This window comes from Chanodichthys erythropterus, chromosome 16, assembly GCF_024489055.1.
Source record: "Chanodichthys erythropterus isolate Z2021 chromosome 16, ASM2448905v1, whole genome shotgun sequence".
In the NCBI taxonomy this organism is placed as follows: Eukaryota; Metazoa; Chordata; class Actinopteri; order Cypriniformes; family Xenocyprididae; genus Chanodichthys; species Chanodichthys erythropterus.
The window spans coordinates 39,568,867-39,629,449 of record NC_090236.1 but is presented as its reverse complement, the minus strand read 5'-3'; the positions used below and the strand labels follow the sequence as shown (position 1 = coordinate 39,629,449).

The window sequence follows — 60,583 nt, the reverse complement described above, 5'->3', positions numbered from 1 at the left end:
AAAACAAATAATCCCACTCAACTCTATCGAACGCCTTTTCGGCGTCCATCGAGATAACCAACTCTGGGATCCTTTTATGGGGAGTAGAGTACAGGATATTCAAGAGACGTCTGATGTTATGGAATGAATGCCTATTTTTAATAAAAACCAGTCTGGTCCGGTGAAATGATAATTGGTAAGAGCGGCTCCATACGACATGCTAGTATCTTAGCAAGCAGTTTCACGTCTGCACACAGTAAAGAAATTGGGCGATAATTGCTACACTGAGAAGGGTCTTTGTCTTTTTTCAAAATCAGGGAAATTATGGCTTGGCGCAAGGTTTGGGGAAGATTACCAGATTTATAAGACTCGTTAAACATGTTTAATAAAAGAGGGGACAGTTTATCCGAGAACATCTTATAGAATTCTATGGGGAACCCATCAGGGCCTGGACACTTTCCGTTTTGCAGCAGGCTCAATGAGGTCTTGATTTCATCTAAAGTAAGGGGATCATTCAGTTTAGAGGCTGATTCAGGGTCAATAGTGGGAATGTCAAGTGAAGAAACTTACAAAAAAATAAATACAAAAAACTATAGAAATCCCTAAATTGATCATTAATGGTAAGAGGATTGATTGTGGGACCGGAAGATGTAGAAATTTGAGTAATATGATTCAGGACGGAAGATTGACGTAGTTGGTGTGCAAGCAATTTACCTGGTTTGTCACCAAATTCATAATAGTTGTAACAAGATTTATGAAGAGCTTCAACTGCTTCGCTCGTTGCAAGCAGATCAAATTCAGCTTTTGTTGTGAGAATTTTATTAAACAAATCTGGGCTGGGCGAAGCTACCACTCTTGATTGGAGCTCAGCCAAAGACCTAGATAAAGATGATTTCTTCTCCGCAGCCTTTTTCCTCTGAAACACCGAAAAAGATATAGTTTCTTCTCTCAAAAAGGCTTTGCATGCTTCCCATATAGTAACAGCTGAAGTATCAGGGATGACATTTGTAGAGATAAAAAGTTCAATCCGGTCATTAATAACATTTACAAAATCTGCATTGTTAAGTAATAAAGAATTTAGATGACAAAAAGACCTGGATGTTGCCCCACCAGGAAGCGAGAGATCCAATGTAATTGTGGCATGATCCGAAATTACAATAGGGTTGTAAGTACAGTCCCGGACGAGTGGAAGTAATTTGTTATCAAAAAGAAAATAATCAATACGAGAGAACGTTTGGTGAACAGGTGAGAAAAAGGAAAACTGTTTTGCACTGGGATTGAAAAAGCGCCAAACATCTGAGACTGCGTATTGTTCCATAAACAGCTCAATTGCTTTTGAGGATTTAGATTGAGCTCGAGGTTTTGAAGAAGAACAGTCTAAAAAGGATTCAGACAACAATTAAAATCTCCACCTAGAATGAGTTGGCTAGAATTTAAATGAGGGAGGGAAAATAAGAAATTCTTGAAAAAAACATCATTGTCCCAATTTGGTCCGTAAACATTCGCTAACAGTAGACGCATCCCGTTAATATGGCCTGTGATAATAATAAAGCGACCATTTGTGTCGGAGATGACCTTGGACATAGAAAAAGGGACTGATCTATGTATAAGAATAGCCACGCCCCGTGACTTACTGGAAAAAGAAGAGTGGTAAAGCTGGCCTACCCAGTCCCTTTTGATCTTTAAGTGGTCTGCAATCGTAAGGTGAGTTTCTTGAATAAAAGCTATTTTGGTGTTTAAATGCTTTAAATGATTGAGAATTTTATTACATTTTACTGGTGAATTGAGCCCTTTGACATTCCAGCTGGCGAGCCTAAGTGAACCACTAGGTGGTGTAGCACCAATTACAGAAGGCATAAAACCCTGTTATGAATGTAATATAACCCTTTGTAATATAACCCTAGCACATAGGTTGGATGGGAAAGGTTGTACCCCCAAAATAAATGTAAGTAGTAAGAAAGTAAATATAAAGAGGAAGGAAAAAACAAAACAAAAACAAAAAAAAAAAAAAAAAAAAAAAAACGACCCACATACGTGACCCCACCCCAAAACCCCTATCAGATGCGGATACAATGGTCCGCATCGAAGAACACTTTAACCAGCAAACTTCCCGACTACAAGCCCTCCCTTTATTTTGCAGCACAACCTCTCAATTAGGGCTAACAATGCACAAATGTTGTGTATTAAACAGAGCACTGGGAAAAGGAACTTATACAGATAAAAACTATTTACAAGGGTCAAATCGTCTGCAGTTAAGTGGCTCCAAAATCGACAAAAAAAAAAACAAAAAAAAACACCACATCAAAAAGACATCATTCAGAGAATAAAATATTAAGTGCCTCGGAAGATACCATTTTACAAAAACAGTAGCCCTTTTAAGTGGCAGATGCGATGAGACCAAAACTTAATAAAAATAACATGAACCAGGCGCAGGGGAAAGAACAAGAACAAAAAAAGACAACAAAAAACTACAGGTCCTTCTCAAAAAATTAGCATATTGTGATAAAAGTTCATTATTTTCCATAATGTAATGATAAAAATTAAACTTTCATATATTTTAGATTCATTGCACACCAACTGAAATATTTCAGGTCTTTTATTGTTTTAATACTGATGATTTTGGCATACAGCTCATGAAAACCCAAAAAATTAGCATATTTCATCCGACCAATAAAAGAAAAGTGTTTTTAATACAAAAAAAGTCAACCTTCAAATAATTATGTTCAGTTATGCACTCAATACTTGGTCGGGAATCCTTTTGCAGAAATGACAATCAGCCTGTGGCACTTCTGAGGTGTTATGGAGGCCCAGGATGCTTCGATAGCGGCCTTAAGCTCATCCAGAGTGTTGGGTCTTGCGTCTCTCAACTTTCTCTTCACAATATCCCACAGATTCTCTATGGGGTTCAGATCAGGAGAGTTGGCAGGCCAATTGAGCACAGTAATACCATGGTCAGTAAACCATTTACCAGTGGTTTTGGCACTGTGAGCAGGTGCCAGGTCGTGCTGAAAAACGAAATCTTCATCTCCATAAAGCTTTTCAGCAGATGGAAGCATGAAGTGCTCCAAAATCTCCTGATAGCTAGCTGCATTGACCCTAACCTTGATAAAACACAGTGGACCAACACCAGCAGCTGACATGGCACCCCAGACCATCACTGACTGTGGGTACTTGACACTGGACTTCAGGCATTTTGGCATTTCCTTCTCCCCAGTCTTCCTCCAGACTCTGGCACCTTGATTTCCGAATGACATGCAAAATTTGCTTTCATCCGAAAAAAGTACTTTGGACCACTGAGCAACAGTCCAGTGCTGCTTCTCTGTAGCCCAGGTCAGGTGCTTCTGCCGCTGTTTCTGGTTCAAAAGTGGCTTGACCTGGGGAATGCGGCACCTGTAGCCCATTTCCTGCACACGCCTGTGCACAGTGGCTCTGGATGTTTCTACTCCAGACTCAGTCCACTGCTTCCGCAGGTCCCCCAAGGTCTGGAATCGGTCCATCTCCACAATCTTCCTCAGGGTCCGGTCACCTCTTCTCGTTGTGCAGCGTTTTTTGCCACACTTTTTCCTTCCCACAGACTTCCCACTGAGGTGCCTTGATACAGCACTCTGGGAACAGCCTATTTGTTCAGAAATTTCTTTCTGTGTCTTACCCTCTCGCTTGAGGGTGTCAATGATGGCCTTCTGGACAGCAGTCAGGTCGGCAGTCTTACCCATGATTGCGGTTTTGAGTAATGAACCAGGCTGGGAGTTTTTAAAAACCTCAGGAATCTTTTGCAGGTGTTTAGAGTTAATTAGTTGATTCAGATGATTAGGTTAATAGCTCGTTTAGAGAACCTTTTCATGATATGCTAATTTTTTGAGAATTTTGGGTTTTCATGAGCTGTATGCCAAAATCATCAGTATTAAAACAATAAAAGACCTGTAATATTTCAGTTGGTTTGCAATGAATCTAAAATATATGAAAGTTTAATTTTTATCATTACATTATGTAAAATAATGAACTTTAATCACAATATGCTAGGACCTGTATATATCGTCAATAAGATACCCAAGTAACTGGCCACAGCCCAACGCTTCAATGTAAACTACTGTGCTTCTAAACTGCGAACGAAGTTGTTAGCTTCAGAAGCCGATAGCAACCACATTTTCTCACCATTGTCAAGTGTGATGCGTAGTCTGGCTGGGAAGAGGAGAGCAGGTTTAAGTCCGCGTTTGTAAAGTTCCGCCATGGCTTCTTTGAACTCACCACGCAGCTTCACGACATCAGGACTATAATCTTCAAAGATCCGAATCGTGTGGCCTTGATAGGTCAGGGTGCCTTTTTTACGGGACTCGCGAATAATCAAGTCCTTCACCTGGTAGCGATGGAACCGCAGAATAACTGGACCTGGTCTCTGCCCCGAAGCTGGCTTGGGAGCGGGGGTTTGGTGAGCTCTGTCCAGCTCAGGTGGCGACGACAGAATATGATCGCCGAAAACCTCAACAAGAAGTTGGGAGAAGAAGATAGTTGGGCATGGACCTTCAATGGACTCAGGTAGGCCCATGATGCGAACATTCTGCCATCGACTACGCCCCTCTAAGTCCGAAACTTATCCCGCAGCCACTCGTTGTCCTTTCGGAGCCCAGAGCAAGCAGCCTCTAGATGCTCGAGACGTTGGTCCACCTCCGTGAGCCCGGACTCAAGGGATTCGATACGTTGATAAGCTTTTGTTTTTTGTGTTGGCCTGGCCCCCTGCTGAATATTTGCTTCCTTTTATTTATTTATTTATTTTTGTTGAGGCTATTTTTGAATTGTTATTAAATAAACAAAGTTATTTTTGCTTAATTTTGTGTTTGTGGCTTTTCTGGATCAGGGGATTTAAGTGACCGTCAGTCATTTTCGTTTTATTATTTTTATTTTATTAACAATAATTGTTATTCCTCCTATACCACTAGATAAACTGTATGGTTGGTAACAAAACCCCTTCTTGAAGCACTTCACTCAAACGAGGCTTCGAACATCACTAGTGACGTCATTCCAATAAACAATTCAAGCCTCGATACGGAGCTCTAGCGGGAAGTACCTGACGTTCTCGACACAAACTTCGAAGCCTCGGTATCAGGAGTAACATCACTAGAATAAAGCTGCACTTGTGTTCAGTCAACTTGCATTCGGTGGATCTTATTACAGGCAGATACTGATCACAGATTTTTAAAATGCACTTGTTCAAAAGTTAGTTTATGCTGCACCAAAATTAGACATTTTACATTTTGTGAAATACAAACTGAAAGCAGTTATGAACAGTTCTGATGTCAGAAAATTTGTTACACACCAGCAATCAGTAAACATGATCACATTCAGCAGTCATGTTCAAAAAGAGCAATCAATATATACACACCTATATTTAATTTACACAGAATTAACCTGTAAAAGTTAGGAAAGACTTATCTGTGTTTAATAGTGCAGCTGATTCAATCTATCAATTATTTGAAGAGTTTTCTAAGGTCTGGAAGAAATCCATTGTTTTCCTAGTCTGGGTAAACCCAGCCTGATCTGCCGGCGATTTGATTTCGCTCGGCAACGCTGTCTGGTAACCCGTGCATTCATTTCTGCTGCGCTGTTACACTTTTGCGGGAACTAATCACAGACTGGCTTATCCACCTTGATCGCTATTGGCGGGTATAACACGATGACGATAGAGAAGCGACGGCAAGCAGCTTTCAAAAGGTGCGTTCACGCGGCCTCGTAATTCCTGTAGTTACGAAATTCTAGCTTGTAAAAAGCGTTCACGTCCTCGTAGAGCTTGTAATTACAGCTTGTAAGCTGGGAGTTTTCTGAAAGCTCCCACATGTACCACGTGGCCGCTGTACCACCTGACCACTGTAGATTCATTTAGGCGTTGATAGCGGTGCCGTGGAAACGCATAATTCCCAGTCCAAGGACCAAAAGGACGTGAACAGCTCTGAATATAACGTCACGTTGATATCTCGAGATTCCGGTAAATACGAGGTGACGTGAACGCAGCAAAACTATCTGCTCTACCCGTCTCTCACACGACCGTCACTCCAAAATAACAATGCACAATCACAGTGACGCTGATTGTGTTAAGCATTTACCTTATCTGAGAGTATATGTATGAATGTAGCAGAGCGTTGATCCAACAGTCTCTTCATAGGAAGATTACAAACAGCGATTAATGACACACAATGATTCTCTGCTGTTATTTTGGTGGTTTGCTTCACGATGCGAGTACAGGACTCTTTTACTTCAATGCCCCTTGATGGTAGACAATATTTTTGTTATTTGCTCTATATGTTTCGTCTCCCTGCTTCTTGAATCTCGTGCCGCCTGAGCTGACTGGAATTCTTTTTGGTTGTCATGACAATGAGGTAGTTTAGGGCAGCTATATTCCGCGTTCATTTACACTGAACCAGAACAGTATCAGAGTCGCCTTTTAACCTCTCGACGATGCTGAATGACTACTTTAGTTAGTAAACAAATTGCTCGAGTGGGTGTAAATACCGATCACTTTCATGTTTTTTTGCACAACCTGCAAAAAACGCTCGATGCCATTGCTGCTTCTGCAAACCACGGATCAATGCTACAAACCAATACAAACTAACCCTGCGTCTCAATTAGCTCCCCAGTTCCCTAGGTTGTGAATTAGTATATCATGCAAGTGAATGTGGCTGATTCCTTGATCAGTGCCCTGGGGACACTTGACATTTGATATTCAATAGTATTCTTGACATTTATTCAACAGTGCTTTGATCTGCCTGCATTGACACTCTTATTTAAGAGCTGCTGTGCAGCCAAATTATATAACAGTTATCAAGTAAAGCTGCTTTGACACAATCTGCATTGTAAAAAGCGCTATATAAATAAAGGTGACTTGACTTGACTTGACTACTGAACTAGGGAGCTGATTGAGATACACGGTAAACCTGTCTGGAGTTTTCGAATCGCTCTGCAAATTACAATTTAAATGTGACATCAAGCTTTAAATATTTAATAGTTTAATTATTTTTAATTTTTCTGTTTAATTGTATTACTTTACAATGTTGAAAAAAAACTGCTGACTCAAATATGTGAGGAAATATTATCAGCTTCAGTAACATTACAATTAAAAGTACTATAATATTTTAAATAAATGAACAATACTCACATCAGTGTGTTGAGTTGACAGTGTTTATCCTGCAGTAGAGCAGCGATCCGATTCACTTGTGTGTCTCCTAGTTCCCATTCAGTCGGTCACGTTCGACGTACGTCGGACAGACCGACGAATAGGAATCTCGCTAGAGAGGCCAATCTACTTCGAGTGCAACTAAACGAGCCAATGCACATTGGCATGCAATCATATGCATCAGCTGCTTACCTCGCAGCGCGGGTATATAATGAGCAGCAGGTGCGTTGCATCTTCAGCTTTTCGCTTCGGAGCCAAACCTTCCATGAAGACAGCTACTGAAAGCGAGTGTGGTGAACGAGTCTCTCTTCAAGACGTCTCTTTGTTGCGAGGTGCAGGCGGACAGCGCAGCAGCGGGGCCGATTCTCCTTTTGTTTTTGTTTTTGCCTTTTGTTTGATTGAGCAAAGCTGTAATCAGCGTGAAGGCCGTTCTCACGGCTGGTGAAACGGTGCGCCTAGAGTGCTAAAAAGCTGTTGTTACAGCTGGTAAGAGGAGCGCCTTCAATGAGAGTGCACACGACAGGCTGCACATTCCCTGTCTGTGCTGCAGCGGCTATTCCCCTGCGTGCTTCAGCACCTAAAAGAGTCAGTCCTTGAAAGAGCTAACACGAGTAGTTCGCGTCTTTTTAAAGATGTCGTTCTACTTGTGTGTTTCTGGATGCGGTCGTTACCTGGCGCCTCGGGATGGTCACTAGCGCTGTATCGCGTGCTTGGGCTTAAGGCACGCTGAGGCAGCGTTTGTGGATGAGTCATGTACCCATTGTGGGATGATGACCATTGCGGAGTTGCGGTCGAGACTCCACTTTCTGCAAAGGGGTGGAGTCCCGGTCCCGACGCCTCGCTCCGATCCTCCTCAGAGGGTTGCTGCGAGCGGCGGGGCTGGTGACTTGAGGATAACGGTGAGCGCGCTTCCTTCGGGGAACCAACCCCCTAGGAACCCTCCCCCCTCGTGCGCTCCGCAGCCAGTAGAGCTGCCCGCGGAACGTGGTGGACCACCCCAGAGGTGTGTACCATCCGTTTCCTTCGGAGCTCCCCCAGACGACCGGATGTCGATCGCTGCATCGGAGGGTGAGCCTGATACTTCTGGGGAGGATGAGTCGGCGCAGTTGCTTCCTTCGGGGGTGACAACTGTGCCCGACACGGACCCGGAAATGATGGCTATGCTTTCCCGGGCCGCCAACAGGGTCGGGCTCGTGTGGAATCCTCCACCGTGCCCCGAACCCTCGAGGTTGGATGACTGGTATCTCGGGGTGGCCAGGGCTGGTTCTCAGCCCCCCACCCCAGTGCCCTTCTTCCCGGAGGTGCATGAGGAGCTCACAGGCACGTGGACGGCACCTTTTACTGCCCGAAACCGTGTCGGTGGGTCCTCCTCCCTCACCACCCTTGATGGCGGGGCAGCGAAGGGTTACACGCGCATACCCCCTGTGGAACGGGCCGTTGCTATGCAACTGTGCCCTAACTCCACCTGGCGGGGGGAGCCGTCTCTCCCTTCCCGGGCCTGTAAGTACTCATCGGATCTTACCGGCAAGGCTTATCAGGCCTGTGGGGAAGCAGCCTCTGCCTTACACGCTATGGCGTTGTTGCAGGTCCATCAGGCCAAGGCACTGAGGGACCTGCACGAGGGTGGTCATGATCCACAAGTTCTCCAGGAACTTCGTGCCGCGACGGACCTCGCGCTTCGAGCGACGAAGGTTACGGCGCGGTCAGTGGGTCGTGCGATGTCCACTATGGTGGTCCAGGAACGCCATCTCTGGCTGTGTCTTGCGAACATGAGGGATACCGACAAGATCAGGTTTCTTAATTCCCCCGTGTCCCAGACTGGCCTTTTCGGCGACGCGGTCGAGAACTTTGCCCAACAGTTCTCGGCTGTACAAAGGCAGTCTGAGGCCATCAGTCACATCCTGCCGAGGCGGTCAGCTGCTGCACCTCCACCGCTGGCGGCACCTCAGACTACCCGTCGCCGAGGGCGCCCCCCTGCAGCCGCCCCCGCTCCCGCGCCCCAGCAGCAGCAGCCTCCATCCAAGCGGCGCCGTGGAGCCGGTCGCGGGCGGGGTGCCCAGCCCGTCCAGCCACCCCCCAAGAAGAAGGGTGGCAAGGCCAAGTCCAAGCGGCCCTAGGACGGGCGACCCGGAGATGGAGGGGACTGCTCTTCAGGAGGTGGTGACTGCACCGCTCCTTCCCCCGGAGGAGGGCCGGGTGGAGAATCTTTTGTTGTTTCCTTTTGTTCCGCCGCTGGCTCAACAACCAGCGGTACCCAAATTTTCAATAAAAGAGCAGTTTCCTTTATCTCCGGGTCCGAAGAGGGCTCGGAGAGCAGTGGGAGGGCTAGAACCTCACCACTCTCATCCACCTCTTCTGTCGCCAGCGGACAGCAGCGAGCAGCAGGTAAGCAAATCCTCGACTGCTCCCTCTGTCCACCCGTGGAAGCAGGTAAGTGTTGCACAGCACACTGTGACCCGCTTCGGACCACCTCACACAGAGAGCCTCCCGGGCCGCGTCCCTGCGTTCCACCTCGCTGCCCCGCGGCGGGTACGCCGGTGGTCCCCTTGGTGCCGCTGGTGCGGTCTCTGGGAGCCTGGCTAGCGCTCCCCAGTCCGTCTCGCTGGCTCCTCCGGACCATCAGGCTCGGCTATGCGATTCAGTTCGCCCGGCGTCCCCCCAAGTTCAGGGGCGTCCTCTTCACTTCAGTGAAAGATGTCGATGCCCCTGTTCTGCGTGCGGAGATCGCAGTCCTACTGGCGAAGGACGCGATAGAGCCGGTCCCTCCAGCCGATTTGAGGTCAGGGCTCTACAGCCCCTACTTCATTGTACCCAAGAAAAGCGGCGGGTTACGACCGATCTTGGACCTGCGAGTTTTGAATCGGAGCCTTCACAAGCTACCGTTCAAAATGCTTACGCAGAAACGCATTTTCGAGTGCATCCGTCCCCAAGATTGGTTTGCAGCGATCGACCTGAAGGACGCGTACTTTCATGTTTCGATTCTTCCGCGACACAGGCCATTCCTGAGATTCGCGTTCGAAGGTCGAGCATATCAGTACAGAGTCTTACCCTTCGGGCTGGCCCTGTCTCCCCGCGTCTTCACGAAAGTCGTGGAGGGAGCCCTTGTTCCCATGAGAGAACAGGGTGTTCGCATTCTCAACTACCTGGACGACTGGCTCATTCTAGCACAGTCTCGGGATCAGTTGTGCGAACACAGGGACTTAGTGCTCAGGCACCTCAGCCATTTGGGGCTTCAGGTCAACTGGGAGAAGAGCAAACTCGCCCCAGTGCAGAGGATCTCTTTTCTCGATATGGAGTTGGATTCGGTCGAACGGGTAGCACGCCTCACAGAGGAACGTGCTCGGTCGGTGTTGAACTGCCTGAATACGTTCAATGGCAGGACAGCGGTCCCACTGAAGTTTTTTCAGAGGCTCCTGGGGCATATGGCAGCTGCAGCGGCTGTAACACCACTCGGTCTGCTTCATATGAGACCGCTTCAGCACTGGCTTCACGGCCGAGTCCCAAGATGGGCGTGGCAACGCGGCACGTTCCGGGTGCCAATCACTCAGGAGTGCCGCCGTACCTTCAGCCCGTGGTCGGACCCCTTGTTTCTTCGGGCAGGAGTGCCCCTAGAACAGGTGTCCTGGCATGCTGTGGTGTTCACAGATGCTTCTGCCACCGGCTGGGGTGCCACGTACAACGGGCATGCAGTGTCAGGGGTTTGGACGGGACCCCATCTGCATTGGCACATCAATTGCCTCGAGTTGCTGGCAGTACGCTTTGCGCTGAGCCGCCTCAAAGGCCTGCTTCGCGACAAGCATGTACTGGTCCGTACGGACAACACTGCGACCGTTGCATACATCAACCGCCAAGGTGGTCCACGCTCCCGTCGCATGTCGCAACTCGCCCGCCATCTCCTCCTGTGGAGTCGGAAGCATCTGAGGTCGCTTCGCGCCATTCATGTCCCCGGTGTGCTCAACCGTGTGGCCGACGAGCTATCACGAGCTGCGCTGCCCGGAGAGTGGTGACTCCACCCCCAGGTGGTTCAGCTGATCTGGAGAGAGTTCGGAGAGGCTCAGGTAGACCTGTTTGCCTCACCAGAAACCTCCCACTGCCAGTTGTTTTACTCTCTGACCGAGGGAACACTCGGGACAGATGCACTGGCTCACAGCTGGCCCCGGGGCCTGCGCAAATATGCGTTTCCCCCTGTGAGCCTACTTGCACAGACCCTGTGCAAAGTCAGGGAGGACGAGGAGCAGGTCTTGTTAGTTGCGCCTTACTGGCCCAACCGGACCTGGTTCCCAGAACTCTCACTCCTCGCGACAGCCCCTCCCTGGCCCATCCCTCTGAGGAAGGACCTCCTCTCTCAGAGACAGGGCACTCTTTGGCACCCGCGTCCAGACCTCTGGAAACTCCATGTCTGGTCCCTGGACGGGACGCAGAGGTTCTAGGTGACTTACAGTGGGGCAAAAAAGTATTTAGTCAGCCACCAATTGTGCAAGTTCTCCCACTTAAAAAGATGAGAGAGGCCTGTAATTTTCATCATAGGTACATTTCAACTATGAGAGACAAAATGAGAAAAAAAAAATCCAGAAAATCACATTGTCTGATTTTTAAAGAATTTATTTGCAAATTATGGTGGAAAATAAGTATTTGGTCACCTACAAAAAAGCAAGATTTCTGGCTCTTACAGACCTGTAACTTCTTCTTTAAGAGGCTCCTCTGTCCTCCACTCGTTACCTGTATTAATGGCACCTGTTTTAACTCGTTATCAGTACAAAAGACACCTGTCCACAACCTCAAACAGTCAGACTCCAAACTCCACTATGGCCAAGACCAAAGAGCTCTCAAAGGACACCAGAAACAAAATTGTAGACCTGCACCAGGCTGGGAAGACTGAATCTGCAATAGGTAAGCAGCTTGGTGTGAAGAAATCAACTGTGGGAGCAATTATTCGAAAATGGAAGACCTACAAGACCACTGATAATCTCCCTCGATCTGGGGCTCCACGCAAGATCTCACCCTGTGGGGTCAAAATGATCACAAGAACAGTGAGCAAAAATCCCAGAACCACACGGGGGGACCTAGTGAATGACCTGCAGAGAGCTGGGACCAAAGTAACAAAGGCTACCATCAGTAACACACTACGCCGCCAGGGACTCAAATCCTGCAGTGCCAGTACATGTCCGGGCCCGTCTGAAGTTTGCTAGAGAGCATTTGGATGATCCAGAAGAGGATTGGGAGAATGTCTTATGGTCAGATGAAACCAAAATAGAACTTTTTGGTAAAAACTCAACTTGTCGTGTTTGGAGGAGAAAGAATGCTGAGTTGCATCCAAAGAACACTATACCTACTGTGAAGCATGGGGGTGGAAACATCATGCTTTGGGGCTGTTTTTCTGCAAAGGGACCAGGACGACTGATCCGTGTAAAGGAAAGAATGAATGGGGCCATGTATCGTGAGATTTTGAGTGAAAACCTCCTTCCATCAGCAAGGGCATTGAAGATGAAACGTGGCTGGGTCTTTCAGCACGACAATGATCCCAAACACACCGCCCGGGCAACGAAGGAGTGGCTTCGTAAGAAGCATTTCCAGGTCCTGGAGTGGCCTAGCCAGTCTCCAGATCTCAACCCCATAGAAAATCTTTGGAGGGAGTTGAAAATCCGTGTTGCCCAGTGACAGCCCCAAAACATCACTGCTCTAGAGGAGATCTGCATGGAGGAATGGGCCAAACTACCAGCAACAGTGTGTAAAAACCTTGTGGAGACTTACAGAAAACGTTTGACCTCTGTCATTGCCAACAAAGGGTATATAACAAAGTATTGAGATGAACTTTTGTTATTGACCAAATACTTCTTTTCCACCATAATTTACAAATAAATTCTTTAAAAATCAGACAATGTGATTTTCTGGATTTTTTTTTTCTCATTTTGTCTCTCATAGTTGAAATGTACCCATGATGAAAATTACAGGCCTCTCTCATCTTTTTAAGTGGGAGAACTTGCACAAATGGTGGCTGACTAAATACTTTTTTGCCCCACTGTACCCCCTGAGGTACTTAACACCATCACTTCGGCACGTGCACATGCTCGATCGGAGTCGTGCTTTCCTTCTTGCAGCAAGGGTTGGAGCGTAGGCTGTCCCCCTCCACCCTCAAAGTCCATACTGCTGCCATATCCGCTTACCACGACCACATAGATGGCAAATCTGTTGGTCAGCACGACCTGGTCATCAGGTTCCTTAGGGGGGCGAGACGGTTAAATCCTCCTCGTCCCCCCTCCATACCCTCTTGGGACCTTACTCTGGTACTCAGAGCACTCCAGATTGCTCCCTTTAAGCCTTTGCTGTCAGCAGACTTAAAGATTCTCTCTATGAAGACTTTGCTGCTGGTGGCATTGGCCTCCATCAAGAGGGTAGGGGACCTGCAGTCATTTTCGGTCGACGAATCGTGCCTAGAGTTCGGGCCGGGTGACAGCCACGTGGTACTGAGACCCCGGCCTGGCTACGTGCCCAAGGTTCCTACCACTCCCTTCAGGGACCAGGTAGTGAGCCTGCAAGCGCTGCCCTCGGAGGAGGCAGACCCAGCCCTGGCTTTGCTCTGTCCAGTTCGCGCCTTGCGACTGTACTTAGACAGAACTCGAAGCTTCAGGACCTCAGACCAGCTCTTTGTCTGTTACGGAGGCCAGCAGAAGGGGAAGGCTGTCTCCAAGCAGAGGATGGCCCACTGGATAGTGGATGCCATCGCCCTGGCTTACCAAGCTCAGGGCGTGCCCTGCCCGCTCAGGTTGCATGCCCACTCCACGAGAGGTGTGGCATCCTCCTGGGCGCTGGCTCGTGGCGCCTCGCTAACAGACATTTGTAGAGCTGCGGGCTGGGCGACACCTAACACGTTCGCTAGATACTATAGCCTTCGTGTCGAGCCGGTCTCCTCCCGTGTTCTCGCCTCAGGTCAGAGGCACGGAGAGGCCCCGGCTTAGTGTCGGCTTGCTGCGCTACATGCGCATTCTATTCTCCAGGGAGTCCCTACGGGCAGACCCTGTTGAGTCCTCCGGTTACCCTTCGGCAGCCGACGTGGCGGAGCGTCTGGCGCCAGGCCTATACTCTGTTGTATCCTTGAGAACCGGATTTAGGCTGGGTTCCATATGTGTGACCCTACGGGGATCCCATATGGCTTTTTCCACGGCTGCTCCTAAACGAAGCCCGTGTCTTTCCCTCTGGGAGAACCCATCTCTCATCGAGTGGAGTCACCCCAGTTCTTCCATATGTTGTACAGCCTACAAGGTTAGTCCATATGTACTTATCCATATAACTCCTTCGGGGAAGGATATGGCTTCCGCAGCGTTCCTTATCGCATGTAAGGCTACGCTTCCCAGCGTTATCCAATTGTCGCACTGAGTGGGTTTTGGGAACAACAGTGATCGACCCTCTCTGCGTGAGCCTGGTCCCACCGTCCTTAGGCAAGGGGGTTCAGGTGGCTCACGACAGAGCGCTGGAAGAGGGCAGCTCCTGTGGCGCTTTGGTAGGGATTCCTATTCGTCGGTCTGTCCGACGTACGTCGAACGTGACCGACTGAATGGGAACGTCTCGGTTACATAGGTAACCCTCGTTCCCTGAAGGAGGGAACGGAGACGTACGTCCCGTCGCCATAGCCGTTGTCCTGCTGATGCTGCCGCCTGCTCGGTTCGGCTCCTCAGCGAAAACCTGAAGATGCAACGCACCTGCTGCTCATTATATACCCGCGCTGCGAGGTAAGCAGCTGATGCATATGATTGCATGCCAATGTGCATTGGCTCGTATAGTTACACTCGAAGTAGATTGGCCTCTCTAGCGAGATTCCTATTCGTCGGTCTGTCCGACGTACGTCTCCGTTCCCTCCTTCAGGGAACGAGGGTTACCTATGTAACCGAGACGTTCATGTTCACTCAGATTCAGCTCTCTCTAGAGTAACGGGTTTTTACCCACAACTCTCTTCTCATACTGACAGGCTTCATCTGCAGCAGCACTCAAAAACCTGCAGAAGAGTCAATTCAGTTCTTAAATGTCTGTTGCATTATAAACATGACTGATAAGATAAAAAAAAACATTTATTATTGTTGTAAAGACAAGTTCTAATTAGTTATTTAGTTGTAACACTTTTCTTTGAACATTTAAATACACAAATAAATATATAAATACTTGAAAACAAAGTCCAATAGAGTATTTGAAAAGAAACTAGAGTGACACTCAGTCCTAAAGCAAACTCATAAGAACAGAAACGTCCCAGATCAGAAGAGCAAAAGCTCACTAGATCATGATTTTCAGTATGAATACAGAGTGTGAAATTAAGGCCTCAAGATCTTTCTGGCTTTAAGCAGGACTGAGAAACATCAGCAAAGAAAACTGGCTTGTGAAACTGCATGTTTTTGGACATCTGGAGACTCATAGACCTGCTGCAGAGATACAGTGAATCTGGACTTGATGGAAAACAATTGTGTTTTATCTAGAAGATTATCTAGAATTTTTACTGAGACGTGTGCACAAAACCAAAATTGTGCATGTTAATTATCAAGGTATACCATACTCCAGAATAGCACATATACTGACCCATAATGTCTATTTGACCTGTAGCTTGTACCACAACTAAACTGTGTTGACGGTTATCATCATGTCAGAACCTGCAGGATCTGATCTGATCTTGATCATTTTGATGCAACAAATTGTCTAGCATAATGTATAACTACAATATTATATTTGTTATGAATATTTAGCCTGCATATAAGTAATTTTGTTAATTATTTCATCCCATCTCACCTCAGTGTTTTCAGTTGACAGTTTGGATCCTGTAGTAAATCACTGAGCTCCTTCACTCCTGATTGTCCAGGATAATTTCCTGTGAGATCCAGCTCTATCAGGTGTGAAGGGTTTGATCTCAGAGCTGAAGCCAGAGCTTTATAACCTTCTTCTGTTACACTGCAGTTAGAGAGTCTGGAACAGAAATGAAAAAATTTGAGAATGGCCCAATTAAAGTCCAGACTTCGAGTATAAAGTATAAAGTGAGTATAATGTATATAAACTGAGTATAAAGTGTTTTAGGAATTTTGATTCTTGTATGTGAAAAATGTTACTGACCTCAATCTCTCCAGTTTACAGTGTGAATCCTTCAGTACATCACATAAGTGCTTCACTCCTGTGTTTCCTAGTTTATTCACACTGAGGTCCAGCTCTCTCAGGTGTGACGGGTTTGATTTCAGAGCTGAAGTCAGAATGACACACTGTTTCTCTGTAATACTGCATCTGAACAGACTGAAGACAGAGAAATAACAATAGTTCACTACTATGATGTTCATCTTATTGAAGAGCTTCAGCAGCATTTAGTTTCCAATCATCTGTTTTAGTTCCAAAAAATGTGACCAAAAAGAAAATCCAGAAAGTGCACTGCTATAAAGAGTCAAACATAAGCTCTGCTGTCTTAAAATAAATAAACTTAATCACACTGTAACTGCTGTACAGTATAATAATACTCACTCCAGTTTCTTCAGCTTGAATTGAGGGTTCATCAGTAGATCACTGAGGTTTTTCACTCCAGAGTCTCCTAGTTTATTCCCCCACAGGTTCAGCTCTCTCAGGTGTGACAGGTTTGATTTCAGAGCTGAAGTCAGGATGACACACTGTTTCTCTGTAATACTGGATCCACTCAGACTGAAGACAGAGAAATAACAATAGTTCACATCTATGATGATCATCTTATTGAAGAGCTTCAGCAGTATTTAGTTTCCAATAGTCTGTTTTGAAACCCAGTTACACTAGTTCTGTGTGCTGAAGATACTGTTTCTTCTCTTTAATTTTTAACTATTTATTTGATGTCTCTATTCTTTATTCCCTGTTGAAAAGGCAGATTTCTGCATATCTATTTAACTAGATTCACCAAAAAATGTGACCGATAAGAAAATCCAGAAAGTGCACTGCTATAAAGAATGAAACATAAGTCCTGTTGTCTTAAAATAAATAAACTTCAATCACTCTGTAACTGCTGTACAGAATAATGATACTAACTCTACTTTCTCCAGTTTGAATTGTGGGTTCATCAGTAGATCACTGAGGTTTTTCACTCCGGAGTTTCCTAGTTCATTCCTGCTCAGGTCCAGATCTCTCAGGTGTGATGGGTTTGATTTCAGAGCTGAAGTCAGGATGACACACTGTTTCTCTGTAATACTGCATCTACACAGACTGAAGACAGAATGAGAAAATGACTCAAATCCATGTTCAGTTCATGTGTGAGTTAAATGAATCATGAATAAATGTCATACAGTCACTAATAAACCTGTAAAAACATGGAAACTTAATGATATAAACAAACAAATCAAGACAGGAGCATTTGAGGATACTAGTTACATTCTAAGTCTGGATCCATCCTCACTCCCAAAAATAACTGAATTTATCACTCTAGATTAATATATAGGATCAATATACAAACAACCAAAAAATTAAAGGTGCAGTATGTAATAATTTTGTCCACTAGAGGTCGCTAGAAGCCCATTCAAAACAAAGGCGTAGCTTGATGAAGCCAAGTTTGAGAGCAGAATCTTGGGACATGTGGTCTCCATTTCAACAGACGGTGCAAAAGAATTGGGATAGGACTCAGGAAGAAATCGTGTTCATGGATGTGATTATTAATAGGGGTGTGATGACTAATATGTGACGAGATTTCTCGTCGAGGCGAAAAGTAGTCTCGTGATGTTGCCATGACAGAGTGTTAGAGTGATTAGGAAAGAATATGCCACCGCTTCATTTACATTACGCCTCCACTGTCATTTTGCTTTGTATTTAAATAAAAAACATTAAGTTGGATAACGGTCGCCGCCGCTCCATATTTACAGTTACGCGCGATCGCGCATTCAAACGCGATTTCAATACCCGCATTTTGAAAGCGGCTCCCTGATAAATGCAAATATCTCTCAATATGAAAGCTATTTTAGGCTGGGCAGTGTAGTTGTAACCATCTCTTAGCTCTGTATCAGAGAAAAATTTGGTCTTATTTGAATATTGAGAGAGTGTGATTATGGTTGCACTTATTGTAAAGTGTTAGGCTACCATAAAAGATGAATAACAGTTTTCTCTTAATCCTAATAAGCACAAACAGTAAGGTTTCATTTGTTAACATTAGTTAATGCACTGTGAACTATCATGAACTAACAATAAATGACTATTTTTATTAACTAACATAAACAAAGATTAATAAATACTATAGCACATATATTGCTCATTGTTAGTTGAAGTTGGTTAATACATTAATGTTAATAAATGAGACCTAATTGTATAGTGTTACCATTTTTACTTATACTGTTTTTATTTCTATGATCAGTTTGTGGAAAGGAGTTCAGTTAGGAGGTCAAAAGTTGTAGAAGCTCATAAATCATGTACAGTAAGATCTGAGGAGACTGAAATCATACAGAAGAGAAGTCAGTCAGTTGAGTGTTAGTGACAAAAAAGTTAGTGACAAAACCTTTTACAGTGCTTGAGTATTGTTGTCTTTTACTGCATATGATAATTCATACTCAGAAAGTAGAACTGAAATGACATTCATTACAAGATGATTAGTTAAAACATTTCAAATACACGTGCAGAATATTTTTTCTAGTCATGTATTTCACCATCGAGGATTTCTTAAAAATAGTGTGTAAAAATCTTGTCTCGTCTCGTGAACTCAATCTCGAGTCTCGTCTCGTCTCGTGAGATACCTGTCTCGTCACACCCCTAATTATTAATGTTACTGTAGTATGAAGCAGAGCAGGAGCGAGTGTTGTGGGAGTTGAACAAGGCCGCTGGAGAGATTCATTTTGTATGATGGAGAAAATTCTGTATTACTGTTACTAAAAATAAAGCTGCATCTGATTATGCTATGTTAGCTATTTGACAAAATAGTTTTTTCCCTGAAGCATGGTAAAGCATGGTACTCGCAAAAAATCAAGAAGGTGTTGAGCTATATAACAACAATTAGTTTTCCGTCTATCAATATATCAAAACAGTTTTTCCCTTGTCTATAAAAACGTGTAATATATTAAAGCGTCTTTGCTGTTTCCATGGTTTCTACAAAATACAACCGAGGATAATGCAGGTATGACGCAATTGACAGGCGAATCTTCACACGTCCCGGAGCCTTGGTTAAAATAAAAATTTAAACTCTTAGTTCTGTCTGTTCATTGTTCTGTTGTTTATGTTGAAGTGGTTGTGTTTTATCTCTCTTACATGTTAGATTTGTGATTAAAGATAGTGTTATTGTATTCTCCATCATCATGAGCTTCATTACACCAGCCATTCATGACACATACAAACCCATTAACTGATACCATTTCTGAATCTTTCTTCAGATGGAGATGCAGCGCTACAAATGATGTGACTTGTGCCCTGTTGTCGTATAATAAACTAAACGGTAAATACAGTATAATGATACTAACTCTATTTTCTCCAGCTTGAATTGTGGGTTCATCAGTAGATCACTGAGGTTTTTCACTCCAGAGTCTCCTAGTTCATTCCAGCTCAGATCCAGATCTCTCAAGTGTGATGGGTTTGATTTCAGAGCTGAAGTCAGAGCAGAACAACCTTCATCTGTCAGATCACAGTATCTTAACCTATATTAGAAAAAAGAGAGTAGAATATAAGATGGAAGAAAACTACTTATTCCCTAAAGTCACGTCATCTTTATAAGCAAATAAAACAGAGGAAGATATCTTCATATTTATTTCAACAGATCTCAAAATACTGAGATGAAACTGTTTTCACAAATATAATGTGAACTCAGACTCATTGTGAGATATTGAGTATAAAGTGTTTTAGTTTAAACTGTGTAGCATCTGGAGTGAATCACAATGATTGAGTCTACTCTAAATTTTGTGATTCCTTTTGACGTTTGACCCTCTTCTTGTAACTCATTGACATGTCACCGATGGGTCTGGCACAATATTCCCTTTTGTCACATTTTATTACACCAGAGCGAGTAACCACTAACACTCTAGTAACCTCATAGGAGCTTCAAAGGTTTTAACTAGATTTACCTCCTGTTGGGCCAGAGAGACCAAATGGCCCCCAGACAACACAACACACACACGCAACAGAAACATAGAAGGATTCTCTTTAACTCATAAGTTAAATTTCAGAAATGTATCCAATGTACTCCCAAAAGTGTATCCATGTAACCTGTAATTGTGTTAGTTTTACCCTAAAACTTTATATTCAAGTGGAAAAAGTGTATCTCGGCTTTAATGTTTTCCAAACATAGACTTCTTGGATTCAAAATGTTCCTCTCCAATTGTCTGACCCAACTTTGTTTGTTAAGTTACTGTAAAATGTTTTATTCCAGTTTTAAAGTCTTTTGGAGGAAAACTTCCCAATTCGGATACCTCCATAACTATGCTAATTAGGCCATAAAACAAGACAAAGAAGCTTTTTCCCGCTTCAGAATTTCCGCTGGCTATTGGCCAGTCCAAACTCAAAGTAGTGTAGTTATGTTTTTCTATATAAAACCAACGTGAGCGCCTCAGTGCTAATGTCTTCTCTGTGCCTTCTTCATCAGTTCGTCTTCTCTTGTCGTCTCACTCTTCATTACCTACGAGACAGACTCTTTCTTTCTTATTTTCTGGCCAACTTACTCTTAAGTTAAACCTTATTTGAAAATCCAGCTGAAGACCCTTCCTCGAAAAAGGACCAATTGCTCCAGCTCGGACACACTGAAACTCCTGCCGAACGGCGTATGAACAACAGCACTTAAAATTACCTATATGCAAGTATAGAACCATTTCTTCCACTGCGCTTAAGCTTACATTTTCTGAAGTGATTCCGTGTTGGTTCTCAAAGGTTTTAACTGTCTGTAATTTGCCATTTCTTTGATCACCTCTGTTTTTCCTGATTTACTTTTGTTTTATTCCAAGTATACCTTCTTGTTATATTTAGCTGTATATTTGTAAGTTTCATATATTAAATCCATTAGATTCATGATATATTGTCTCTGTTGATGCTCATTAAGAAAACTGTGGAGGAAATTTTGAGTTTCTGTATAATTTCCATATGATTTTACTTATATGCTTATGGTTAAATGATTTTGTTTTTCTCAGAAGTGCTTAAGTATGCATTCATTGGGTGACAGGTGGAAAAACACTGAAGAGGTAATCATGTTCCTAATATGGTAAAAGGGCAGAGGCTTCAGCCTCGGCGGTTAGAGATATAAAAGTGAGGGGAAGCTTTCATTCTTTGTCTCACACTCTGCAGCTACTTGTGTGTCTGTATGACTGTCTGACCTTTCTTGCAAGAAATACATTTTTTGAAAGACAATTGGACGTGTTTGTCTCTTATGCAGTGAGAGTCAGTTTTGATTTTTGCCACAAAAAAACCCAGTCCCATTTATGTTTCCGATTTTGCTAACTATATGCTTTGTACTTTAGTGCTAGAATAGAAAATTATTCCTTGTGGCCAGAAGAATATTTTTTTTAAGAATTAATAAGGAAAATCGGACTTGCTGGGCAAAACTGCACCAGTCTAATTTAACGATCTAATAAACTAGAACTAATTCTAAACTATATATTTTTATTTATATATAGTTAATTATAGTCCGTTGTAATTAACATATGCATAATTCCCTTTTTGTTTGATTTATATTATAATATCATAATAACGCTTTATGATTTAATTATATATATTTCACCCATAATTTGAGCTAATTCATTAAGTTCGTTACAATTGTTGAAGTGATTTTAAGCATTTTGATTCTTGTATGTGAAGAATGTTACTGACCTCAATCTCTCCAGTTTACAGTGTAAATCCTTCAGTACGTCACATAAGTGATTCACTCCTGTGTTTCCTATTATATTCTCACTAAGGTTCAGCTCTCTCAGGTGTGACGGGTTTGATTTCAGAACTGAAGTCAGGATGACACACTGTTTCTCTTTAATTCTGCATTCACTCAGACTGAAGACAGAAAGAGAAAAGACAATGACTCAGATCTATAATGATCACATGTTTAGCTTCATCCAGTACTTTTCATTTTGATGCAACAAATTGTCCAACTTATTGTATGACTAAAATTCTATATTTGTTATCAATATTTAGCCTGCATATTTTGTTAACTTGCATATTTTGTTAATTATGTTCATTATTTCATTCCGTCTCACCTCAGTGTCTTCAGTTGACAGTTTGGATCCTGTAGTAAATCACTGATCTCCTTCACTCCTGATTGTCCAGGATCATTTCCTGTGAGATCCAGCTCTATCAGGTGTGAAGGGTTTGATCTCAGAGCTGAAGCTAGAGCTTTATAACCTTCTTCTGTTACACTGCAGTTAGAGAGTCTAGAACAGAAATGACAACATCCTGTCAGTCATTGCACCTCACTCTCGTCATGTGACACCTGTGGCTCAACTCACCTCAGTATCTCCAATTTACAGTTTAAATTCTTCAGTCCAGCGCAGAGCCGCTTCACTCCTGAATCCTGGAGATTATTATTGTTCATGTTCAGCTCTTTCAGATTGGTATCTGATCCAAGAACTGCAGCCAGAGCTGAACAGCTTTTGTCTGTTAAATTACAGTCATTTACAAGAGAAATAAATTATATATAAATTATACTATATACAAATTTTTTTTTTTTTTTTACATAAACAGCATAAATGCAGTAAAGACGCTGAGCTAAACTAACATTACTCATTTCCTAAAACTACTATTTCCTGTTCTTTAGTATTTTTTATTCAGTGACAAATGTCCTAGATAGAATGAAGCATGTTTGAAGAAAACAAATGTGTTAAGATTTATAGCTTTTTAAAGCTTTATAGCTGAGCCTGGTTTCTCCCAAGGATTTCTCCTCTATTTCTGTCATCTGATGGAGTTTGGGTTCTTGCCACTGTTGCCTTTGGCTTGCTTTGTTGGGGACACTTAATATTCAGCAGTATTATTGACTTGAGTGCACTGACATTACTAGATGAGAGAGTTCACACTTTTATAGTAAGTTAAAGGCCTTTCACTATAAATACAAAAATACCTCCATGCTGTTGTACACGCCTTTTTGCTTTTAAATCTTTAATGATTTAAGTAAAGTTTACTTAAATCTAAGAACCTAAGAAATTGTATTTGTTATTAATATGTCAAGATTAACATTTACTGGATTAAAGCAATTTAAGTTTTCTTGATTGTTCATAGTGGTCAACTGATGGCCAATGGCAATATCTTAGAGAGCAGCAGGGTGGCCAATGGGTGAAATATCATTAACCCTTAAGCGCATCTTAATTGTACCGACGTTTTAGTCCTTTTTAGTCCAAACTTTTACAGAGCGATTGCATAAGGACATTTTTTATATTATAAACTATATATCTTTATTTACTTCTCAACTATGCATTTATGCTGTTTTTTGTGGATATTTTGTAGTTTTTTTTTTTTATCTATTTACTGCACGATTTCTTAGCAATGCCAAAAATTGGCTTATGAAAATTTGATTTTGAAATTACTTTAATGATGAACTTAATTAAATCTAAATTGTATTTGGACATTGCTCTATGTGTTAGGGATAGAATACTACCATCTACAGGTTTGTGAAAAAACTTTAGGAATTATAGTTAAAGAAATAAAAAAGTGCAATGACCACATAATTCCAATAGAGGGCAATAGGGACTGTGTGTGTTTGTGTTTATGTGTGTGTATGTGTGAGTGTATAAGATAGAATGTTCGTTCCACTTTGTATTTATGGTCTAGGACCAGACCTTTATGGAAATGTAGAAAATATTCAGATTTATGCCAGTTTTATTGATTTTATTTGCCAATTTCTACAGAAATGCCCTCTGTTGCAGTTACACACACATGTGTGTTTGTGTTTATGTGTGTGTGTATGAGATAGAAAGTGCGTTCGACTTTGTGTTTATGGTCAAGGCCCAGACAGAATTTTTCAGATTTAGGCCAGTTTTGTTGATTTTATTTACCAATTTCTATAAAAATGTTCTCTGTTGCAGTCACACGTGTGTATGTGTGTTTGTGTGTATGTGTGTGTTTGAGACAGAACGTTCGTTTGGCTTTGTGTTTATGGTCAAGGACCAGACCTTTATTGAAATGTAGAACATTTCAGATTTATACTGGATTTATTTATTTTGACAAATGAAATGGAAAAAAAAAAAAAAAAAGTAATTTTTTTAATTTTCCCATTCATTTTCAATGTTGGGTCAATCTGACCTTGAAGGACCTAAATGGTGATTTTTTTTTTACACACCTTTAGAACAACCAAATCAAGCCCAGATTTTTTGTGCATGTTTAGATAGATTATTTAAGAAAAGTCACAGAGTCTCATGCCCCTGAGATGAAGGGAACACTTTTTAAAAACAAAGGAAACTGTCACCGGGGTCAGATTTTTAAAACTAAATGACTGTGACTGTCACTTTTTAGCCAGCCGTCCAATCAGAGTGGAGGAGGGGCAGGACAAATACAACACCAACCGTCACAACATTCTTGCTGTACAACGACATCAACAAGCAGAGAACGGAACAAAATGGATGAGAAATTAATATTGCTGTTCTCCGAACATACATAGCAAGTACTCTACATTTTGTCAACATTTTTAGTCTGAAACAAATTACCTGCGAAATCGGTTACAAGTAACAGTGCCGCAGATATTCCGTATCATAGCAACAATGCGTCTCAACTGAAAAAAAACTTGTTTCACTTTTACCCAGTCTTGACACATATAATTTAATTTCAGGACGAGATCTGAACTGTGTCTTAAACCCAGCTCTGGATTGCTCTAGTTCCACGATTATTGCAGAAAGTAAATCAGCGCAATGCATCAATTCATTTCTCCAGACATATGGTGTAAGTGACCCCTGGAGATTTAAGTATCCATCATCGAAACTTCATCGTTTTCTTTCTATTTACCGGTACATAAAACATATTCCAGGATTGATTATTTTCTGTTGGACAGGAAACTACTCCCCCTAATGACACAAGTAGAGTATGACAGCATAGTTATTTTTAGATCATAGTCCAGTATTACTAAAGCTTCGTTTCCCAGGTAATGTAATCCCCCAGTGTATATGGCGCTTAAACTCAAGCCTTTTGGCAGATGACTATTTTGTTTAATTTATAGATGCTCAAATTGACTTCTTTCTCAAGACAAATGAATCCCTGGAGATAAGTTATAGTATTTTATGGGATACTTTGAAAGCATTTGTGAGGGGACAAATTATCTCATATCAAGCTAGTGCAAAAAAAAAAAAAAAAAAAAAAAAACAAATCAAAGCGGATTACAGAAATAATAAATAAAATAAATGCAATTGATCAGTCACATTCAACATTGTCTTCTGATGACCTGCATAAGGAGAGACTCCTGTTACAATCCGAATTTGATTCTCTGACTAGTGAGCATGCAGAAGATCTTTACTTGAAATCACATCAGATTTATTATGAACATGGTAAGCAGGCTGGCAGGTTTTTGTGTTATCAATTGAGACAATCTGCAGCAGCAGGTTTTATTCCGGCAATTGAAGACAGTGAGAACAACATTATTACAGACCAGCAGGGTATCAGTTTAAATCTTTCTATGAGGCACTATATACTTCTAAGGTGAATGACACTGAGCGAATAGAAGAGTTTTACAACACCTTAGAGTTGCCATCCATTGATAAATCTGACAAATCCGCTCTGGAAGGCAATAAAACAATTCTTGAGATTGACAGTGCAATTAAGAAACTAAAATCTGGAAAATGCAGGCCCTGATGGCTACCCGGCCAAGTTTTATAAGAAATGTTCATCCAAATTAATGCCTCTACTGAGTAAAATATTCGAGGAGGTCCTTGATTCAAAGTTTCTTCCCCCGACCATGACACAGGCAACTGTATCGGTCCTTCTTAAAAAAGATAAAGACCCACTTAAATGTGAATCTTACTGCCCGATCAGTTTACTTTGCTGTGACAATAAGATCCTGACCAAGGCGCTGGCAACCAGAATAGAGCCAGTCATGAGTAAGATAATTCATCCTGATCAGACTGGCTTTATTGTTGGCAGACAGTTATTTAGTAATCTCCATCACTTATTTAATGTGATCTACTCACCCAAGGAAAATACTATTCCAGAGATCCTAATATCCTTAGATGCTCATAAGGCGTTTGATAGAATTGAATATGATTATTTGTTTACAACACTTAGAAGGTTTGGCTTCGGTCCCATGTTCTGTTCATGGATCAAAATTCTATATACCAGGCCTCAAGCATTTATTCGAACAAATAATATAATATCTAAATGCTTTTCGCTTTCTAGGGGGACAAGGCAGGGATGCACTCTGTCCCCCCTGCTTTTTGACGTAGCTATTGAACTCCTCACAATTATACTAAGGAATATGGCTGGTTTGACTGGAATACAAAGGGAGGGACACATGCATAAACTTCTGCTCTATGCGGACGATCTCCTCCTCTTTCTGTCTAATCCAAATTTCTCTATACCGATTGCTCTTTCAATTATTTCAGATTTCAGGAGTGTTTCAGGATATAAAATTAATTTAACAAAGAGTCTTCTTTTCCCTATTAATGAAAGAACACATCAAATGTCATTCCAATCTTTTCCATTTTCAGTAAGTCTCGACAAATTCCCCTATTAAGGTGTGAGTGTAACACGCAGGTATTGGGATCTATTTAACAATAATTTTAAACCAGCATTAGACAAAGCTAAAAAGGACATGGTACGATGGTCAACCCTACTCTTATCTCTGGCTGGGAGGATAAACTCCATTAAAATGACAATTTTACCAAGGTTCCTATTTTTATAACAGACAGTGCCAGTCTTCACTCCTAAATCATTTTTTAAGGATCTGAGTAATTGTATTCTATGATTATTTGGGTTAAAAAAATCCTTGCATACGGAAAGAATATTTGGAAAGGAAAAAGGAGGAGGGTGGATTGGCAATGCCAAATTTTTTGTATTATTACTGGGCAGCTAGTCTTCATAAATTGACATTCTGGCTCTCTGATACGCTGAGTGAGGAAGCTCCAGTTTGGTCACTTATGGAGCAACACGCATGTCACCCAATATCATTGCATTTGCTGCTTGGTGCCCCGATACCCCTAAGCAAATGTTATTAAACAAATAACCCAATTATTCGTGGATCATTTAAAATATGGTCACAGTTCAGACTTCACTTTAATAGTAAATAGGCTTTGCCCTCTGCACCCATCCTATCGAACCCTATGTTACCTCCCTCCCTTGTAGATTCTGCATTTCAGTTGTGGTCTAGAAAAGGAGTCAAGCGTATTAAGGACCTTTTTGAAAATGACGGCGTGTTTATTTCATTTCAGCAGTTAAAAACAGATTTTGAGATCCCTCAGTCCAATTTTTTTATTTTTTTTATTTACAGGTCTGTAGTTTTGTCAAAAAACATTTCTCTCCTTCTTTTGAACCAACCAGATGGTGGCTGGATAGATGATCTGTTAAACATAGATCCTTCTCTTAGGGGTATGGTGTCTATCCTGTATGAGAACATTCAAAGAACCGCTTAGTTTAAGGAGCTTCATAGGCTCCATCTGTCTAAGAGTAAGTTGGCTAAAATATATTGTCTGGAACCAGCAGACCTGAGTCACATGCTCTGGGGATGCCCCAAATTAACAAAATTCTGGTCAGACATTTTCAGAACTTTTTCATTTATATGCAAGAAAGATCTTGATCCGAATCCTCTGTCTTCCATCTTTGGTGTAGTGCCAGAAGAAATGCAGCTAAACATTAATCAAATAGAGCTCATTGCATTCTCCACATTATTGGCTAGCCAGTTGGAAAAAAGCAGTGCTCCCATCTCATAAACACTGGGTGAAAGAGGTGATGTCATATCTCAAACTTGAGCACCTTAAATATACTATTCAAGGCTCCTCTGGAAAGATTTATGCAGGTTGGCAGCCCTTTTTATCTTATTTTGAATTTTCATTAGGGGTAGAATAGAATAATTACTAGCCCCCACACTTATTTATGTTATTTATTTATTTTAACAAATCTTTATTATTATTATTATTATTATTATTATTATTATTGTTGTAGTGGTGTGTCTGTGTGGGTATGTATTAGGATCTGGAATATGTATGTAGATCTGTATTAATGTTGTATGTATCTCTGTGTGCTAGTAATTGTTGCATAAGGAAAATCAATATAAATATTTGCATAAAATGAAAGAAAGTCCTGCATTAGCTCTATTACTAGATATATTTAAGGAGATGAGAAATAAAAACCCTCCCTGTAGAGCTATGATCAGCTGTTTTGCTGAGCTTTCAACGTTAAGGAAAGGCTGATGAACCAGACAAATTAATCGTTTAGAAGTTAATGTGAAATAATGCAAAGGAAAGTATGAGTATGAACAAATATATAATACTATATGGGTCAAATGTCTGTTGTATCATATGTGCAAAACAAATATGAAAACAATTTTAAATGTTCTTTTATATTTTGTTTAAAGGATTGATAAATCCTGTCTTTATGTCTCCATAAAAAACAAACAAAAAAAAAAAAAGATTTTTCAGACTATTATTTATGTCAGGCTTTACAGGGTTAAAATCATGTTCATGATGGGGAATCACTATAGAATAATGTAGATAAATGCATTTTTCAGATGAGAGCAAAACATATTAACATATTAAACATATTAAATGACTTACAGAGCTCTTCTGGGGGTTTTGATGACTGCCGATAATCTAATGAGACACACGTCTGATTTCTTGAATTTCTGAAGCTCAAACTCCTCCAGCTCTTCCTCTGATGTCAACAACACAAAGACCAAAGCAGACCACTGGGCAGGTGAAAGATCACCAGATGAGAGACTTCCTTTTCTAAGGTGGGTTTGAATCTCCTTCACCAGAGTTTGGTCGTTCAGTTCATTCAGACAGTAGAACAGATTGATGGATCTCTCTGCAGACGGATCATCTTCTAATTTCTGCTTGATGTACTGAACTATTTCCTTGTTGACCTGGTCATTGGCATCTTGCTGTGTCAACAGACCCCGTAAGAGTCGTCGATTGGACTGAACTGACAGACCGAGCAGGAAGCGAAGGAAAAGGTCCAGGTGTCCATTATCACTCTTGAGCGCCTCATCCACTGCAGTCTTGAGAAAATCAATCATGGTTTCATTTTTGTTTTGCTGTTCTGTAGACTCATGAACAAACACACTTTTCTTGTTGATGTCTAGAAACAGATGTGCATAAAGGGCTGCAATAAACTCTTGAATGCTCAAGTGAACAAAACAGTACATGGTACCAAGAATGATCCCTATTTCCTTCTTAAAGATCTGGGTACACATGCCTGAGTACACTGATGCCTTATAGACGTCAATACCACAGGCTTCCAGGTCTGTGTCATAGAAGATCACATTGTTTCTCTCCAGCTGATGAAATGCCAGATTCCCCAGGGAAAGGATGGTGTCTTTATCCCAGGAAACATCTGCTGCGTATTCTGCATCATACTTTCGGCGGCTCTGCTGGATCTGAAAGCGGAGAAAGTGTGTGTACATTTGTGTCAGAGTCTTGGGATTGTCTTCAGTGTTTGATTCCTGTAGTGTTTTAGAGATTTCATCAGCCTGATTGTTTTTCACATCATTATTTCTTTTCTCCTCCAGAATGTTCTGGAGAACAGTGGCTGAAATCCAGCAGAAGACTGGGATGTGGCACATGATAAAGAGACTCTTTGATTTTTTAACATGATCAATGATTGTGTTGGCTTGATTCTGATCCGTGAATCTTTTTTTGAAGTACTCTTCCTTTTGTGCATCACTGAATCCTCGTATCTCTGTCAGCCGGTCGATACAGTCAGGAGGAATCTTACTGGCAGCTGCTGGTCTGGTGGTGATCCAGATGAGAGCAGAAGGAAGCAGATTTCCCTTCATGAGGTTCGTTAGGAGAACATCCAGAGAGGCTGGTGACGATACATCACTCCACGCCTCATTACAATCAAACTTCAGAGGAAGGCGACATTTGTCCAATCCATCAAGGATGAACAGGACTTTGAACTGATTCCTTCTTGTAAGGTTCAGTCCTTTTGTCTCTGGGAAAAAATGAGTTATAAGGTCCATCAAACTTAGTTTTTCTTTCTCCTTTAAGTTCATCTCTCTGAATGGAAGAGGAAATATGAAGCTGATATCCTGATTTTCTTTTCCTTCAGCCCAGTCCAGAACAAACTTTTTCGCAGAGACTGATTTTCCGATGCCAGCGACTCCTTTTGTCAGTACAGTCGGATCTCCTCCTCTCGTTCAGGAGCTTCAAACAAATTTGTGCATTTAATCTGAATCTCTTGAGATTCATGACGCCTGGAAGCAACTTCAATCTGTCTGACCTCATGTTCAGTATTGACCTGTTCACTGCCACCCTGAGTGATATAGAGATCTGTGTAGATGTTATTCAGAAGTATGGAGTCACCATGCTTCGCCATTCCTTCAAACACACATTGATACTTCTTCTTTAGGCCACATTTTAGCTGATGAATGAAGACCAGATCAACTAAACACAGGAACAAAAAACAAATAGTTTTAGACAATTTATAGTTTTATAGATAGTTTACATTAATAAGTGTCAATCTGACAGATGGTCATGAGTCTCTGACCTTCTAGAGCATCAGCAGCTTCATCTTGCTTCATCTCTCTCAGGCAATGTAGTGTGAGATCAAGAGCTGCTGCTTTGATACTGCATCTATTCTCATTAAAGTCCTTCACAAAGTTTTCTCTGTTCTCATTTTGTAATATTTTCTTAAACTTTTCCAGCTCTTTCTTCAGAAATGTGATTATTTTGCTCTCAAGATCCTACAAACAAAAGTAAGAAAAAAGACAGAATAACACAATTTAAACCAAACTGTATATCTACATTTGGTCAACACTATTTATTCAATAATTATATTACAGCAGAAAAAAATAAATCCTGTTAAAACACTAACATGCTAACCAGCTGTTATTTTTCACAAATAAAAAAAAAAAAAAAATAAAAAAAAAGTGTGCTTAAAATGAAAATTAAGTGATAATTTCTTTGTTCAACAACAAATAATATTTGTTTGTTATAAATATTAAACATTTATGAAAATGTGTTTTCCTACCTGGAAGATCCACAGGAGATTGTCTTTGAAATTCTTGTGGTTCTCATGAGTCTGAATGTCTGAGTCTGATGTCTCATATTCAAGACTGTAATCAAATAAATACAATAAAAGACTGATTTTCTAGGCAAAATATTACAGAAAGCTAGAAAAAAAAAATCAGCCATGAAAACTTGATAACTTGAAAACATGATAAATATTATATCTAAAAATGTTTCATGCTTGGTATTCACTGATACAACATTTTTAACACAGTCAGTATGTGATCAGAAATTAGAAACACAAAATACCTTTTATTAGATGATGGTTTTTCCCCACTGAATTCTGGTCCTACACTTTTTGACCAATCACTCTTCAGACACACAGAGCTGGACACACGTGATTCTGATCTTATACTAATGACACTAAAAAACACTTTAGTAAACAGGCACATGCACACATAGACAAAAAAAAAAGGGGCGTGAGCACCTGCCCATTTTCTTTCTCAAGAGAAAGTGCCCTTTTTTCTGGGGTGCTTTTTTTTTTTTTTTTTAAATAAATGAATATATATTCCTATTTGCGCACAGCTTCCCTGTCAAACAAAAATATTTACTGAATAAAACAAATAAAAAAAATATTATATCATCAGTTTGTTTTTTTCGAGTTCAGATGCCCTCACTCCGCGACACGCCATTCACGCCCCACACCCCACCTCGCCTCACCTCGAGTTTGCTGCTGGCTGAAAATTTGTGACAACTATTCCCGCGAAAATGCAACTACTGTCTGGCAATGAGAAGCGAAAAAAGTTCGGTAACACTTTACATGAAGGGGTGTGCATAAGACTGACATGACACCTTCATAATCTTGACATGACACGTGTTATGAATATGAAGGAGGTTTTATGCATGTTTATGACAACTGTCATTAAATGTCATTCACTCAATTATGTCATTTTTAATGCAAAGATGACATTGTTTGAGATGTCTTTGTTACGACAACTTGACATAAACCAACACATCATAACCTGTCAGTGTCTTTGTCATGACAACGTCTCGGTTACGTATGTAACCATCGTTCCCTGAAGGAGGGAACGGAGACGTACGTCAGTAGTGACCGACGAATTGGGATATCGCTAGAGAGCCCCTATCAGCTTCGAGAGAACTAAAACAAGCCAATGGAATTGGCGTGCGATATTTGCATAATGCGCACCTCCCCTAACAGGTGGATATAAAAAGGGGGGCAGATGCAATCGCACTCTGTTTTTCGCTGAGGAGACAACCGGTGTCCGCACTGCAGCGAGGGTACAGAAACTGTGGCGACGGGATGTACGTCTCCGTTCCCTCCTTCAGGGAACGAGGGTTACATACGTAACCGAGACGTTCCCTTTCAGTCGGTCACGTTCGATGTACGTCAGTAGTGACCGACGAATTGGGATCCCAACTAAAACGCCACAGTTACGAAACCCCTTCCAGTGCCCAGCGCAGGCTCTAGCCGCCCGTCGCACCAAGGGGACGGAGAAGGGGGCGAGCTTACGCCGGGAAGTCTACTGCTGTTCCGATATACCCACTAAGTAAACTAGACTACACTGGGGAAGCGAACCCGTAAGGAACGCTGCGGAAACCACTACCTACCCAGAGGGGAAGGAATTTACATGGAAAACATATGGACTGGCCCGCAGGTCAGAACGCATATGAGTCCCTGGGATGGCTCCACCTGAGTAGGGGGAGACTCATCTGACAGGAGAAAGCAGAAGCTCTGCTAAGGGAAAGACACGGGCTCACCGTAGGGAGTAACCGTGGACAATACACATATGGAATCACTCACGTAGAGGGATTGCAACATATGGAACCCAACCAACAGACAACATCGAAGATGGATGTTGGTCTGGCATCAGACACTCCGCAATGCCCGAGCCGAAGGTGGAGGTGGAGGAACTCGACAGGGTTCACCGAACGGGGAACACGACTGGAGTCAACAGATGCACATATCCTGCCCAGGGGGCGGGAGTGGCATTGCAAGCCGACACGAGCACAGGTTCAACGCGTCTACCGGCTGGTGGAAGCGAGTACACGGGAAGAACCAGCTATCATGTGGTTACCGTGAGGAGCATTAGGTCCGAAACCCGGGTCCGAGTGACCAATATGGAGCCACTAACAAGACCTGCTCCTCATCCTCCCTGACCTAGCACAGGAGCTGTGCGAGAAGGCTCACTGGGGGAAAACGCATATTGCGTAGGCCCCGGGGCCAGCTGAGTGCCAGGGTATCCGTGCCGAGCGACTCGCCGGTCAGGGAAAACCACTGGCCGAGGGCAGTTCCTGGGGAGGCAACAGGACTACCTGGGCCTCGCCGAAGTAGTGCCAGATCAGCTGGACCGCCTGGGGATGGAGCCGCCACTTGCCCGCAAGTGGAGGCTGCCGTAAGAGCTCGTAGGCTGCACGGTTAAGCACACCTGGGACATGAGTGGCCTGAAGCGACCTCAGATGCTTCTGACTCCATAGCAAGAGATGGCAGGCGAGTTGCGATATGCGACGGGAGCGTAGACCAGCCTGATGGTTGATGTACGCAACGGCCGCCGTGCTTGTCCGAGCGGACCAGTACGTGCTTGTCTGACAGCAGCTCCTTGAAGCAGCCCAGTGCAAGACATACTGCTAGCAACTCGAGGCAATTGATATGCCAATGCAGTCGAGGCCCCGTCCAAGACCCGAACCGCATGCCCGTTGTACATGGCCCCCCATCCGGTGGTAGAGGCATCTGTGTGGACCACAGCGTCCAAGGGGTACTCCCGCCCGCAGGAACAAAGGGTCCGACCACCGGATGACAGTAGGGCAGCAGCTCCGTGTCACGAGGACACTGAGCGTGCTGCGCTGCCACGGCCATCTCGGGACCCAGTCGCGGAGCCGGTGTTGAAGCGGCCTCATATGGAGCAACCTGAGCGGCGAAACGCGGCTGCAGATGCCACATGCCCCAGGAGCCTCTGAAGTCTTTCAGTGGGGCCGCCATCCTGCGCTTGAGCGAACTCAGGCAGTTCAACACTGACTGGATGCGCTCCTCAGAGAGGCGCACAATCCAGGCGACCGAGTCTAGCTCGAGACTGAGAAAAGAGATCCTCTGCCCGGGGGCGAGTTTGCTCTTGTCCCAGCTGACCCAAAGACCCAACAGGCTGAGGTGAGCTAAACCATCTCCCTGTGTACGCACAACTGCTTCGTGAGCTGGCCAGGAACAACCAGTCATCGAGGCAGTCGAGAATGCGAACGCCCTGTTCCTTGAGGGGAACAATGGCCACCTCCGCAACCGTGTAAGGCGTGGAGCGACAGGGCCAGCCCGAAGGGTAGGAGTTTGTACTGACATGCTCGACCCGAGCGCAGAATCGAGACATGAAAGTATGCATCCTTCAGGTCGAATGCTGCAAACCAAACCCCGGGACGGACGCACTCGAAAATGCACTTCTGCATGAGCACCTTAAACGGCAGCCTGAAGGTACCGGTTCAAGACGCGCAGATCCAGGATTGGCCATAGCCCACCGCCCTTAAGGGTACAATGAAGTAGGGCTGAACCTGACTTCAAATCGGCTGGAGGAACCGGCTCGATTGTATCCCTCGCCAGGAGGACAGCAATCTCCACTCGGAGAACAGGTGCAATGTCCAACGACACCTAAGTGAAGTGGACACCCCTGGACGCCGGAGGACACCGGGCGAAATGAATCGCATAGCCAAGTCTGATAGTACGCATGAGCCAGCGGAACGGGCTGGGGGCACTAACCAGGCCTCCAGACACCGAGCCAGCAGAACCAAACGCACCACAGACGTACCGGGGGTGGGGCAGCGAACCAGAGTACGGGGACCCGACTCGGGCGGCGTGGTAGCGGCCCAGAGTGTGATCAGACTCTGCGAGGTAGCAGTGCGTATGGTGAGGTGAGAGGGGGCTGGGAGTAGCAACGCGGGGCGCTGCACATCGCCAGCCACACTCTTGGGACGTAGAGGATCGTAAAACAGTTCTTAGTGGGTACCGCTGGACTCCGGAGAGCCAGCGGCGGAACAGACCAATTCTCCACCCGGCCCTCCTCCGGGGGAGAAAGAACCGTTTACGTCAGCTCCAGGTCGCCATATCTCCAGGACCGTCTCCCGCTAGTCAGGTGACTGCGGGATGAGCGGGCTGGGTTCAAGGACAGTTTGTGAGATGAGCGCATCGAGAAAGCACACTTTGACGACGGCACATCCCAGCAAGACTCGCCAGGGGTGTTTCTGGACCACCATGGTGGACATTGTCTGGCCAGGGGCCTGCGCTTTGATTTGCATCCTGCGTAGCTCAACCCCGACTCAGAACTACCCACATGCAATGAGTGCTTTGACCTACTGCAGACTTGCCAGGGGCCAAGACTCATGCAGGGCAGAGGTGGTGTGCCCGTAGCACTGCCACCCCACCCTAAGGGGTAGTGAGAGAGAAAAAACTTGTAGTGCAGATTATGACCCTCTTGGCGTTCCATATTAACGCCAAAAAAGGCGACAAACACAAAAAGTTTTTTCATGCACATCCGGGCTAAGCCAGGGGGCGGGGCAAGGCGAGTACGTGTCGCACGACACCCCCAGGGGCCCGGGAAAGCATGGTTGCCAAGTCTGAATCCGATTCGGCATGAGCACGCCACAACCGTGGGACGCTCAGCCTCATCTTCATGTTCAGAGCCCAACAATACTCTCTCCAATGTAGCAGTCGACATCTGATCCTCTGCTGGAGCCCTGACTAAGATGTTAGGTCCTCCATATTTATTTTAAGGAGGACCAGCAACACATGCAGAAGCTACCAGCCATGTTGGACAGTGAACGTGGCCGCCCAACTGGACGACACACGGCACCCTGCGCACCGACGTGGCCATGTATCTAAACATGATCCACCCACGAACATAGTCACAACATGTTTGCGATGCACTAGAGGAGTGGGGGGCCCATGGAGAATGACTCGGCGGGTATTGCCCCACTGTGATCCTCTGGTCACCCAGTAGCACTTTTCTGATTCAGAAAAATAACTAGATCGGGGAATAAGTGAGGGGACTCCACCTCATTAAAGGCAGCCGAGTCTCGACCGTGCATCTAGAGCGCCAGACAGCGTGCCGACGTGGACATATTTCCATAAGAAAATATGACCACCCACAAACACAGTCTCAGCACGCTAAGCAGACATGAGAGAAAGTGATCGTGGCCATCAGAGAGGATAGGAAACGACCGCCTCCAGAAACGCACAGACAGAATGACATCTTGAAAAAGACGCAGTGTCTGTCTGTGAAGCTCTTTTAGAAGGGGAAACTTCAGCTCTTTTGTGTCGAGACACACAGGGAGCGTCACGACGTGTTTAGAAAAACACAGGAGGAACCAGACCAAATCGCAGACCAACCAGTGGAATTACAGCGGAACGCTGGGAAAACAGTAGATGTTTCCACCCGGCTCACTCCAACTCGCGACCTCGCTGCAGGCGTCGTCACACCAACACAAGCGCCGAAACTTCTTCAGAGGCTTGAAGTTCAAACAGCCGCAGGACACCAGGTAGGCTCCGAAGCGAAAGACAGAGTGCGATTGCATCTGCCCCCCTTTTTATATCCACTTGTTAGGGGAGGTGCGCATTATGCAAATATCGCACGCCAATTCCATTGGCTTGGTTTAGTTCTCTCGAAGCTGATAGGGGCTCTCTAGCGATATCCCAATTCGTCGGTCACTACTGACGTACGTTGAACGTGACCGACTGAAAGGGAACTTGACATTAGCAAAACATCATAACCTGTCATAAACATGACATAGCCGATTAATTATCAAACTTAAAAAAACTACTTAGCTTTATGGGTTAACATTACATTACATTATTTTGGTAACATTTCAGTATAGGGAACACATATATAAACGATTAACTATGACTTTTCCCTCAATAAACTCTTAATTTACTGCTTATTATATTATTATAATATTATATATTATTATTATAATATTAATTGTTAGGTTTAGGTATTGGGTAGGATTAAGAATGTAGAATAAGATCATGCAGAATAAGGCATTAATATGTGCTTTATAAGTACTAATAAATAGCCAATATTTTAGCCATATGAATGCTAATAGTAATAAGCAACTAGTTAAAAGACCCTAAAATAAAGTGTTACCATTATTTTATAACAGTGTCATCTTTTTTACGAAATTTGAAATTGTCTATTATCCACTGGTGTCAAAAGTATTCACATTCAATACTCAAGTAGAAGTATAGATACTAGGGTTTAAAAATACTTCTGTAGAAGTTGAAGTATCAACTCAAGCTTTTTACTCAAGTAAAAGTGTAAAAGTACTGGTACTTAAAGTATAAAAGTAAAAGTAATGTAATGGAAAAAAATGCCATTAAGGACAAAAGCTTAGGCCGTGTCACAGGGGTCTATTGTGCACTCCACCTCCTCAAAATGTCATCAATAACCTTTATTGGAATGTAAATGTACATCCAAGCTTAACTGCAGGAATCTGTGAGGGCAGCGGACAAGAAAAATGTGGGTAGTTGTACCCAGGGCAGGCTTAGTAACAATCAGGGCTTGACATTAACACCCGCCAACCCGCCAAAGTTTTCAGCTGTTTCAGTTCACACCGCACCAACAAATGCCAACAAATTCGTCTGTTGGAGCTTGTTGGATAGGTGTTGGCATTGGTTGGAGTCTGTTTTTACCAGACTGAACATGTTTAATCGGCGTTTGTTTGGTCGTCTGAGCATCCAACAAACGGCAACAAACTCTCGGTGCATTCCAAATGGGATATATCGCCCTCCGAAGGGCACTTCGGAGTGAAAACAATCATGGCCGCCATATTGAAAGGTCGTTCCAAACCGAAGTGTTCAAAACTGGCCACTTTAAAGGGCCCTTCGGAATGAAGGATTTCGAAAGGTATAACTGATGGACACTTCGGACCCCCATGATCCTTTGCACAGTGAAGTTGTTTGTCTTCACAGAATGGGTACAGGAGGCTCGGAGTTCGATTTTACCTATAAATATATGTATAGTATTTTTCTATACTAGCTACTGTAATATTTATACGAGTTAGATTTAGTACATTATTATGGTCAAAACGACATTGTACTTCAACAAAAATACTTTACAGCTCCCTTTATCAGTCCATTCAAATGTTTCAAATACATAGACACAATATACATTATGGTGCGATAAACCAAAAAAAATAAAAATAAACTAACGTTAAACAAAGGGCGCAACTTGCGCAATCTATCCTCCTTGATTGTCTCGTTAAGATGACGCAGAAGTGCGTTCCAAAAAAGGAGTATTTTTGACCTCTACACCCTTCATCCCTTCGAAGCTCTCACTCCGGAGGGTAAACACTTTGAAGGGATTAGGGCATAGGGATGAGCCCCTCCGAATGGAACGCAGGGCCTGACGTAATCTGACCTGGCCACGAACCGTTGCCATGACGATGAGGCAAGTCCCCTGCAAAGACAGCTGTTTGATCGCGCCCGCGCCTCACGCACACACAACAAAGCACTGGAAACGTGACATCACAGCTTGTTCGTTATAAAAAATAAAATACAGTTTAAAAAAAAAACATATAAAAGGAACAATAGTCCGTAGTGCAATCCGTGTCATTCAGCAAGAGCACTGCTCCACTTCACCGAAAGAGAGAGGTATAACACCATGAGAGCAACGCAGGTTTACCTTCAGTTTCGTTTTATATTAATTCGTTTTGGCTTGTTTAGCTACATGGTTGTATATGACTATGGGTCACATAAATAAAAAGGGTCGCGCTAAAAAAAAAAGTTTAAAAACCGGTGTATACGCTAATTTATTCAAACGTCTCTCTACCGAACTACCTAGCTTAATTTGCAGAGGATGAAGAGAAAGCACCCGTTTGATAGCCTAAATGAGCCAGTAGTAGAGAAATAATAACTTTTAAGAAATAATTTTTTTCGAGTAACGACCCCCAGCACTGTCGTCCTAGCTGGAGTGTGATGTGATTTGTGATTTGACGTGATTTGTGACGTGCAGGTGCGCTGGATCGCGTACAACCCAATAGGGTGTCAGAATTGTATATGTTTATTCTCATCCAACCATAATCAAATTCACTCTATCCAGATGGCACGATTTATCTGGATAGTTTTTTTTTCCAAGCCGGAATGAAAACAAGCCGAAATGAAATAGGAGTAACGAGGCTATTTTTAAAATGTAAGGAGTAGAAAGTACAGATAATTGCGTGAAAATGTAAGGAGTAGAAGTAAAAAGTCGTCTGAAAAATAATTACTCCAGTAAAGTATAGATACCCGAAATTTCTACTTAAGTAAGGTAACGAAGTATTTGTACTTCGTTACTTGACACCTCTGCTATTATCTGACCTTCTGTTGGAGGAAACTTAAAAAAAAAAAAAAAAAAAAAAAAAACATGAAATGAAAAATAGTCATGACGCTGTTATAAAATTATTTGTCAGAGTATTGTCACTTAATGACATTTTAATGACAAGTTCAATTTGTACCACTGTACTTGAGCTCAAGATACATATTCATGACACTATTATAATGGCCTCATGACAGCCAATGTCAAAACCAACCACATGACAGTTTAATGTAATGTTAACCCATAAAGCTAAATAATGTCAAGTTGTCATGACAAAGACACTGACAGGTTATGATGTATTGGTTTATGTCAAGTTGTCATAACTCGGACATCTCAAACAATGTCATCTTTGCATTAAAAATGACATAATTGAGCGAATGACACTTAATGACAGTTGTCATAAACATTCATAAAACCTCCTTCATATTCATGACATGTGTCATGTCATGATTATGAAGGTGTCATGTCAGTCTTATGCACACCCCTTCAAGTAAAGTGTTACCAAAAGTTCACGTTTGTTGCCCGGGAAAACCTTTAGTAGAAGAGTTTCTTGGATTGTTGGACTCATTTAATTTGACTCAGTGTGTGAAGGGTAGTACTCATGAAAAGGGTCATTCTCTTGATCTTGTTTTATCATTAGGAGTTTCTGTTTGTGATATTGATGTCATGGTAAACAGTTTTTCAGATCACAGTCCAGTAGTATTTAATGCAAAGCTTCCGAGTATATGTCAATCCCCTTCTTCGCCTGCTAAGTTTTATCGCATTATTTCTCCCTCAAAGACATCTCTATTTTTAAATGCTTATATTGCTGCTCCATCAATCCCTTGGATTGAGTCTGCACAACCTTCTACTGATCCAGTAGAATTAACTACAACATTTAACTCTATCTGTTCTAACATTTTAGATCTCGCTGCACCATATCAAAAGAAGGAAAAAAGAATCAATACGCAAACATGGCTGAATGAACAGACTAGAGCTTTAAGACAAGAGTGTAGAAGAGCAGAAATAAAGTGGAACAAAGATAAATTGCATATTTCACTTCAAATTTTGAGAAATAGTTTGATTAAATATCAAAAAGCAGTACAGCATTTTAAAGAAAGCTATTTTGCTAATATCATTGCTAATAGCTCTGAGTCCCCACGAGAGTTATTCACTGTGGTCAACAGACTTCTTTGTCCTAGAATGAAAGTAACTTTGACTCCCTCATTAGCAACATGTAATCTATTTGCTAAGTTTTTTGTTGAGAAGATTAATGGGATTAGAGCCAGTATTGGTATTTCTGCCTCTAAATCAAGTGTAATGGAGACAACAGGATTCTGTTTTAGTCAGTTTGAAACTATGTCACTGATGGAAATTCATGATCTTATTCGTCATTTGAAGCGTTCATTCTGTCCCAGTGACACTGTCCCTGTACGTATATTAAAGGACTGCCTTGATATTATCAGTCCGAGTATTTTATCAATTGTTAATAGTAGTCTTTATAATGGGGTTGTCCCACCCTGTTTAAAGCAAGCCATTATTGAGCCGCTTCTAAAAAAGACAATTTGGATGTCTACGACCTAAAAAAAACTATTGTCCTATATCTAAACTTCCTATTTTATCTAAGATTTTAGAGAAAATAGTTTTTAGACAATTAACTACCTATTTAACTAAGCATAATATTTTAGATAAATTCCAATCAGGCTTTAGACGTAGACATAGTACCGAATCAGCACTTTTAAGGGTAGTGAATGATCTGTTGCTCATAAGTGATACAGGGAACCATGCTGCTTTAATACTTTTGGATCTCTCTGCTGCGTTTGATACGATTGATCATCTGATTCTCTTGAACCGGTTAAAGCAGTTTGTTGGAATACAAGGTATGGTTTACTCATGGTTTGCTTCTTACTTAGAGCAAAGAACTTTTATAGTGAAGGTTGGTAATTTCTCATCACATCCAGAAAATCTTACCAGTGGGGTTACCCAGGGGTCCATTTTGGGCCCTATTTTGTTTTTAATATATTAATCCCAATGGGAGCATATCTTCAAAAAATATGGTATCTCGTATCACTTATACGCGGATGACACGCAGATCTACTTGCCTCTAAAACCTAACTGTACTGATTCTTGTGCTACACTCCGTAGCTGTTTGGATGAAGTTAAAGATTGGGTGGCAGACAATTTGGTACAGTTAAATGAACGTAAAACGGAAATTATGATTTTTGGCCGGTCAGCGTTGAACAAGGCGGAAACTGATATACTAGGTCCATGGGCTTGTCATTTGCAGGACAGAGTGAAAAATCTGGGAGTCATCTTTGATTCATCTCTAAAATTTGACAGTCAAATAAAAACTGTAGTTCGGAATTGTTTCTTCTATCTGCAGGAAATAGCTAAGTTAAAATCAATTCTGTCAACTAGCGACTTAGAAAGCGTCATCCATGCTTTTATCTTCTCCCGAATAGATTACTGTAATGCTATTTATTGTGGAAATTGTCAGACTCATGTTGCACGTCTTCAACTTGTACAAAACGCAGCAGCTAGAATGCTTATGAAGGCTAAGAAGACTGATCATGTTACTCCACTGTTGTCTTCATTAGGCTGGTTACCAGTGTATTATAGGATCCAATTCAAAGTTTTAACGTATGTTTTTAAGGCATTACATGGAATGGCGCCAGAATATTTGGTGGAGCTCATTAAGCCATACAAATCACGTTTAATGTTGAGATCTTCAAATAAATTTTTATTAGTGATCCCAAGAGTACGTTTTAAATCAAAAGGAGACCGTGCGTTTGCTGTCACTGGTCCAAGACTATGGAATATGCTTCCCTTCGAGGTTAGATCGTCCTCTACACTAGGTCTATAAGACTCGCTTAAAATTACATCTGTATTCTTTGGCGTTTTAACTTTTCATATAAGCATTTAACATCACTGATGAGGATTATTATTGAGCATGTGTTTTGTTGTGTTGTTTGTCTGTTTGTATTTTAATTATTGATTTTTGTATACCATGTACAGAACTTTGGAGCTACAGAGTAGCCTGGAAAGTGCTCTATAAATAAATAAATACAAATACATACAATACAAAAAGAAAAAAGCCCTAGATGGATGCATCCCGTGCATTTCTTTTTTAGGTAGGCAAGCCTGTGTTCACAAACCTGAAGGTTTTGGCTATTTAAGGGTTATTTATACATTTAACGCTGCATTAATAGTTTGACCACCATCAACACATCTACCTGATTTGATACTAATGAAATTTATGTCATATTATAATTTCAGTTATTTTATTGTGCTATGCATTGTGTTTTGAACCATGGTAAAGATATCAGGTGAGCTGTCAATACCAGAAGAGGAGCATTCCATGGATGCGCATCCATAAACCGCATTATTAGACAGTTTTCTAAGGATGCATGGTTTATTAAAACTATATAAAAAGCCTAATACAGCATTAGCTACATAATGCTATTCTTAAATCTACACTTACACAGGATAATACATCAATAAAAGTTTAAACCCTCGCTCTGTCTTTGCATGTTTGATGTCCACATATTCTTGTTGAAGAAATTACAGTAGCTGTAGCATTTCTATCACAAAGAAGTGGGCGAATATTATTATTTAACTAATATATTTTTAATCATAGTTGGCTTTGATCATGGATTTGATCGTGCTGTGCTGTCTAACAACAAAAATCAGCAGGCTTTTGGCGCCCTCTGCAGGCATTTGTTATAATATATAATGTATTAGTAACAGTTGAGGAAAAAAAAATCTTGATGTGTTTAAATATGCAGATTAGCTTGTATTGGTTAATTTAGAAGAAATCTACTGATGCAAACAGACGGAGGGTAGTAGGCTTAAAACAAACTCCATCTAAATGTGTAGGGTTCGGGTTAAAAGTTTTCTTTCCAACAGAGCAAAAGACATTGAAGCAAAAATGGACCACGATCTTAAAATTGTCCACTTCATGAAAGAAGTATTCCAATAACACCAACAAAATTAAAACGATGTATTGATTTGTGCAAAATAAACAAATTATTAGTAAAACTATGTCCCTCTCCTTGTTACAGTCATTTATTCTAAATAGATACTTGAAAATAGTTGCTGTTGACTTCTCTTGTGATAAACCTAGTGAATACTAAAGAAGACCATGGTCTCTGTGTGAACTAATTATTTTGTAGAAATCTGTGGAGAATAAAACAACTGTGTGAGTGTAAGGGAAGTCAAAGTTGTCTTAATATATTTAAGGGTTCATTATTTTTTAAATAAATAATTATGAGAAGTGCCCTTTTTTCCACTTGAGCCCCTGCCCCCAAAAATGTCTGTGCACGTCCCTGTTAGAAAAGGAGGTTCAACTGTGTCTGAAACACATCCGTGTCTTTATCTAATCCTCCACAGAAATGCACACACTCACACAATTTACAGTTTTATAGTTAATGATCATTTTATTTTACTGGTGAGATTAAATATGTTAAAAAAAAAAAGTCAAAGTCATGTATTTGGATTAGTTCAGTGTGGTCGCGTCTAGAAGGTAATTAACAAATTGTTAATTGTGATACTGTCTATAGAGCCCTGTGGCAAATGAAGAAATATAAAACAATGATTAGAGTTTTGTTGTTCACAGGGAAAAACAAACTCCATTAGAGTTTAAAATGACTGTGTGAAACAGACGCAGTCTTACCTGTGTTTCTCTGAGAGACTCATCTTAGAGAGAGAGTCCTTTCCTCGCTCCTCTGATCAGCACTGGTTTGAGAAAACAATCAATCGTTCAGCAGGACCTGGAAATGACAAGATTTTACAGAGATGAAGAACATGAAAATACTGTAATTAAGAATGATGAGTTAGACACAACAGCAAAAACAATGAATAGAAGAAAGTGAGATGCAAATATATTGTCATGTAAAATAACTGAATGGTCTTAATAATTTCAGATTGTTTAATGAGTTTAACTGACTCATGACTCTAAAAATGAATTCACTGGAGAACAGAAATTTACACTGTTTAAACTTAATTTGTTTTATTGCAGTTTAATATCATTTCAATCATATTTTCACAATCTTTAATTGCTGAATTGTTTGTCATTTAATCATTATTTCAAGTCCACAATGATGGTTGAATTCATAACTTTCAAAAGATCCTAAAATAATTGAGTAAAAGTAACATGAATTATTAGTCATACTGTACTAATCATAATTGCTATAATGAGCTGAAACATTAAATTTAAAAATAACAGATTTTGGTTCTTTGACAATAATAATAATAATAATATACACATTCGCGAAAGGCCTCATCTATCTGTCTACTGTTAATGTCTGAATCGAAAATACTTTCGATTTCGCATCACAAAAATCAACAGCATAAAACTGAAGAGAAAATGGAGCAAACCTTCAGAAACATATTCGTTTTCAATAACCCTTTCTCATTAACACTTTCTTCATGTTTTAACATACGTGGCCTTCAAAGGATCGTCATTTCTGGGAGATTCTTCGTCTGTTCGGAGTATCAACAGGTGTTATGAATCATCTGGAGATAATTACGGACATGCTCGGGCACGCAGATGTTTACCTGGATTTCCAGCAGATGTTAGACTGCAACAGATTCGACACATGTGATATTTCACGGATCATATATATATATATATATATATATATGATCCGTGAAATACCACATGATAGACAGATAGATAGATAGATAGATAGATAGATAGATAGATAGATAGATAGATAGATAGATAGATAGATAGATAGATAGATAGATAGATAGATAGATAGATAGATAGACAGATAGATAGATAGACAGATAGATAGACGTGTTTCACCAATTGTCCAATTGTATACAATGGTATGAATAATAAAGTGTTTTGTTTTTGCCGTGTCTGTTCCTGCGTATTTGATGCTTTTTTCTTCTTCTTGTTTCTTTTCTTTTTTTTTTTTGTGATGCCGTTTCAAGAAGCTTCCCCATACTTTCGTGTCACGCTCACAAACCACGCCCGTATGGAACATTCAGTTTCAATTAAAAGTCTTTGATTTCAGTGGATGATCATACTGTCAGCGCACTGAAGTAAAACTGAAGTATTTTCTGTAAAGTACTGTGTAATTACAAGGAATTTACAGCGTAACATTCAATAATTATAGTGTACCTATAAAGTAAGTACGTGTAAGTATAGGGGAACAATATGTAAACCCTAGTAAAAAAAAGTATGCTAAGTATACTTGTAACGCAGTATACTGTTTAACGCACGCTCTGTTAACAACAAAGCTGTTGTTTTAGCTGACATTATTTTAGAACACAAGCTGGACCTTTTCTGTTTAACTGAAACATGGCACAAAGAATCTGATGGTCTTCTTTTTAATGAATTGACTCCTGCTGGCTATGGATTATTTGATCTCCCGCGTTCCTCTGGTAGAGGTGGGGGCATCATTGTGTTGCACAACCAACAGTTCAACATGTGTCCCGTGGCTGTCCCCAAAACTGACTCATTTGAATGTCTTGTCTTGAGTGTTTCTGCGCCCCTCTCTACTGCAGTGGTTACAGTCTACAGGCCTCCTAAGACAAATAAAGACTTTTTATCTGAATTATCAGATATGTTGTCTTTTCTCTGCCTCAGGTTTGAAAGAATTCTTCTCCTGGGGGATTTCAACATCCATATGGATATAAAAGACTCCACAATAACAAAAGACTTCTTGTCCATATTGGAGTGCTTTGAACAAAACCAACTCGTGGACTGTTCTACACATGACAAAGGCCACACTTTAGACCTTGTGATTCCCAATGGTTCATTTGTGTCTCAGTTGTCAACCTCAGATTTAGGTCTGTCTGATCACCGGGCTGTCTTTTTTAACATGGAATTACCTGACATGATCACTTCCACTTCTCGCATCATTAATTATCGCAAGTGGAGATCTATTGAGCCCACTGATTTTTCTGATTTTATTGACTCTTTTTTAAGTTGTGATTCTCTGTCTGATGATCTGGATGACAATGTTTCTGTGCTGAATTATGTTGTCTTGTCTGGCCTGGACACGCTGGCTCCTTTGAAATCACGATCTGTTTCTTTTGCACGCTCTGCTCCTTGGTACAATGATGATCTGCGTGCAATGAAGGCTTTGTGTCGCAAAATGGAGCGTAGATGGCGCATATCAGGTTGAACTGTTCATCACCAGGCCTGGAAAGACAGCTTATTTAAATATAAGGCTGAAATTGTGTCAGCTAGATCTGATTATTTTTCTCAGTTAATTGTCAGCGATCAGAGAAACCCTAAACAACTATTTTACTCAATCAACAAGCTGCTTAAAAAAAATCACAGCCTCTCTAATGTTCCTGCTTCAACTCACCGTTGTAATATGTTTTTGGAGTTTTTTAGCACCAAAATTCATAATATACGAAACCACATTGTTTCCACTCATACTTCTGCTGCCTCCTCAAATATTTCTGCATTTTCTGGTATTTCTCTCTCCAACTTTGCTATTCATGACTCCCAGTCTGTATGTAATATGGTTTCAAAACTGAAAGCCTCAACTTCCAGAGCTGATCCGATACCATCTTGTCTCTTTAAATCATGTTTTGATTCCCTCTCTCCTGTTGTTTTGAGAATTATCAATAACTCTCTGTGCACCGGTGTTGTGCCAGCAGCACTTAAAACTGCTGCTGTCACCCCTGTACCAAAAACTAACAACATGGACTTTAATAATCTGAATAATTTTCGTCCCATCTCCAATCTTCCTTTCCTCACCAAAATTTTGGAACAAACAGTGGCTTCTCAACCGCTTTCTCATCTTTCCTCTAATGATCTTTTTGAGCCACTTCAGTCTGGATTTCGTAAACTTCACAGCACTGAAACAGCGTTAGTTAAGGTCACTAATGACTTGTTAATGGCTTCTGATTCTGGACATCTGTCTATACTGATTCTTCTTGATCTTAGTGCCGCTTTTGACACTATAGATCACTCTATTTTAATCACCTGTTTAGAGACTATCTTTGGAGTTTCTGATTCTGCATTACAGTGGTTTAAGTCTTACCTCTCTGATCGCAGGCAGTTTGTTGTGATGGGTGATTGCAAGTCTGAGATCGGTGAGGTGCATTGTGGTGTTCCCCAGGGATCAGTTTTGGGCCCTTTACTTTTTAGTATTTACATTTTTCCATTTGGCCAACTTTTAAGAACTCTTGGTCTTAACTTTCACTTTTATGCTGATGACACTCAGATCTATATACATTCACAACCTGGTGTCAATATGCCTGTGTCTTTTCTTTCTCAATGTTTTACTGAGATTAAAAAATGGATGTCTGAAAATTTTCTTTGTCTAAACAGTGACAAGACTGAAGTGATGCTCATTGGTTCACCTCATCAGTTGCGTAAAGCAGAGTCCATAACCTTAAGTGTGGATGGCTCTGCTTTACAATTCCAAACTAAACTAAAAAATCTGGGGGTGATATTTGACGCCAATTTAACATTTGACCATCATGTTCGTAACACAGTCAAAGCATCATTTTTTCATCTCAGAAACATTGCCAAATTACGTCCCATGTTGACTTTCTCTGTGGCTGAAAAGTTAATCAACACTTTTGTTTTTTCACGCATTGATTATTGTAATGCACTGCTGGCTGGAGTTTCTAAAGCTACCCTAAGTAAATTACAGTTGGTACAAAATTCAGCTGCTAGAATACTGACTAGGACCAGTGCAAGGGAGCACATTACACCTATCCTGGAAAAATTGCACTGGCTTCCTGTTAGTTTTCGTATTGATTTTAAAATTCTTATGCTCACTTATAAGGCCTTGAATAATTTGGCCCCTCAATATCTGCGTGAGCTTTTAACCCCCTAGACTCCTACACGTGTTCTACGCTCTTCTGAAGCTGGTCATTTAACTGTCCAAACAACACGGTTAAAATCTATGGGTGATCGGGCTTTCTCTTCTTTAGCTCCTAAATTGTGGAATTCCCTGCCGTCTGAGATTAGGAATGCAGAATCCCTTAGTGTTTTTAAATAGTCTCTTAAAACATATTATTTTAGGATAGCCTTTATGTGATTCTTGTGATTACTTTATTTGTTATATTGCCTTTCTATTTTTGGTCTTTTTTGTTTGATTAGTTTTTACTGCCTGTACTGTTATGTGTATCTTTTTAATTTCATTTTGTATGTAAAGCGCTTTGAGATGCTACTTTTAAAGGCGCTATATAAAATAAAGTTTATTATTATTATTATTATTACTTGCAGCAAGACTAATTATTAGTATATTTCAAGTGTGTTAATGATTAGTTAATTTAAAGTGTGCCATTTTGAAACAACTAATTTTGTTCTAAGTAGCCTATATTTAAGTTGAAATTAAGTAGGCCTAGTATTAAAATACAACTTTAAGTATATTTAGTATACCTATGTGTGCTAAATTGGAACAACTTCAAGTATACTTAGTACATTTTAAGTATATGTCTGTGTAGGGACTAATTACATGCTTGATTAGTGATATTAAAGTGTACTTTATTTGTGTTATAAATATACTTTGTGTTATAAGTACACTTTATTTGTGTCTTCAGAAAACACAAGCAATATACACTGAATATATTATTTTACAGGTAATAGTATATACTGTATGCTCAGTAACTTTGGCTTGTTCCAAATACTAAACATTACACACTTTGCAGTCAATAACAATATACTTTGTTATTACTTATACTTTGTATAATATAGTCAACATTTGAAGGGGATCAAAACCTTTAAATCAAAGTTGTCCTAAAACCTTCTTCTTAGGACAACTTTGCTGAATTTTTTGATCCACTTCAAATGTTGACTACTGTACTCTGAATTACATAATCTCACACAATACAGTTGTGTTACTATTTAAATACAGTTAAACACATTTTCCCAAAGCTAAATTAAATACAATGTAAAAACATCACTAATGAAGAGACATATTCCATTAACAAATCCAATAGTTTTTATTTAAACTTAACTTAAGATTCAGCAAAATTTACCATGTTTTTCATAAAAAAAAATAAAACAAAATAAAATATATATATATATATGTCCTCCAAAGCATCTTCTGAATCAGTCGGCAGAATTCCAGCAGTAACTAGTTCTGAGTAAAGCTTATCCTTAATTACCCCTTTAGCAGCTTCTCTTGGAACACTGATGCTAAAAAAAAGTCTGCTATCAACAGCAAATCCTGCTTTCTACACTTATTAAAGGCCTCAATAGTAGGAGCTAAAGTGAATGCTGTTAAATCAAAATCCATGCTCACCCTCCAAGACGTCTCCTCTCATCCCCCAAAAAACTAAAACAGTCAAGCAAAGTAGAGTAAAGAAAATGGCCTCTTTGAAAAACTTTGAGACGAGCCCCCAAATATGTTACGTCCCCCTTTTGTCTAGGGGTGGCGGGAGAGCAACATATAGAAATAAAAAGTAATAAAAGATATGTCCCTTCAAAAACACAGGGCAAAAATGAGAGAGAGTTGGTTCAGTCTGCACTCCCAGAACTCACACGAACACAAAATAACTCTTGAAAAGGTTTATTGAACAAAGTCTCTTATAACAATCAAGGATAAGGCAAAATAATACGGATAACTCACAAGTCACTTCTAGCTTTGGGAGGGGGTTAAAGCCAAAATAACAAACAAAAGGAGTAAGCTAACTGGAGTAAGGGAGTCTAAATAACCTATCAAAACAAAACATCAAATAAACAACAAAACCCTTACCTGACTGCCTCACTAACCAAAAACAGGGGAAAACAGGGGTTAGTAAAAACAAAAGAGCACCCACCTCCCTACTGCATCTGCAACATTAATAATGGGACAATTACACACTGCCACAACAGCAGATACAACAGGTTTCTCTCAAAGAAGCTTTCACACCGGCAAATACAACAGGTTTCTCTTAAAGAGGCTTTCACAACAGCCAAGACAACAAAAGTTCTGGGAGGGAAGACAGGCCACACTCTCTCTGGGGAACAGCCAGCTCCTGCGGTGTAAATGCACGCTCCTCTCCATACTCTAACGAGGAACAGGTGGCATCAATTGGGCTCCTGCAAGAGGACAGGGAGGAACAGAGGAAATAGGGAAAAAAAACTACACTTCCCAGCAGGCTGTTGGGCATCAGAGAGACAGTGTCACATACACAGTCACAGAACAACAAAACAATAAACAATATACGTCCTGGGACGTAACAATATATATATTGGACCAATGGTGACCCTCTATACACAAATACAAATTACACATCCATTTTCTGATGAGCTTCTCATTGTGTCTGATGGTGTGAAGAACAGCATCTGTTGACAGAATGTACCAAAGATATAAGACAGCATGTTCAACACTTTATTCACGTTTACAATAGTCTGTCTAAATCCTACATTGAACCAATACTATTTTTGAACAGTAAAAGAGGATTAGCAGCAGGGAACTGTATCAGAATGGCATGTCGATATTTTCGGTACATAGTCAAGCATACAACACTTTATGAATTAATATCGTACAGAATACAGGCTGATTTGACCAATCATATGAATGTTTTGGTTCTGCATACAAACATGTGCCATAAACCACCACACACATACTCAAAAAGGAGATATCAAGCAGAAATCTCACTCTCAGTTTGTTAAAGAAAATAAAATAAAGTTTGATAATTGGTAATTGATGTTTGATGACTGAGGACACTTTACAATACATGGTAAGTAATTTCTATAAAAACTGATATAGTTGTTGATAATGAATTACTAATGTCCAAACCATTTTGTGTTTTGTTTTGCCTGTGTTCCCATGTGTTATTTTTTTCAGAAAAAGTGTAAATTTGTTTATTTTGTAGTCATTCTAGCAAAAGGCGATGAAACTGAAATTGTTTTATGTGCACTGCTTTAGGATAACCAGACAGATGATTGTGAGGGTGACCCTGAACAGCTCTTCGTGGTGTTCATTATTCAGAAGGAGCTGGAGAACTTCATGAACCACTGGCTGACATTGACATTGTGATCGAGGGAGAGAAAGTTTTGAATCAACTCACTTCAGTCACATCAGCTTGTGCCCTGCTTCTGGGTATGATATACATCAACCTATAATGGTCTTTATTAAATAATCATAAATTTGAATTCAGCGTGTTTTAACTTAAACCTTTTTTTTTAAATCATATTTCAAGTTTTACTTAATTTTGTAGTACATTGTAACAGTCACATTTCCAAATATATATGACCCACCTTCTGTCAGTCATACACTACATTGTGTAGTTCTAACTTCCTGTTGGTTTTTGTTTTCTTTAGATGCCTTGCATCAAGTGAGGGCTGAAAAAAAAGGAGGCCTCAAAGTTTGTATTTGCTGTTTCTGCAAAACTGGCTCCGTTTATGCTCCTGATCAGCTTTCGGGCATTGCTCTTGGTGGAAATCCCTGAGTTCATCAGAGTATCAATTTAATGAATAAGGACAATTTTTGCATCAGAACAGCTTCAATCCTTAAAGTTTCAAGTCCTGAATAGTGAACTGTGGTAGTGTTTCAGTCTGTAGTACTGTGTTTCTGTCTTTGTTGGTGAGTTTCCATTTGTATTTACTTAAAATTTACAGATGCAGAATGCATTTATGTTGTCATAGTTTTCCAGGCTCTTTTCCAATGACTAAAATGCATGTTTGAGCTGTTTTAACTGAAAGTAACTTGCACTGACATCTTACAATTTGTCTGTGCTATTGTTTTGTTTTTTACTTTACTTTTTTTTTTTCTTTTTTTTTTACTGCTTAATCCCTTTCACAGACAAGGCTTAAATCTAGTCCCAGACTAAAATGTTTGTCTGAGCAGTTTTAACTGAAAACATATCTTAAAATATGTCACTGCCATTGTTTTGTCTCAAGTTAAACTATCTGTCTGTGAAACCAGGTCTATTTGTTTTAGTCACCATGAAATGCCATTTTTACAGCCACTTGTTTTTCCTGAATGTGATGTTAATTCCTGTTCAAACAGTGTGTGGTTATAAATGAATACATTTGTATGTAAACTGAAGGAAGTTGTGAATTTTTCATTAAAACCATATTAACTGCTGCCCTTAGATTGTCTCTGATTGAAATTAGAATCTTGCTGTACATAAAGCAAGATTGATTTCAACTCTAGTCTTCATGCGCTTATAGGTAGGGGGTATTTATGCACTATAGCCCGCTGGATGAAAAACACAACTGGTCAGACCAGCGACGCTTTCAACACCACGGATGTGCCCCCGAGATAATGACTACTACCCACTTTCAGCGCAACACTACACAAAATAAACCCAACACATCTCAAAAGAAACATGCCGCTTTGCCTAACAGAGAAAACTCACGTTCAAACAAACAATATTGCACATATGTACTTACCAACTGGTGACTTCACATGGTGAACAAATTGACTTCGGTACAAATTTTCGTGTGTCCAAAATATTTAATTATCAAACTCGAAGCGCCCCAAAAAATATTTAACTTAATTTAATTAAGTTAAAGCAAGGACGAGCCCCCATTTTGTTACGACCCCTGGCTCAAAGGAAGCAACAAAAACAAGGGACACACGAAACCCAAACGTTAAGCTCATGAAAATGTTTATTTACTACTAAATTAACACAACATTAAATAATAGAGTGAAAACAATCAAAGGAAATCACAATGTGTCTGTCCATCAGTAACGTCAGTGTGTAAAGCAAAGAGCATGGTTGAAAGTGTAATGTAATGTTGAGGCATGAATGCAGAAAACAAATCAAACAAAAAAAAAAATTCCAAAACCAAACAAAGGTAAAAGTCCAAAAAGCCAAAGTTCCAAAGTCCCCAAAGTTCTTCCTAGCTCAACTGGAAAATGCTTTTTAAAGGAGCGCCTGAAGCACTGATGACAGGTGTATCCAATAGACTGCTAATTTGTGGAAACAGGCACCAAGCAGCAATACCCAAGACCAACAGCAGAGGTTGTCACATTATATGAACACATTATTTAAAGTTTTCAATTTCCCTTCAAGTTGAGGTTGATATAACTCATTCTACTGTGTTGTGAGACACTGCAAGTTGACAGGACATGATTTTATTTGTCCATCTGACTAAAACCCAGAATCATTTTTTACAGTGTACCAATTCCCTATCAGCCCCAATACTGGCAATAGTGATAGTAGATATGGCATTACTAGAAGGGTGTGCACTGTGTGCATAGAGTGTGATGCATCAGACATGGTCAATTGTCAATCATAAGCCTAGATCACGTCAATGCCTAATGTTGAACTTGGTGTACCTGATATGTTGGGGCAAATGAGTTCAATTGTCCATCAGATTAGATAAAATGTTGTCTAACTGTTGACAAATCTTATTCCTTATAGCATTGACACCCCAAAAAACAACACCCTGATGATAATAAGGCTACTAGCTCTTCAAGCATGGCACATTTGTCACAAAACCAAGTAATTCAGCACATGCTAGATCATGGCCACCTTAATTCAGAGGAGATGGTTCTGACACAATTGAAATTGAAGAACGGGAAGATCTGATGAGGAAATTTGTCAAAAAGAGCAACATGAGTGCCAATGAACATGTGGAAGAAGTCCTTGTACACCTGCATGGTAAAGCAAAAGATGTAGTCAAATTCTGGATCAGGAACTGTGACTCCTCCTCTACTGTCTGCCCAAATTCTGTCTACAGCCTGCTGCGTAAACATTTCAGTTGTAATCTATACTCACCTATCCCTCTTGCTGATTTTTACACTACCTTGCTATAGGAGGATGAGAATCCATACAACTACTGGTTGAGACTCAACAAAGCAGCAGATGTCACATCAGAATGCCTGCAAGAGCAAGGTAAAACACTTCACAAGTCCAGTGTGGAAATAGTGCACGTTTATCAGACACTGCCCGAGTTAAGACTTAGCCTTAATCTTCAGGTCCAAACTGATTGACAAGTGGTCAGCACATGAAGTACAGGCTGTACTTAATGACTACCAATCTGATTTATCTTTCAATGCCACAAATACAGTGCATCGCAGCCAAAGTGAAAGAGTTTCAGTCAACAAGATTGATGTTAAGACTAGGGATGTCCCGATCACGTTTTTTTGCCCTCGAGTCCGAGTCATTTGATTTTGAGTATCTACCGATACCGAGTCCCGATCCGATACTTCTATAATACATGAAAAAGAATAAAGAAGAGCGAAAAAAACAGATCCAGGAACAGTGCTTTTCAGGTTTTTCAGGAATCTAACAATCGTTTTCACGTACAGAAAATGGATAAAGTAATCAAATATAAAATATCACTGCATATTATCTTTACTGTATAAAATAAATAAAGATTAATCATTATTGAAGTTACAAAAACTATTCAGTCAAGAGCAGTGAGTGATTTCTTTGTTATTTGTTGTTTGATTTAACATTAAAAACAGGCAGCAGGAATAGTGTTTTTTCCCTATAAGACATGCACGATCCAGTACATATACTGTTACACATGCGCTGTCTTTCTCGACTAATATACGTTCACTTAAGACATAACCGACTATGTTTGCTAGGATACTCGCTAAGACGGGCATGTTGACATAATTTTTGTATGAATTTGCCTGCTGAAGCGCAAGACTTGAAAGAGAACTCAGTATTTGCGCGCTGACTGAAATAAGCGTGTGCGCGCTTCGGATGAGTGCACACAAATCTTCTCACAGCGCGTGCGAGTTCTCTTTCGCGTCTTGTTCTTGAAGGTTTAAATCAGCAAGGCTAAAATGAGTTAGTTTAAACGCAGACAGCAACGTGTGCTGTTCAGGTCTCACCTGTATCAACACCCGGGTGATGACGGCGTAAATGACTGGACATTAGAGCATACGGCACTCGCAGTTAACAGTTTACAAAGAATGACTGTTTTGTCCACGCTTTCTGATTATCGTTGTTGTAACATTTTGCGCATCCATCGACTGAAACATACATAATTTGAACTCTGTCTGTCTGTTTTCCACGTTGCTATTTTAAACAAACCATATTCACCAATAGATGCGTCGTCATTCGAGAGGGACCGCGGTGCAAGTGCGTACCTAACCGTAAGTGGAGAACCGTATGGTTCGATTTTTTACTGAGAACCGTTGCACCCCTAATACATATATATCCGAGTCCTGATCGGGAGGTAACATCCGATTCCGATCGAGTCTGAAACCACGTGATCGGGCCCGATTTCCGATCACGTGATCGGATCTGGACATCCCTAGTTAAGACGGTTCCGGTGCCCACTCCCATGGTGTGCGAACAACAACAAAAAAGCAGATTTCTCTGCTCTTGAAAAGGTCATTGACATGCTTGAGAAAGTCCTGCTGACCAATACAAATGGACCTCAGTCTCATCCTAAATAACAGCCTTATAACAGACTCCCTTGGACTGAAGGTTTGGATGCTTTGCCATGTGCTATCTGCAATGATGCTGCTCACTCTGCCTTAGGAAGGCTTCTGGTCGTCCCAAACGTCTTCCATTTAAGGATTATGGAGGCCACTGTGCTCTTAGGAACCTTAAGTGCAGCAGAATCTGTGCCATGTTGTCTCTGAGCTCTTCAGGCAGTTCCTTTGACCTCATGATTCTCATTTGCTCTGACATGCACTGTTTGCTGTAAGGTCTTATATAGACAGGTGTGTAGCTTTCCTAATCAAGTCCAATCAGTATAATCAAACACAGCTGGACTCAAATGAAGGTGTAGAACCATTTCAAGGATGATCAGAAGAAATGGACAGCACCTGAGATAAATATATGAGTGTCACAGTAAAGGGTCTGAATACCTAGGACCATGTGATTTTTCTTTTTTAATAAATCTGCAAAAAATGTCAACAATTCTGTGTTTTTCTGTCAATATGGGGTGCTGTGTGTACATTAATGAGGAAAAAAATGAACTCAAATGATTTTAGCAAATGGCTGCAATATAACAAAGAGTGAAAAATTTAAGGGGGTCTGAATACTTTCTGTACCCACTGTATATAAGTCCATATTTTAAAGGAACACAAAGGATTGTGGTGAAGCCAAAGATTTTGTACATCGGATCTGCTTAGTGGATGACAAACCCTTTTGTCTCCCCTACCATCATGTACCTCCAGGCCATTATGAGAAACAGAGTAGCGTTGGATGAAATGGAAGAGAAGGGTATTATCAGAAAATCAAACAAATCAATCAGTATGCTTCTCCTCTTGTCCTGGTGTGGAAAAAGAATGGTGATATGAGTATCTGTTCAGACTTTCGATGGCTGAACGCTAGAACAGTAAAAGACGCCCATCCTTTATCACACCAGTCAGATGCCTTAACTCCTCTTGGAGGGAATGCTTTCTTCTCGACTATGGACCTTACCTCAAGTTTCTATAATGTTCCTTTGCACGAGGACGATATGAAATACACTGCTTTTTCATCTCCATTTGGATTGCATGAATATAACAGGATGCTGCAATAGCCCAGCTAAATTCATACGTATGATGATGTCAATCTTTGGTGACAAGAATTGTATTTTTTTATTATGCTACCTTGATGATCTCATGGTGTTTACTCCCAATGAACAGGTTGCACTTGAAAGGCTGGAGATGCTGTTCTCAAGACTCAAGGGCCACAATATCATGCTTTCCCCTGAAAAATGCCATTTCTTGAGAAAGTTAGTTACGTTTCTTGGCCATGTAATTTGTGAAGATGGTGTTAATAAAGGCCATTACGGATGTTAAAGCAGCAGACTTGATGGACTCCAATGGAATCACTCCATGACAAATGGAGTGATTGACTACATAGACAAATCAGATCATTCTTAGGTATGGTATTATACTACCAACATTTTATAGAGATGTTCTGTTTTTTGTTTTTGTTTTTGTTTTGTTTTTTTTGGCAGGAGTACAGGGAATATTACATTTACATTTAATCATTTAGCAGACGCTTTTATCCAAAGCGAATTACAAATGAAAATAGTAGAATCAATCAAATCAACATGAGAACAACAGTATGTAAGTGCTGTGTGAAGTCACAGTTATGTCAATAAAGTGCTCGTAGCAAGGAAATATATATATATATATATATATATATATATATATATATATATATATATTTTTTTTTTTTTTTTTTTTTTTTAATTATTATTTTTTTTAATAAATACACAAATAGATGGAAGAAGAATAGAAATCAAGGTAAGTGCTACTATTACTGGGTCAAGTGCTGATGAAAGAGATATGTCTTTAGCATTTTTTTTAAAATGGCTAGAGACTCAGCTGCTCGGATAGAGCATGGCAGGTCGTTCCACCAACCAGGAACAGACCCGGAGAAGGTCCGTGAGAGTGATATTGTGCCCCTTTGTGTAGGCACCACAAGTGTCAAAAGTGTCAAATCTCCCTTTGTGATGGAAAATCGCAGACAAGTGGGAGTCCAGCCTATATGAATTGATGTCAGTGAGATCACCCATTAATGTTTATTGGATAAGAGACACTGAAACAGGCAGTTAAAAGGCTGTCCACTGGAATGTCTTACTCCCTGTTAACTGTCTGTAGAAAGATTCCATTTAGTCCATTTACTATCCAAGTCCAATTCAAGTGATTCAACTATGAACTTGCCTGATCATCCAGAGAGTGATAAGAGGAACAGCTCATTGGGTTATGCAGTCTGATCAGCACAGCTGCCCTGATAGTGACAGTGAAACAGTTGTTTTGTCTGAAATGTCATGTTCTTTGGATGTGCACAAATCAAATTTAAAAGCAAACTCTGATACCCCTAGTAGCTCTGTATGCACCGAACAGGGAAGTGACGTCCCGCATTTGTTGGATGAAGGACTACCTCCTGACGATGAGTTAGATCAGAGTTCCTTTCAGCACTCCTTGACCCTGCCAGTTTTTCCACTTTCACATGTAGTCAAAAACCCTGTTCCGGATACAGTTGACCCTGTAATTTGCAATCAACCAAAACACATTCACACAGACACAATTAGTACTAAGGCTGGTAGGACCATTAAACCTCCACAAAGATTGATCTTGAGATTAATAGTCAGTTCCCTTTCAAGGGAACTCACGCTGCGTAAATTGCTATGGGAACGCCTCTGTGTGATGTCGTCATGAAGCACGTATGAAATCTGTCCAATAGGGAGATGGTACGTCATAGGCAGGTGACGTCACTGACCAGGAACCATAAAGCCAGCCCGAAAACACTCTCATTCAGCTTCTGTGTCTTCAGCAAGCGCTACGCGTCTATTTATTGTTGTCTGTTCTAATATATTGTGATTATGGCGAGCGAACAACATTTCAGGAAGTGTGTTCATCCATGCCCGCATTTATCCCGGGAATTGATACACATAGAATGTGTGTTGTTTGTTTGGGAGTGCAGCATGCCCAGGCAGCTCTCGAGGGGGCTGCCTGTGTGCATTGCGAGCAGCGCTGCGCTCCCGCCGAGCTCTCTTTGAGGAGGGTGGCTCGGCTCGCGTTTCTCAGGGCTTGGTCCCGCTTCTGCCGAGGCAGGGCGGCGCCTTAGGTCTTGGGATTCGCAAACGGATGTAGCAGAGGGGTTTGAGATGGGCCATGCCCTATCTTTGCCTTTATCTGCTGCGTCTAAAAACAAACAAACAAACAAACAAAAAAAAAAAAGGTCTATTTCAGAGGCAGGAAGCACGCATTGCGGTTTCTTCCACTCCGGTGGATACAGTCACGTTAATGGCGTCTAGTTCTGAGGAGCTGGATGTTGTTAGCATGGAATAAATGCGGGGCGTTGTGCTGGTTGCGCAAAACTTACCAGGGCCCAACCTTGAGAGGCTGGTTCCCTGTGCAGTTTTTCCCTCCAAAGCCAGATGGCGTTTACCTCTTTATATGGTACCCATCTGCCTTTGGTACCCTCAAGGGGGCGCTCTGCCAACCCTGCCGCAATGCCAGGGTTCAGTAATCCCTCGTGAGTCACTCAAGGGTGGCTCGCATTCTCTGTGGCAGCCAAGCCAATTGTTCCCTGCCGGTGCGCCAATTAAGGGCATTCTGCTGGTTGCACAATACACATTAGGGCCCAGCTTCGAGAGGCTGGTTCCCTGATTAGTTTTTTCTCTCCAAACAGACAGATGGCGCTAACCTCAATTATATGGAAGCTATCTGCCTTTTTGGTGTCCCCAAGGGGCACTCTGATGACCTCGCCGCAACGCCGGGCCGCAGTAGTTCCCCACGAGTCACCTAAGGGTGGCTTGCACTCTTCATGGTAGCCCAGTCAATTGTTCCCTACCGGTGCGCCGATTCAGGGCATTGTGCTGGCTGCTTAAAAACATATCAGGAGCCAGTCTTGAGAGGCTGGTTCCCTCCCTGAGGATGGTCCCCTCCGGAGACAGACAGTGTTCACCTCATCATACGGTGCCTGTGTGTCTTCGGTGCCTTCAGGAGGGCGCTCTGCCAACCCCGCCGCAATGCCGGGGTGCAGTAGTTCCCTGCGTGTCACCCGAGGGTGGCGTGCTTCCTCTGCAGTCACGCCAGTTGTTCCCTGCCGGTCCGCCTCTTCAGGGCACTGTGCTGGCTGCTCATGCTCCACCAGAGGCCAGCCTTGAGAGGCTGGTTCCCTTAGTAGATTTTTTTTCAGAGTGGAAAAATCTGTCAAAAGTATCTTAGTGGGTCCTGCGAACTATAGAAGAGGGATATGCGATTCAGTTCAGACACTCTTGCGAAAGGAGGCTATAGAAAGGGTCCCTCCTCCCAGCAGGGAGTCAGGCTTTTACAGCTGTTACTTCATTGTGCCAAAGAAAGCATGTCGTGTCACAGATCAGATCCGAGGACTGGTTTGTGACGATAGATCTAAAAGACGCATATTTCCATGTGTCAATCCTCCCGCATCACAGAGAATTCCTGAGGTTTGCTTTCGGGGGCGAAGCATACCAATATTGGTTTCTCCCCTTCAGCCTAGCATTGTCACCCCGAACTTTTACCAAGTGTGTAGATGCGGCTCTGACACCCTTGCGTATGCAGGGCATCCGCATGCTCAACTATATAGACGATTGGTTTATTCTCGCTCAATCAGAGCAGATGGCGGTTCAACATCGAGATGTTGTTCTCGCTCACATGGAAAAGTTGGGGTTGAGACTAAACGCGAAAAAAAGTGTGCTTTCTCCAGCTCAGAGAACCACTTATCTAGGCGTGGTATGGGATTCGATGATTATGAGAGCCTGTTTATTTCCGGCTCAAATAACATCAATCCTCAATACTGTCTCGGACATAAAGCTAGGCCAGTCACTC

The 60,583-nt window shown here is 41.4% G+C and overlaps 1 pseudogene; it reads right to left on the bottom strand.

Moving 5' to 3' along the window:
* Positions 1-15,058: 15,058 nt before the first annotated feature.
* Positions 15,059-60,327, bottom strand: LOC137003839 (protein NLRC3-like; annotated as a pseudogene).
* Positions 60,328-60,583: the final 256 nt, after the last annotated feature.